At 36.1% G+C, this 72,089-nt stretch overlaps 2 protein-coding genes across 2 annotated transcripts; both read right to left on the bottom strand.

Moving 5' to 3' along the window:
* Window positions 1-23,556: 23,556 nt before the first annotated feature.
* On the bottom strand, window positions 23,557-27,420 carry LOC114754687 (uncharacterized). Its single transcript, XM_028943497.1, has 5 exons — window positions 26,907-27,420; window positions 26,312-26,777; window positions 24,824-25,753; window positions 24,186-24,604; window positions 23,557-24,089 (listed from the first exon to the last, which is right to left on the bottom strand). Exons 1-5 carry the CDS (start codon window positions 27,418-27,420, stop codon window positions 23,557-23,559), a joined length of 2,862 nt encoding a protein of 953 aa, XP_028799330.1.
* A 24,712-nt stretch (window positions 27,421-52,132) lies between these two features.
* LOC114754688 (uncharacterized) lies at window positions 52,133-53,243 on the bottom strand. The gene is made up of 2 exons (XM_028943498.1): window positions 53,010-53,243; window positions 52,133-52,360 (listed from the first exon to the last, which is right to left on the bottom strand). The coding sequence occupies exons 1-2, from the start codon at window positions 53,241-53,243 to the stop codon at window positions 52,133-52,135; spliced, it is 462 nt and encodes a 153-aa protein (XP_028799331.1).
* Between the last annotated feature and the right edge of the window lie 18,846 nt (window positions 53,244-72,089).

Consider the following 72,089-nt stretch of genomic DNA (forward strand, 5'->3'; position numbering starts at 1 on the left):
AGTTAGCCATGAAATTTGGTGACTATATAGAACACATCCTAAGCTTTAAAACAAGTGGTAAATCACGAAAAATGGATGTGTATGCTAAGAAATATGGCTGTTCAAAGTCAGGACAGGATTTCTGGAAAGTACTGTTTCGACCACTTGAACAGTAATATTTAACGAATAAACTGTACTAATTGGCAATGTTTGAGCCCTGAAAGTTATTTTTCCCTTATAGAAGATTGAAAGAGCTTTAAGTGAAAATTGGAATCGCTCTGTTTTGATTTTTGTAGAATTAGTTGTGATTTTTCAAAGTTGGACCTGAAATCTGAAGTTTAAACAGTGAAAAGTGACCCGAGTAATTATGTTGAAAATTTTAATCCACGGGCTTGTACTTTGACCTGCTTGAACCATAACGCTTACAAATGCGTACTCTGAGGGGTTAAAGGTAGGATGTTTCATGTATGAGTAGCAATTGAGTCAGAGAGTGTTAGCCCTTTAACCAAAGTCTTCAGGACATAAGGTGGTGAAGCAATCGAAGTTTAAAGTTTAAGAGGTGAAACAGGGGAATCAGGTCACGACCTCACTTCACAAAGGCTACCCTCTTGGCATGCCTGGGTTAAAGATGTGACTTAAGAATCCTCAAGTCGCGACCTCATGTCACAGAGGCTTATGTCCTCAAATTTTGCTCTACTCTTAGAACTGACCACATCTTGAATACCTGAATCATTAGCTAACAAACCCTTCCCAAGGCCAACATTAGTAGTAAACACAAAAATGGAATCCAATCTTGATGAAAAAGAAAAGTCTTGAGAAATAGAAAGCATGCTATCAATTTCTAAAGAACTAATACATGGCACCTCATCTCCACAAGAACTAGAAAATGAATAAACAGAAGAGAGAGAATTGAAGTATTCATCATAAGCACTCAAAGATGAGTTGAGCTCATAAGATTCATGTGATGGTGTAGCAGAAGAATCAATCAATTTAGGTAAACACGTGTCATAACTATCATGCATATGCAGCTCATGTTCATCCCTTACTTGCTCAACAGCTAAATCAATAGCATTTAAAACCATGAATGCAGAATTGTCAAAGGGGTAATGCATGGCTTCATTCATTTTAAAAGTCACAACATGATCCCCTACTTCTATTGTTATACAACTATGTTTCATGCTTATGATAGTCTTAGAAGTTTGGAGGAAAGGTCTTCCCAAAATTAAAGTGCTTTCATTTGCAAGTTCATTTGACATGTCCAAAACATAGAAATTAGCAGGAACACTAAATCCTTGACTTGAACTAGAATGTCTTTTATGATTCCTTTAGGATACCTAATAGACCTATCTGCTAGTTGGAGTACTACACTTGTGTCTTTGATGCCATTTATCCCTAAAGCTAAATAAACTGACTAAGGCATGATGTTTATAGCCGCTCCTAAATCTACAATGCTCCCTTAATATGAACCTTTCCTATAGTACAAGGAATGGTGTAAGATCCAGGATCTTTGCACTTAACTGATAGTTCAGCTTTGAATAAGGATGACGCATTGGCACTCACTTGAATTCTCTCAAGAGGCCTAAACCTTTACTTGTCATTACACAGTTCCTTTAATAGTTTAAATTATTTAGGATTTCCTCTCAAGAATTGAATTATGGGCACATTAATTTCTAGTTTATTAAATAATGTGTAAGCATCAGTAGCAAACTCAACATCAAACTTTTTCTTACCAGAGAAATAGGCTTTAGGAAAAGGGAGATCTTTAGCACTTACCTCCTTACCTGAAGGCTTTGGGGCTCCTTGCATGCTAGTTTTTGCCTTGTCCTCTTTCTGTTTGCCTTTATAAGCAGAGCTCTCTACAATGTTCTCATCTTTTGGTATAGCGTCTTGAGGTACTTGATCTTGTGCTTGAGTTGCCTCTTCTTCTGGATCAGTTTGTGCTCTTGCCCTTTTCATGAGCTCTTCTTCTTTGGAGCTCTCAGACTTGCCAGGCCTCATTGGAGAAAGTGGAGGACTCTCTATCCCTTGTTCAAAATCATCTTTGTCCACTTTTTCACTTTCAGAGTAAAACTTTTTACCACTTCTTAGAGTTATGGTGTTGAGGCCCTTTGTATTGATCACTGTATTGGAAGGAATACTGCCTCCACTTTTGGCTTGTATGTCATTAACCGTATTAGACAGTTGGGTCAAATGACCGGTGATATCAGTGTTCTTCAAAGTAAGCTCCTCTAGTTTCTTATGAACAACTGAATTATCCTTTTGTATCCCTTGCAATATGGTAGTTATGAGACAAACTTGTCATCACTCTCCTTCATTCACCCTTCTATGTTTGTCATCTGAGCAACCATGCTCTTCAAGAGCTGTGAAGTGTCATCTCCTCTTGGTAGTGGTTGGGAGACCATAGCTTGTTGTGGAGTTGTCACTACTGCTCTTGAAGGATCTTGAAATGTGCTTGGAGAGGCCACAGGATTGTGGAACTGATTTTCTTGGAACTGATTTGGTCTATTTGCTCCCCCACCCCATTTGAAATTTGGATGATCTCTCCAACCAGGGTTATAAGTGTTTGAGTAGGGGCTTCTCTTTTGATATTGCTCATCTCTTCCTTGGTATATTGCATTGACCTCTTCTACTAGCCTAGGGCAATTTTAAGTAGTATGCATCAGAGAGTCACAAAGTCCGAAACTTGTAGCCACTAAAGCAAGAGACTATGGCTTGTTGGAGTGGAGGCTTTTCAACTGTATTTGCAAGCTTAGATATGTCTTGGGCTAGCTTTACCAAAAGTGGATCTCTTTCAGCTTTAGGTCTCTTGGATCCCTTGAGCTCACATGTTGTCTATTAAGAGCAAAAGTCCTTATTAACTCCCATGCAGTGTAACATCGGTTATCTCTAACCTATTACTCACCTTTTTAAACTCCAAATTAAATAATACTAACCATGATAGAAAAGAATCTTAGTATAATATTTGAAAAAGCTACCATGGTTATAAAAAGAAATCTTGATTTGCCAAAAATATTAACCATGATAGAAAAGACTTGAACTAGTTATTCAAAATGTCTATCATGATTATAAGAGTTTTTACTAAGCAAGTTGTATAAAAACCATAATTAATAATATTTCACAATAACCGGACCTTGGGCTTTGCAAAGCCCAGAACGTCACAATTCATCTCTAAGCCCATAACATGATATTTTCTGAATAAAATTTGTCCAAACCAACAGTAATCAACTACTTTCAAAAGTCATTGTGGGTTCACAGCTTACAGACCCAAGCAACCCAGTAACAAAAGTAACTAAGACCAAAAGTCTCAAATAAAGCAGAGTATGTAAAAAGAGCTAGATGTGGCAATATACAATACTCATCACATGATAAAAAGGAGGCTATACAAGATAAACTTGATAGTTAAGCCTTTGCTGCCTTCCCTGACGGACCAGCCCTAAAGCTATTATCTAAAAATGTTAAACCACGGGTGAGACAAAAGCCTCAGTAACCAACAATCCTTCTCATCAGGTATACAAGTAAGTGCTTGAGAGGTGTCAAGTGGAACAGTTACTAAAATCATAACATTCACAATTGTCATATGGTTATATATATATATAGACATATCAAAATACAATATCTCACTCTCAATTCCACCTTATTTCCTCACACCTTATTTCCTTTGACTGAACCCATGGGCTAGTACTGTCCCATGTGACTGGTAGTTCAACATAATAAGCTCACCGATCAAGTGATGTGAATAGGCCAAAATCCACAGAGCACAAGATCGGACCATGGGTTCCCCCTCTAGTCCACTAGTGGGGTGTCATACGCCCTACAACACATGATAGGGCCAAAGGATCAACCAGTGTACATCTGGCATCCTCCCACCTTATTACCTCTATAATATGTACAAATATTCACCCCCTTATTCTCCCTATAACATGTCTCCCACAAATCAACGTTCATCGTCCCCTCTCGTATTTATTCTCATGAGAATAATCATTTACCAATAACATAATAACTTTCACATTTACCAAAATCGAGATTTCAAAATTTCAATAATCAACATCAGTCCTCAAACCATTTCTCAATAAGTTCTTGTTCCACATGACAAATATATAAATTCATAATTTCATACTATTTTTCAATAACATAAAGTATCTCAAGGCAATTTCAACAATGATGACTTTTATTGCTCAAATAATAATTCAATGGCAATTCAAGAATCTCATATAATTCGAAATCACTCACAAACATCATACAAACATACATAACAAGTGGAAAGTGGTTACCTTTCACCAAGGCTATAAAAAGAATTACTATAAAGTCAACCCCGTGCTCAAACCAACAATCCAATAATCAATCTACACCATTAATATAACCACAAATTAATATAAGCTAATTAATTAAGCTTATATATATAGTTAAATTTCTAATTTAATTAAATTTTTACTCTAAATTCCCACAACTCTCATAGCTCAAAATTATTAAGTATTTTAGAAACAACTTAAAATTTCTAACAACCCAAATTACTTATTTACCACCTCCAAATTATTTACCTTGATAAAAAGAATTTTTCACAATTTCCAAATATAAAATTACTATATTCTAAATTCTAAAAATCACATTTTCAGTTTAAACTCAAAATCAAACTCTCAAAAATTCAATAATACTTCAAATATTCATAAATAAATAATCTAATGAAAACTTCAATGGTATAACTACCATATACATATATATATATTTCCATAAATAATAAACTTTGTAGCTATAATAATTATTTTAAAACCTCCAGTCACCCAATAAATAAAACTAAACCGATTAAAATCTTAATAATATGTCAAACAACCCAAATAAATTACTTAACATGAATTTAATCGGTAAAAATATAATATAAATCATATATAACAGATTTTTCATCTAGAAAAACTAATTTAAATATTAAAAACCAACAAATGGACAAATCTAACCGATTAAAATTAACAACTCATTCACTTCTAAATTTCTATAGTCATCTTTTGTCAAAACTCAATACTTAGATCATATATAAGTCTCAAAATTTTCTCTAATAACTACAGTAATAATGTAAATAGGAAACTTAAAATATACAGGAAATATTTATAAAGAAATTTTGATGAAAAGAAGTAATTTTATGTACCTAAAATATCTGCAAAGCTTGCCCTCTCCTTCACCGGTATGCTCCTCTCTCTCACACACTCTTTAGCTCTCTCTCTCTCTCTTTTCTTCTGGCGCCTGCGAGGGAAATGAATTGTGGGGGTTATTTAACACCCCCACACATTTATTGGGGGAGGGGGATTTCAAACCCAACCCCCAACCCCCATCCCCCTTCCTCAAACTTTCCACCGAATTCGGTGGAAAGTTTGACATTCTTTCTTTTTTTTAATATATTTTATAATATTATAATAAAATATTATTATTATAATATTATATTATATTATTTTTCAATTATTTTTTTTGAAATTTTTTTTAAAATATTATAATAAAATATTATTATATATATTTTATATAAATCCTAAAAATTAATTTAGGATATTACATGCAGCCTTTGGTTCCATATTTTCCACAGACCCATTTGCAGTGGCATCCAAGACTTGTGCATCATATGTTGACAACCCATCATAGAAATATTGTACCAAGTGCTCCTCAAGAATCTAATGGTTGGTGTACTGGGTAAGCATCTTTTGAAATCTACTCCAAAGTTCAAAGAATGTCTACAATGGCTCTTGCTTACTTTTGAAATTTCCTTGCGGGCAGTTGAAATCTTTGTGGAGGGGAAATACTTATTCGAGAATGCTTTCTTCAAACTAGTCCATGACTTACAAGCATTGTCCATATAGAGCAGCAGGTTCATGTGCCATTCTTTAACTTTGCCCTCTAAAGATAAGTGAAAACCTTCTGCAAAACGTTATCAATACTTGCTCCTACTGGCTTCATGGACAAGCACTGAATATTAAGAGTCCGGAGGTGCAAGTATGGGTTTTCTCCTGTAAGACCATGGAACTTAGGTAATGAGTGGATCAATTGACCTTTAATTTCAAAATCTGTATTAAAAGTAGGAAAAACACTAGGCATAGTGACGAGAGCCTTTTTATCGTTCGCTTTGGGGTTCTCAATCAAAAATAAATCCAGGCTATGCAGTATAGTGCAAAATCGGGTCGTTTCATGCTTGGGAGCCTTAATTAATTATTTAAGTTAGACTAAATGCCATGCAATGTAATAAAAAGGGGTTTTTGGGTTTTTAACATTTAAACGAATGGTGTCTAAACTGAATGCAATGAAAACAAACCTAAGATACTATGTTTTTTGTGTTTTAAGATAATAATGATGTAATGGAAATGATTGATAGGAAATCTCTTGAAAATGATTTTGATGGCAATCATAGTTCACTTAAAATATTGGGAGTTTCACAAATCCATTAGTTTTTCTTAATAACAACCTCAATAACTCATTGAGTCCAAAGCTTACATTAATGAACTCATTAATGAAAACTTTGTTAAGCTTCCCTAATGTGTAATTTTGGAATGATCATGCAATTGGCTCAATGTAACACACAATCAACTCAGTATCAATCAACTTAGTATCAAAACATAACCATGCAAGATAGGAGAGAATCATGAGAGTCACAAGAAGCATATATGCAACTACATATATTTAAGCACAAAATTCAACATCAATCAATCCAAATTACAAATGTTAATCATTAACCAATGATTACAGAATTAACCAAAGTGTCTAACTAAGACTTTACAACTCCTAGACCTAGGAAATCATAATCACAAAGCTAGAAACTAAAGATTAAAACTAAAACTCCCCTTTGAAGCTTGGAAACTCATGCTACTCCACCATCTTCAAGAGTTGGAAAAGCCTAGCTCATCATAGCCTTGGAATCAGCTCTAACCAGAGTTAAATCTTCAGCCATAACAATCAGGAGATGAAGGAAATAAAGGTGGATGAAGAAGAAGTGCAGGAAAATGGAAGGTGAAGGAGATGGAGATGGAGATTAGGGTTCAGTGGGAAAGATGAGAGGAGATGATGATAGAAAACGTAAGTGGTGGCTGCCTCCTTGTGTCTGACCTCACCCATACCTAAAATAGGGTTTCTAACCCAAAATGACGTGTATGGGTCGGTTCCTGGAGGTGAGTAGGTCAGATTTTCCCAAAATGGTCGGGTCTGAAATGTGCTGATACGAGGTGTTCGCCGTGGCAAAACCATAGGTTCGCTGCGGCAAACCATGGCAGAGAGTTTTCCTATTTGATGGGTGACGTTCGCCGTGGCGAAGGAAGAAGTGTGCCGTGGCGAACTATGGCAGAGGCTCCTCTTTGCATCCTTGTGCCTTGAGTCTTCAATCTTGGCCCCTATCTCAGGTGTCATACATTGAAAAGCAACAATTGTCCTAGAAATTAATTGAATACAATTAATAACCAATTATGACAATTTTATCCTAAAAAAGGTACTAACTCAAAGTAAGGACTCTTAATCAAAATTAAGCACAATTATCATTAAAAGGAGCCAAAACCTATGATAAAAACCCTCAAAATGATATCAATCAAATTCCCCCACACTTAGACCTTTGTACTCCTGGACAAAGCTCAAAAATAATTCAAAGAGATACCAGCACAAAGAGAAACACTACCATGATCAAAAGTAAGAAATTCTCACAGGATTTGACATCAGTAAACAAGGATATGCTAAGAAAATGAGCACAATGGACAATTAACTCAACAGATTGATCAAGAAACATCTATCTCACGGATAAGTGTTTCACTCTTAACTCACTTGTTTTGGGGTTATTTCACTCCAAGTCTACTCAATCCAATTCCTACCATAGGCTTGTAATAATTCTACCTCTCCACCACAGGAAGCAAACTTTGCAAATCAAGAGGACTTTTAAGGGTTAGAACTTGAATGAAGGCCAAGTGAAATGAATGGAATGAGAATGAAAACGGAAATGATTACAAACATACACATTATTAAGATAGAATTAATCTAAATAAAAGTAAGGGGAGAAGCTACTTAGTTTTGTTTTATAATTTTTATATCTTTGTCCTCTTTTTTTTTTAATATGTATCTCTTTTCTTCTTCTACTTGTCTTTTTTTTTTAAAATCAAAATAAATAATTTCATGCATGTACTCAAGATGAAGGCTCAAAGGGGTTCACAATGGTGAAATGATTGGGTTTGTGTTTGGGAAACGAGGATTTGAAATCGAATGCCTCTATCATATTTACAAAAATTGATTCACTAAGCTTCGATTAAGAATTAAAACAAGTTCTAGAGAAATATGAAATAAGTAGATTCACTCAATTTAATAACTTTTTAGGCCCAAAAATTCTTCCAACAAGGCTAACATCTCAATTAATCAATCTCAAGGGTTAAGAACCACACAGTCATAATTTCAAAGCATATCATCATTTACTATCTGTCAAAAATATGAGAATAACTAGCCCAAGTTCAACCCTCATTTAAAAGCATGGGAATTTCTAAAAGCACTAGTACAATTTGAACTTTTCCAACAATTTTAAAAGGGATGCAGAAGCATAAAGAATCTAAGCCAGGAAAAATTTCTGAAGACCAGCTGAAATTGCAAAGAATTTATTATTTAAACATTTTTTTAGGGGGGTCGCCGCGGCGAAGGCTCACGGAGAACCAAGTTTGAAGAAAGGCCCTGCTTCGCCGCGGTAAAGGCAAATGTTTGCCGCGGCGAAGGGTGGCAGAAAGCGAAATCCTATGCAATTTTCAACTCTTCAGCAAACCAAGTTCAAAATATTCACAATTCAACCAATTTATCAGTTCAAAAACACCTCAAAATCACATAGATGCATGGATGCATGAGAATTATTTGCTAAAATCCACAATAGGTCCCTTCCCCACACTTAAACACAACATTGTCCTCAATGTTTGAACCAGTATAGGCAAACCAATCACAAAGTAAACTGGAAGTTGTGAAGTCTAATTGAAATTGAAGCACAACACATCGAATTCATAAAAAGGAGGGAGAAGGTGAGAGGTTGCATGCAAAACAAAGAGGAAAAGAAAACAATAGAAGTTGGGACCAAAGTAAGAGTAACAGCAAATTGTGAAGGCCATCAGTAGCCAAAAAGTCAAAAACATCCAATGTAAGATCTAAAAATTTTAACAAGTATCCAGCTACACCAACAAAAAGAACAATAAAGAAATCAAAACACAAGCAAAAAAGCTACTACTGCGTCCCAAAATCATTTGCCCCAGACCCGGATGGTCCTACACCAGAAGTGCCTACTCCAGATGTCCCGACTCCGCTCTGAGGGTCTTCCTCCTCGAGAGGTAGGATGAAGTTCAACCGGTCAGCAATCAGAGCATCCACACGCCGGCGGTAACGGCAGTCTCGATCATATAGAGCATCACGGTCCTTCTGCCTCTTCATCTCGCGGAGGAGGGTGACTCACAACTGGTGGACATGGTCGGCCAGCTCATCAATATTATCAGCCAAAATGTCCAAGGTGACAGGTTCAGGAGCTTCTGGATCTAGTTGGTCATCTTGAGCTTCAAGAGCTGGTGCACCGGCTGCATGTGCTGCGCCAACATCATACACAGGGTGGATGGGTGGAGGGGGTCCAATGACAGGCTGTTTGAGGCATTCATATTTAAACAAGGGGGTGGGCTTAAAATAGTTGTCATTGTTGAACTCAGGGACATTGGCAGCCCTAAAGAGGTCAGTGACTAGATGGGGAAAAATGATACTGTTGGTGAGTTTAGGGGTGTTAATGGCATCGTGGAGGGCTGAGTAGATGGTGTCGGCTACATCGAAGGAGCGGCCAGTCATGAGAAGGTAAACATAAAGAGCTTGGCGCTTTGGAACATTGGCTAGGTGGGTGGTGGGTACGAGGTTGTTACAGACAAAATGCAGCCAGGGGCGAGCCTCAGGTCGGAACTCGGATTGCTTAAGGTATTGCTCGGAAGTACGGGGGCGATGCCAAGTGGCTCCGTCATGACATAGGGTTTGGACCACATCATCAAATGGGTAATTGTCTCTGTAGGTCGAATAGCCTGAATGGCGACTAGGGGCAAGGCGGTAATGGAAGCGGATGTTGTTGGCAGTAAAGGCATGGCGGACAAGGACATTGCAGAAGTCGACTGCCAAAGAACTGTGGAAACGGGCATAAGTGTAAAAGTGGCGAACAAAAGCGTCATTACCCATGGAACGCTCTTGGCCCAAATAGGTCAATTGGGAGGCACGGAGCTAGCTGACAAAAGGATGGTCAAGTGGGTCTAAGGGAAAGGGGCGCTCCTTAAGAAGGGGTCTTTGGTCTATCTTTCGGTATAGCTCCTCGAAGGTGTATTCATCCCCCGAATCAGACTCAAACACAGGTGCAGGGTTCTTAGTGCGAGGCATAGTCTGAACACAAGAAGTAACACACACTAAACAAAAACTACACAACAACAACTACCACTACCCTAGAAAAACCAAAATCACAACCTAGACAGTAGCAAATGGCTATATAATGATTCATAGGTTTTTAGTTGATCAAAAGCTTTCAGAATTAAGTAAAGAGATTAAAGAAAAACACAATGTACTATGAATCATTAGATAACCTAAAGGCTACCTAACTACAATTTAACAACAAAATAACCCAACCCAACAACACAATACCAGAACAAACAAGCAAAATAACAACTAAACAAAATTAAACTAAAGGAAAGAACAAAGGAAGAGAGAAAACATACCACAAGAGAGGGGAAGAGAACCAGCGCCGACTAAGAGCAGAGAAAGAGGGAGAGGGAACGGGAAAATGGAAGAGATAAGGGAGAAGAAGAGAGAGGGGGAAGGCGACTGAGAGGGATAAGGAGAGAGAGGGGAGCCGATGGTTATGGAGATGGAAGGCAAAGGGAGTTCGGCAGTTGCTGAATGGGAGAATGTGACACCTCATGTTTAAATCAATTAACTTTCCTTGCGGAAGCATTTGGAATCACTTTTGAAGGCTACAATTGATGAAAAATCAAGTTCGAAAATTTTCATTTACGGGTTACTATTCATTGTCACCTTAAAATGTGACAAACTTCAAAAATTCATAACTAATTATAGAAAAATTGAAATTGAGTGATTCCAAGTTCTACAGAAAGCTCTTTGGATAGAATTTTGAGGAAAAATAGTTTCTGAACTGATTGCCTTGAAATTCGAGCTCAATTTCCTTTGAAAAATTTATTGTTCATTTGGTCATTTTCGGATTTTACTGTATTATTGCCTAACTTTGGAAAGGCATAACTTTCTGCTCGGTTATCGGAATCGGGCAAACTACCCCTAATTTTAAATAGAAACATCAGATCTCTTTGCTTGCCAAATCTTATGACCTAACTAACTCGTTGATAGGTCAAACTGGAGCTACAAACTCACTGCTCCAGGACTTACGTTTTATCCCTTAACATCTCTTTAATTCTTTTTATTTCTTTGGCATACATGACATGGCCTTACTCTTTCCCGTTCATGCTCATACACTTTCATTCATGCCATAAATATTATAACCAAATACATGGCATCATTGGCATCCATAACATAATTCACAAAATAGTAGAATTATACATTTATTAACAGTCTCATCCATTAACAAGAATAATTCTCCGCTTACTTCTCCTTGCTTCTCATGCCATTATTGCCCGTCATTGATTGACCTAAATGGTTGGTTAGGGAGGGGTGAGATTCGGGAGAATCTCAGTAGCAAACACTACCCATAAGCATGCAAGACATAATGCACATGCATGACATGTTATAACATTAACACATGAATGCCATGGAAAGTAAGCTAAAGCATTTCATGCTTCCATAACATATTGCCAAGGCAAAACATAACATAAACTTGCAAACATAACTTTGCAAACATTTCATCATAGCTTAGTCACATCATGGCAACACAATCACATCATGCAAGCATACATATCAAGCACACAGTATAGGTAAGTTCACTACCTTGTAACATGGCTTTCCCCTTGCTTTTCCTTTGGTTTCCTTGCCTTTCCAACCATGTGGACATTCCGTCAACATCACCAAACATCCTCTTGGATGTTTCAAAGGTCCTAAACATAGTCACATTGATCATACAAACCATTAGGACCACTAGATTACATAAAGTTCAAGACTAGCTTTCTTGAACCTCAACCCTTTCTCTTAGTCTTAGGGTTTTCTTTCCAACTTTTCTAACATAAATCTTATCATTTCCCATCCTTAAGATCCATTTCTTGTCAATTAGGACCACTTTAGATGGCCTTAGATTCAAGAATACCAAATCTGGAAATTTTGCTTCGCGGGTACTGTTCACGCAGAATTTCCAGAATTTTTGCTCAACTTTGAAATTCATAATTAATTCTAGAAAACTCCAAAATTGAGTGCTTCCAAGTCTCACTGAAAGATCCTTAAGTTAAATTTAAATGAAAAATAGTTTCAGGAACCAGTTCTACGCCGAACAGTACCGGAACTGTACGGAACTCGAAACTCTTCCAAAAGTTCAACACTGTTTCCAGATTTCAAACTCTAACTTTGAAAAATCACCATAAATTGTACACATATCCAAATGAAGTGTTCTACCTATGGATTTAAAGCTCACAGAGTGTACTTTAAGCATGCAAAATTTCAGAATCAGATACGCACAGTAACTAATCCGAAATAGGCATAAAATCAGGTGCTATAACCACCACATACCGTGTTTTAGAGTTTGATATGGCTTGGAACCACTTGGCCTTTCTTTCTCCCTCTTCTTTCTCTCTCTAGAAACCATTTTGCAAGAGCTTCCCCATGGATTCCTTATGCTTGGACGAAATGGTAGGGAGGGGAGGGGGTATTTATAGAAAAACAGACCGAATCTGGACCGTTGATCTTAAAAATACGTGGCTCGATCTGGACCGTCCATTTTCTCTTTTGATCTTACGGTGACAAGTGTCCTATGACATCATGCTTACCTCATCATGATGACATCATGCTTACATCATCAAGCCACATGTCTTTAATCCGACCGCACACGTGCCTTGCATCCGATCGTACACGTGTCTTCCATCTAGCCGTACACGTAATATTTTCTTTTTCTCATCTAACCGTACACTTGTCACTTTTATGTTCTTTCATCATTTATGGCATTAAAATAGGGAGAAAATAAATGGAAATTCGTGCAAAAATATCTCCTTAATTATTTCTCCACCTATCAAGCCAATCTTGCACCATATCAGATACTTTTCGGGTCCTGACTTACCCTGTACCACCAGGACATGTTCTGACACTATTTTCTCATCTTAATTAAGTACATATATGGTGCCACCTTAGAGGAGCATAGATGAAAATAATTAGCTCTACTGACAGGCTACTTAACCTTACTGAGTCATGCAGTAGAGATTTCGCTATAATGGGTAGACAAAAGATTGTCTAAAATATTCCCATACTGCGTTTGATTTTTATGCTGTCCATAAATATCTTCTGGTGACTCAGCATGATGACTCGTAGGTGTCATGATTACGCTTGATGACTCAGCATGCTGACTCAGCATCGTCATGATGGCTTTTAGATATTTTCTTTGGTTTTGTCTCCTATTTAGGGGACAAAATTATTTAATATTTGACTGGAGCATTTTATTCAGTCCAGAGCTCCAAAAATTCATCCAAAAATATCATAAAATTCCTCCTATTCTAGAGAAAATCTGTGAATTTTCTCAGGTCATAACTCAACCTATAGCCCCACTTAAAAATCATTCTTTAAAATGCCTTTTTTGGGCACAACTGGCTTTTAAGTATTCTTAAAGCCATTTTGCTTGTCTTCTAGGGATGAGACTAATTTTATAATTTTCTACAGTCTCTTAGATCATACATCCCCATTTTACCATAATTTTCTGAGGTTTCCTTATGACTCAAACAATTAAATCTACCTCTACATCTTAAATTGAGCCATAAACTTCTAAATTCCTTTTAAGTTACCTCAGGGGTATTTTCATCATCTCTCTTCACAAAAGAGTCTTAGAATATTATTTCCCATTTTCTGGGATTTTCTTAGAATTTTCTAAGTACTTTCCATTTTTACCCCTGATGGCCGTAACTTTCTGAATTTATGGTTTTACCCCTGCTTAGGCTCAACCTCATAAAACAGTCTCTTTGAGGCTTCTAACTTAACCTTTGGTCTGTATCTAGCCTCTTTTCTCTTTCTGGGCCTTTGAGACTTTACTGGAGCCTCTAACTTTGATTACCCTTTAGCCCCTTAAAACATTCACTTTGCAGTTTAGTCCCTAAAACTGCTTTAACTTTCTTTCTCATCTTTAGGACCTCTACTAAAAAGGGGTCTGGTAGCCTATCTCATTTAGGCTATTTCTGATACTTCTAGGTCCAAAAATCAGGATGTTACAGAGAAGACGAAGAGGAGGGAGGTTTGTGAAGAAGAGAGGGCTGACGGTTTGGAAAATTGAATGGGTAATGGGGTATAATAGAGTGGGGATGGAAAAAGACTGAAAAGGGTTTAAGATAAAAGAGTGGGTGAATCAGAAATGGGGGCAAAAAGGACATTTCATGCAGAAAAAATAGGGAAAAATGAAACCGTCCAGTGCTGAAACGGTAGGTTCACCGCGGCAAAGAATAGGTTCACTGCGGTGAACCATGCCTGAGGCGAAAACAAAGGGAGAAGAGAAGGGTTTCACCGCGGCAAAGGTGAACATTCGCCGCGGCCAAACCATCCCGAGATGAGAACGAAGAAAGAGAAGGATGTTCACCGCGGTGAAACCTTCTCGAGAGCAACACACAGACTGGCGCCCTTCGCCGCGGCGAAGGCTAGGGTTTGCCATGGTGAAGTGTCACAGAGAGCACAGAATAATACATAAAACACCCAAACATCAGAGAAACACAGCACTAAACAACAGATGTAGCTGGATACTTCAAAAACTTTAAAGTGCATCAAAAGAGATCAGAAGGTGCTCAATAAGTCCATGATTAAGCAATATACCACAGACAAACTTTCTCAATCAATTTGAATCATATAATTCATTACAAGCACAAAATAAGATAGGATAGAGATCAAAACTTGCAAGGGGTCTTATTGAATTCAAACAACAACTACACTACTATCCTACTGAAAAGGGTTTCTCCCCCACACTCATTCAACATACAATGCACAAAACATAGCAAGATCAATAATTAAGCAAAAGCACGTAAATGAGTGAAGGAAAGAAACGACCAGGGAGTTAAGGAGGCTTTTGATTCTCATGGTAGAGCTTTAATAGATGCCCATTAACTTTGAATCTGGCCCCGGTCTCCTCATGTAGTAGCTCCACCATACCAAAATTGTGCACTTTAGTGAGTGTGTATGGCCTATCCCATCTGGTGTTGAATTTTCCTTGCTTGAAGGTAAATCAAGCCTTGTACAACAGCACTCTATCGCCTTCCTTGAATTCCTTTCTCAAGATACCCCGATCATGCACAAATTTGGTCTTCTCCTTGTAGAGTCTGGAGTTCTCATAAGCTTCAAGTCTAATCTCCTCCAGCTCTTGCAATTGCAGCTTCCTTTCCATTCCAGAGGACTCTATATTCATGTTGCACTGCTTGACCGCCCAATATGCTTTGTGTTCCAGCTCTACTGGCAAGTGACATGGCTTTCCATAAACTAAGCAGTAGGGAGGCATGCCAATGGGCGATTTGTATGCAGTCTGGTAAGCCCATAATGCTTCTTCTAAACGTGAGCTCCAATCCTTCTTGGATGGCTTTACCATTTTCTCCAGAATATGCTTCACTTCCCTATTAGATATTTCAGCTTGGCCATTGGTTTGGGGGTGATAGGCAGTAGAGATTTTATGACTGACACCAAATTTGGACAATAGGCTGTTAACTATCCTATTAAAAAAATGTGTTCCCCGATCACTCACTATAGCCCTAGGGATCCCATACCTACAGAAAATGTGTGATTTTAGAAATCTATGTACAGTTGGGGCATCATCTTTTCTGCAAGGTATAGCTTCAATCCATTTGGATACATAATCTGCAGCTAATAAAATATATACAAAACCAAAGGAAGAAGGAAAGGGTCCAATAAAGTCAATTCCCCAGACCTCAAAAATCTTACAAAACAGAAGTGGTTGTTAAGGCATCTCATGTCTTTTTCCCAACCCCCCAAATCGTTGACACTTGTCACAAGATCTACAAAATGTAAAAGAGTCTTTGAAGAGGTGGGCCAATAAAATCCTGAATCTAAGACCTTTCTAGATGTCCTCCTTGTACTAAAATGACCACCACAAACCATGGAATGGCAAGCTGAAATAATAGGTTTAAAATCCTCCTCGGGCACACACTTCCGTATTACTTGGTCACTGCACATCCTCCACAGATTAGGGGCATCCCAAATGTAGTACTTTGACTCGCTACAAAGCTTTTGTGCCTGAAATCTAGACATAAAGGGAGGAGTGAGTCCAGACATGAGATAATTGACAATATTAGCATACCAAGGCTCTATAGAAACCACAGAACATAAAGCTGAATCGGTAAAAGAATCACAAGTCAAGTCAAAGAGTCTACTCCCCTTGTGTCTTCCGGTAGCCTACTTAGGTGATCGGCTACTTGATTCACTGCCCCGGCTCTATCCTTAATCTCAATGTCAAACTCCTGAAGCAATGAAGCCCATCTAATCAATCTTGGTTTAGATTGTGGCTTTTTGAGCAAATAGCGGACAGCTGCATGATTTGTATACACAACCACTCGAGAATTGATTAGATATTGTCTAAACTTGTCTAAAGCAAATACAATGGCAAACATTTCTTTCTTAGGGGTGGTATAGTTAACTTGAGCTGGGTCAAGTGTTTTAGAGGCATAGGCTGTGACTCTAGATTGCTTCTCCTCCTTCTGGCCAAGCATAGCACCCACTACACAATTAGAAGCATCACATGAGAGTTCAAAATGTAAATTCCAGTTGGGTGCAGTCAAAATAGGAGGTGAAACAAGCATAGACTTGAGAGTATCAAAGGCATGTCTACATTTTTTATCAAAATTAAATTTAACATCCTTTTTAAAAAGAGTAGAAAGGGGCAAAGCAACTTTACTAAAATCTTTAATAAAGCGCCTATAAAACCTTGCATGCCCAAGAAAAGATCTCAAATCTTTAAGACAAGTGGGGTAAGGCAAAGATGATATAACTTCAATTTTAGCCTTATCAACCTCAATCCCCTTACTAGAGATGAGGTGACCTAACACTATGCCACTGCCCACCATGAAATGACATTTCTCAAAGTTCAAAACAAGATTTTTGGCTATGCATCTCTCTAGAGCTTGCCTTAGGCTATTTAGGCACTGATCAAAGCTCTCCCCATAAACTGTAAAATCATCCATGAAAACCTCCATATTGTGCTCTAAAAGGTCACTAAAAATCGCCATCATGCACCTTTGAAAGATGCCTGGAGCATTACATAACCCAAATGGCATCCTTCGATAAGCAAAGGTACCAAAGGGGCATGTGAAAGTAGTCTTATCTTGATCCTCGGGGGCTATGGGTACCTGAAAATAGCCGGAAAAGCCATCTAGAAAGCAGTAATGTGATTTACCAGCTAGTCTCTCCAACATTTGGTCAATGAAGGGTATAGGAAAGTGATCCTTACGTGTTGTATCATTAAGTCTCCTATAATCTATGCACACACACCATGAGTTTTGAACCCTTGTAGGAATTAACTCATCCCTTTCATTCCTTACTACTGTTACCCCACTCTTCTTTGGTATAACATGCACCGGACTGACCCACTCACTATCAGAAATTGGATATATTATCCCAGCACTCAACAATTTAGTAATTTCTTTCTTAACTACATCTAATATGAGAGGATTCAATCTTCTTTGGGGTTGTCTCACTGGTTTTCATTCCTCATTCAGTAAAATTCTATGTGTGCACACAGCAGGACTAATTCCAGGTATATCTGCTAGTGTCCAGGTAGTTGTTAGCAATTTCAAAGTGAGTTAGCAATTATAACAGGTAGTTGTTCATTAGACTCAAGGAAAGCATATTTCAAAGTAGGAGGTAAGGGTTTCAAATCAAGTGTAGGTGGTTGCACAATAGAAGGAATCAATTTATGAATTTTAAGAGAGAACAGATTACTCCCCTTTCCTTCAACCAGTGATAATTCCTCAGCCTTGTAGTTAACTTCCTCTCCAAGCGTTGAACCAACTTCTAGCTGATCTACAGCAACTGCCTTAGAGGGATTCTTCTCCATGACTTCTTCCTCCATATCTGAAACAACAACAGGAAACCTTTCCCCAAGGGAATCATCACTGATAATAGAGGAATCACAGTCTACTTTGGAGTCAAGGGAGGAAACAGAAAATGTGTGTGGGATAGAAAGCATGCAACTAACCACAGTACAATCAAGACATGTAACATCACCACCACATGAGCAAGTAGAAGGTGTAGAGTAAAGAGATGAAAAGGAAGAAATGGATTCATTCTCATCAATAGATTCATCAGTGTAAATATCAGAATAGAAAGAGTCATTTTGCAATTCAACTTCAGAACAAGCATCCTCAACAGCAATGTCTATCATGTTAACCCCCAAAAGTGAATAGTCCTCACAAGGATGTTTCATTGCTTCATACATGTTAAAAGAAACTTTATTATCACTCACCTCCATAATTATGGTGCCCTCTTTCATGCTAATCATGGTATTAGCAGTCCTTAAGAAAGGTCGACCAAGGATGAGTATAGTGTCATTTACAAGTTCAGAAGACATGTCAAGCACATAAAAATCAGCAGGAAACACCAATCCCTTAACTTGGACTAAAATGTCTTCAATAATGCCCTCAGGATACCTAATAGTCCTATCAGCTAATTGGAGCACAACAGTAGTAGACTTAAGAGTCTTGACTCCTAGAGAGGTGTATACGGACTTAGGCATGACATTAATGGCTACACCTAGATCTAACAGAGCTCCCCCTATAGTAACATTTCCTATGGTGCAAGGGATAGTGAAAGATCCAGGGTCTTGACACTTTACAGGAATTTGGGGTTTAAACAATGCATACACATTATAGGGTAATTGGACTCTTTCATTAGGTTTAAATCTCCTCTTTTGAGTGCATAATTCTTTTAAGACCTTAGCATACTTAGGAATCTTTTTAATCAGGTCAAGCAAGGGTATATTCACTTCTACTTTCCTAAATGTCTCAAGCAACTCATGATCTTGCCTCTCCTTACCCATTTTCACATTTTTCAAATAAGCATTAGGGAAAGGTAGTTCATTGATGTTTACCTCCTTACCTTCCTTGCTTGAGGCTCCATGATTGCTTGGCTCAAATTCCACAGCTTTACCCTTGCCATCAAGTTCTTTTGAGGCTTCTTTCAGCTTTAGCCTCTTCTCCTTGGAGCTTTCAGAATGCTTCACTTTTGAAGGTGCTTGTGGCAGATCATCACACGAGATTTCCTCATCTATAACTTCATCCTCCTCTTCTCTAAAATTCACTTGCTTCCCACTCCTAAGGGTTATAGCATTCAAGCCCTTAGGATTGATAACAGTGTTGGAAGGGATTGCGCTACTGCTCCTTGCTTGTTGCTCACTCATGTTGTTGGACAACTGAGTTACATAGGAGTTGATGTTCTTAAATTTAGTCTCCTATTGCTCCATCCTCTTTTCCAAAGCACTAAATCTAGCATCATTCTTGGATAAGTCTTGTTGAATTAGTGAAGCTAAGGAGTTGAACTGAGTAGCATTAGCAGCCCTTTCTTCCTTCATTAAGGCAATTATATTTTGTAGGAGTTGATTGGTTTCATCCTTAGGTGGGACAGTTAGGGCTTGAGATTGGTTTTGGAACTGGTTTGAAGATGGACCAGCTCCTCCACTCTTCTGAAATCTGTTTGGAGGTCTACTATCATCATTCCTCCAGCTCAATCGAGGGTTTACCTTCCATCCCTCGTTGTAAGTGTTGGAGTAGGGGTCTCACTTTTGATTTAGACGGCCTTGGAAGACTGCAAACACTTCCTCATAGTGGTCTGGACAAACACTAGAAATATGCATGACTGATCCACATGTTTCACAACTAGGCGCTGTAATGTCCATAGGAGCGGATGGGCGATGCACACTCATATTCTTCAATTCAGTAGTGATCAAAGACAATTGAGATGTCACTTTGCTTCCCAAAGAATCTACTTTTGATTCCAAAGCGTCCATTCTCCTACTGTGCACCGAAGCAGCTCCCATCCCATGTACTCCTCTAGTATCTCTCACACCATGTTGTTGATGATTCAGGGCCATCTTCTTTATCAAATACCAAGCCTCCTCAGCAGTGGAGTCTATCAAAGATCCTCCCGATGCAGCATCCAACATACCCTTTTCTTGGTTCTTCAACCCATCATAGAAGTACTGCACTAGTTGTTCATCTGGAATTTGGTGATGTGGGCATCTTGAAAGTAGGTCCTAAAATCTATTCCAGTAATCATAGAGAGATTTGTCATAGTCTTGCTTGGCAGAATAGATCTCCTTTCTCATTGATGAAGTACGAGAAGCCAAAAAGTATTTCTCCAGAAATGCCTTCCTTAAGTTCCCCCAACTGTGGTATGCATCAGCTACATGTCTTGGGAGGCTCATGTACCCACAGGCTTCATACTCTGACAAATCATGGAAAGAGATTGCAGATGGAGGTATGGGTCTTCTCTTGTCAAGCCATGAAATTTGGGAAGAGAGTTAATCAATAAACCTTTAATCTCAAAGTTAACTTCAAAATTTGGACAAGCCACAGTAAAAGGATCAAAATTTACATCAAAAGTTGTGGCTTCCCTAATTGTTCTTCTCCTAGGGTGTCCATTATTTTCTCCTACTCTCTCTTGTTCACCATTACCACCATTCCTCACTTGATTAGCATTCACGTTAGGATTAGGTTGGTTTTGTGTAATTCAGCCATTATCTCTTAGTCAGTAGGCTCACTCTCACTACTAGATAGGCTAGATTCCACAGAAATATTCTCTTGCTCAATCACCAACTCACTTGTCCCCTCAATTCTTTTCTCTCTTCTTATCTCTCTGAGTCTTCTCTCAATCTCAGGGTTAAAGGGTACAAGTTTTGTTTTCCGTGGCATGCAAGATAAAAGTCACAAGAGAAAGGGCAAACAAAATTGAGTTGCAGCACACAAAGTCAACTAAAAGCATACAATGTGATGAATGCAAGTGTATGGGTGAGTATGAGTATTGTAACGACCATTCTTTTAAAACCCATTTAGATCAAAATTTTCAATTTATTCGAACAATTAACCATGATAGAAAAGAAGAAACCTTAAAATTTTAAAATCGCTATCATGGTTAAAAGAAATAAACTTATATTACGAGCCACATCAATCGTTCACTTGGGCCTTGGACTTTCAAAGTCCAGAAATTTCATTCAACCGTTAGCCCAAACCAAACTTACACTTTCAAACACACGAACTGATAAAACATTTTAATATAAATCATAGAGCCCATTAGTCAAAAATCAACACTATCAAATGAGTGTAATACGCAAAGTCTAAAATGTCTCGGACCTCCTCACTACCTATCATACCAGATAGTAGTAATTAAAAGTATTATTTTACATCATGATAGTAGATGAGCCCTATGTGGCAATATATAACAAGTCAGCACATAGAACAAGAACAGAGAGGCTATACAAGCTATAACAGCACACTATGCCTCCGGAGCCTTCCCTGATGGGCCACCACCTGAACTATCGCCTGAAAATGTTAAACCACGGGGTGAGACAAACGCCTCAGTAACCAACTTTCCAACTCATCATACATACTAACACGTGCTCGTGAGGTGTCAAGTGGGATAGTTATTAATTCTCGAGAACTATAGATATATCCATAGAAATATAATTTCAATCATCCAAACCCTCACTATGGGGGTCAACACACAAGCCACATAAGTCTATCCCTCACTCTGGGGGATCAATCAAACATATGGGCCTATCCCTCACTTTGTGGGACGAATAAGAAGCCACAAAGGCCTATCCCTCACTATGGGGGACGAAGGAAGAAGCCAACCAATGTGCACCAATGGCGGCCTTACCACGTGGTAGGATATGACTCAATCCAAAATCCAAATAACAACCAATCATTCACAATATAATAAAAATGTCTCAATCTTTTCTCAGTATAATCCATAAGATATAAACCATATATCTTTTCCAAACTTCTCAATCACAATTCCAAAAATCCCACAAGACAATTTTCATAGCTCAAAAGATATAACATATCTACTCAAGTTCCAAATATCAAATATTATTCTAAAAATAGCAAAATACTCACAAACAACATATTAGCACATATAACAAGTGGAAAGTGGTTACCTCTCGCCAAAGCAATACTAAGGATTACCACAAGGTCAATCCTTTGCTCAACCAATAATTAATCTACACAATTAATATAACCACAAATTAATATAAATAAATTAATTAATTAAACTTCTCTATATTATTTAAATTTCTAATTTAATTAAATTTTTATTCCAAATTCCCGCAACTCTCATAACTCAAAAATTATTAAGTATTTTAGAAACAACTTAAAATTTCTAACAAGCCAAAATATTTATTTACCACCTCCAAATTATTTATCTTAATAAAAAGGATTTTCAACAATTTCTAAATATAAAATTTTATGTTATAAATTCTAAAAATCTCATTTTAAGTTTAAACCTCAAAATCAAACTATCAAAAATTCAATAATACTTCAAATATTTATAACTAAATAATATAATCAAAACTTTAATGGTATAACTACCATATATATATTTCCATAAATAATAAACTTTTTAGCTACAATAATTATTTTAAAACCTCCAGTCACCCAATAAATAAAACTAACCCGATTAAAACCTCAATAATATATCAAACAACCCAAATAAAGTATTTAACTTAAATTTAATCGGTAAAAATATGGTATATCTCATACATAACAGATTTTCCACTAAATAAATTAATTTAAATACTAAAACTAGCAAATAGAGAAATCTAAACTGATTAAAATTAACAACTCATTTACTTCTAAATTTCTATCGTCATCTTTTGTCAAAACTCAATACTTATATCATATATAAGTCTCAAAATTTTCTCTAATCATATAGTAATAACGTAAATAGGAAGCTTAAAATATACAGAAATATTTATAAAGAAAGTTTGATAAAAAGAAGTAATTTTATGTACCTAAAATATCTTCAAAGCTTGCCCTCTGCTTCACCGGTATGCTCCTCTCTCTCACACACTCTTCGGCTCTCTCTCTCTCTCTCTTTTCTTCTTCTCTTTCTCTCTTTCTTCTTACGCTTGCCGAAGGGAAAAATGGATTGTAGGGGGTATTTAACACCCCCACACAATTATTGGGGGAGGGGTTTTTTTTCAAACCCAACCCCCACGTTTTCCACCCTCCCCCTAATTTTTCCACACCCCCTCCAACTTTCCACCGATATTTCGGTGGAAAGTTGGACTTTGTTTTTTTTTCTTAATATTAAAAAATATTATTATATTATTTTTCAATTATTTTTTTTTGAATTTTTTTTAAAGGATATTACAATTCTCCCCACCTAATAAGAATTTTGTCCTCAAAATTCAAACAAACACACACAAGAAAAAAAGGCAAAAGTAACTCAAAGTGCTTACTAAGAAAACAGGTAAGGGTACTCATAACGCATCCGTTCCTCTGTCTCCCAAGTAGCATCACCTGGACTCATGCCCTTCCAAAAGACTTTAACAAGACGGATAGTTTTGTTCCTTAATTGTTTGTCCTTAACGTCCAAAATCCACTCTGGTTCTGTTGGATAGGTCAAATTATCTCGCAATTCCACCTCTTCAGGCTCAATAACATGAGACGGATCAGGATGATACTTTTTCAACTGTGACACGTGGAACACGTCGTGTAAACTGGAAAGATGTGGCGGCAGCGCAATTCGATATGCAACAGGTCCAATTCGCTCCAAAATCTCATAAGGACCCATAAATCGGGGTGTAAGCTTCTTGGCTTTGATGGATCTACCAACACCAGTGACACGTGAAACCTTTAGAAATACATGATCACCCACTTCAAATTCTAAAGGTCTCCTTCGACGATCCGCATAACTCTTCTGTCGACTTTGGGCCATCAACAACTTCTGCTTGATCAGCTCAATCTTTCTGGTTGTAATGTCCACTAAATCTGGGCCAATAATTGTTCTTTCACTTAATTCAGTCCAACAAAGTGGAGATCTACATTTCCTCCCGTACAAAGCTTCATATGGTGCCATCTGAATACTAGTGTGATAGCTGTTGTTATAGGCAAACTCAGCTAATGACAAGTGAGTGTCCCAACTACCCTTTAGCTCTATAGCACAAGCCCTCAACATATCCTCGAGAGTCTGAATAGTCCTCTCAGTCTGTCCATCAGTCTGAGGATGATAAGCAGTACTAAACTTAAGCTTAGTGCCCATGGCTTCATGTAATAACTGCCAGAAGTTCGATGTAAACCTTAGGTCCCTATCTGAAATGATAGACTCTGGCACTCCATGAAGTCGAACAATCTCATCTATATACAACTTTGTTAATCGTTCTAAAGAGTAAGTACTCTTGATAGGCAGGAAGTGCGCTGACTTAGTCAATCTATCTACAATTACCCATATAGCATCATAGCCAGCCGGGGTTCTTGGCATACCAGTAATGAAATCCATGGAAATACTATCCCATTTCCATTGGGGAATATCAAGATTCTTTAATAGTCCTAGAGGTCTCTGATGTTCTATCTTGACCTTTTGACATGTCAGACACTTCAGCACAAAATTTGTGACATCCCTCTTCATTTTTGGCCACCAGTAGTTCCTTTTCAGGTCTTGGTACATCTTGGTTATCCTTGGGTGTATTGTGTAATTACTTCGATGCGCCTCTTCTAAAATAGACCTTTTGATTTCCTCATTATTAGGGACACAAATCCTCTTCTTGTACCTTAGGATTCCTTCTTCACCAATTTCATAATCAGGCATACCATGGGTCTCCACTTCCTCTCGGATGCTTAGTAACCGGTCATCCTCCATCTGTGCAACCTTCAAGTCTCGAAAGAACTCATAATCACCCAAAATTGATTGTAGAGTGGCTGGAGCCTCATGCACCACTTGGAGATCTCTCAATCTCTCTAAGCAGTAGTGTTCCTCCAAACTCATGTGAAATACATGCACCGTTTTCCTACTCAAAGCGTCTGCAACCACATTGGCTTTACCCGGATGATACTTAAGCTCAAAGTCATAATCCTTGATGAATTCCATCCATCGGCGTTGTCTATTATTCAGTTCCTTCTGATCTATTAAATACTTTAGGCTCTTGTGATCGCTGAAGACTTCAAACTGTGATCCATATAAGTAGTGCCTCCAGATCTTTAATGCAAAAACCACTGCCGCTAATTCCAAGTCATGTGTAGGATAATTTTCCTCATGTGGCCTTAATTGCCTAGATGCATAGGCAACCACCTTTCCTTCCTGCATCAGGACACACCCTAAACCCTTAAGTGAAGCATCAGTATAAAGGGTGTACGGTTTACTAGGATCTGGAATAGTCAACACTGGAGCCGTGGTCAACTTAGCTTTCAGTTCTTGGAAAGCCGCCTCACACTTTTCGTTCCAGATAAACGGTTGGTCTTTCTTGGTCAACTTAGTTAGAGGCATGGCGATCTGAGAAAATCCCTTGATGAATCTTCGATAATACCCAGCTAAGCCCACAAAACTTCTTACCTCCGTCACAGATTTTGGTGTTTCCCATTTCAACACGGCATCGACCTTGCTAGGATCAACAGCTACTCCCTCGGCGGATACTATATGGCCTAAGAACTTCACTTCTCTAAGCCAGAACTCGCACTTGCTTAACTTAGCATATAATTGATGATCCCTCAATATTCGCAATGCAATGTAAAGATGCTCTCGGTGTTCTTCCTCATTCTTAGAGTATATCAGGATATCATCTATAAACACCACAATAAACTTGTCCAAGTACGGCCTAAAGATCCGGTTCATATAGTCCATAAACACCGCTGGAGCATTCGTCAAACCAAAAGGCATTACTAGAAACTCGTAATGTCCGTATCTGGTATGAAAGGCCGTCTTTGGGATGTCCTCTGCTCTAACTCTTAATTGATGATATCCCGACCTTAAGTCAATCTTAGAAAACACTGCTGACCCTATTAATTGATCTAGCAAATCATCAATCCTAGGCAAAGGATATTTGTTCTTGATAGTCACTTTGTTCAACTGCCTGTAATCTATACACAATCTCAGGCTCCCATCCTTCTTTCTCACAAACAGTACTGGTGATCCCCACGGTGAGACACTTGGTCTAATAAATCCTTTTTCAAGTAACTCTTCGATTTGCTTTTTCAGCTCTGCCAATTCAGAAGGTTACATTCTGTACGGTGCTTTAGAAATTGGAGCTGTCCTTGGTACTAGCTCAATGGAGAATTCAACTTCCCTTTCAGGAGGTAAACCGGATATTTCCTCAGGAAATACCTCAGGAAACTCCTTTACTACCTCGATTTGGTCTATAACAACTTCTTTATCTGTACTAACAGAAAAGAAAACAGCATACGCTTGACAACCCTTCTGAATACACTTAGTTGCTTGAGTACCAGACAACCACAAACGACCATTAATAGCCTCAACTATCGTAGCGCACAAAGGAAGAGTTACTATCTTCCTTTTGCAATCCAGAATGGCATTATTTGCTGATAGCCAATCCATGCCAATAATCACGTCAATACCCTTGAAGGGTAGACAAATCAAATCAATCACAGACTCACGATTCTCAAATTTAAGTACAAGACTTAAACACGCCTGTGTGGTTAACACAGTGGCTCCCGCTGGAGTTGACACTTTCAACATGTAAGACAAATCATGCATTGGAAATTTAAACTTTTGAGCACATTCCGCAGCAATAAAAGAATGAGTGGCACCAGAATCAAACAACACAGGTATATCATGTCCTTGAAGAGAGACAGTACCTCTAATCAGATTAGGAGACATACCAGCTTCCTCTCTAGTCAATGCAAAAACTCTCCCTGGCACCGTGGATCTGAAACTAGGAGTTTGCTGCTGCATCTCTGGACAATTGCGAGCTATATGCCCAAACTTATGGCATCTGTAGCATTCCCAACACTGTCCTGGGTGATTTCTCCCACATCTCATGCAAGGACCACTAACACTTGGTGTAGATCTGGTAGGCTCATGGGGGACACTCCGATCTCCCCCTATACGGCTCCCCTGAGCTTGTCTCCTTTGCATAAAGCCTCCACGGGCTGAATTCTTCTGATTCTGGCTCTTGCCTCTGCTTGAGTTACCTGAGCTCCCATAACTGTAGTTATTCTTTTTATTGATTCCTCCCATTGGCCTCATAAAACCAGAGAATCTGTCCTGATTATCCCGACGTCGGCTCTCTTCTACCTCTCGGGTTCTGCGAGCTGTCATCCTGAGTTTCGTGCAGGCATCCTCGAAACTCTTAAACTCATATAAGGCCATTTGCTACTTCAACTCTGGCCTCGCCCGTTCTATCAATTGTCGGGCCATCCACTCTGGGTTATCATTATGCTGCAGATAGGTAACGTGCTTAGAGAGATCAATATACTTGGCAATAAACTCATCCTCATGCATGTTCTCTTGTCGAAGAGCATAAAAAGCTGTTTCTTTTTCTTGTCTCATGGCTGGGGGAAAGTAGTGATCAAAGAACATCTGTTTGAATTCGTTCCAAGTAATCCCCGAGTCATCTATGCCGCTTACGCTCCTCCACCACCTCTTAGCTCGGTCCCTCAGTAAAACTACCGCTGCTTGTACCTTTTAGTAGGTATTACAGTCACAAGCTTTAAATATTGTCTTCATATCATCAATCCAAGCCTCAGGTTTGTCAGGATCCATACCCCCATCAAACGTCTTTGGGTGATGCCGCTCTATATCCTTCCATACACTTTTAAGGTTCACGGCTTCTTCTTTTCCTGGTCGCCTTTGTGAACTACTATCTCCTCTGGTTCCTTCAATAGAATCTTTGTGGGTGACAGAATTTCCCACAGACGGTCCAGGAAGCCCACTCCCTTCAAACTCTTCCACAGCTTTCTTGACTCTCAAATCTTCCTCCATCTTCCTTACTCTCTCATCTACGACCGTAGCTACTACCTCCCTTAGTTGTTGCAGTAAAGTCTCCTGGTTAAACTGAAAAGGATTCGGTGGTTGATTAGGCGGGTTTGTGGATTCATCTCCACCCTGATCGGTTTGTCGGGATCGCGTCCGTACCATCCTCCCCACCTAAGGATGGAACCCACCAAAAGAAACACAAAGTAGGGACAAACACAGACACAAAGTAACAGGGAAGGTTATGTGAGATTATTATATATTGCCACTAAATGCAATGTAATGCAACCGCTTCACAGAATCTTTAGCTCTGATACCAAATTGTAACGACCATTCTTTTAAAACCCATTTAGATCAAAATTTTCAATTTATTCGAACAATTAACCATGATAGAAAAGAAGAAACCTTAAAATTTTAAAATCGCTATCATGGTTAAAAGAAATAAACTTATATTACGAGCCACATCAATCGTTCACTTGGGCCTTGGACTTTCAAAGTCCAGAAATATCATTCAACCGTTAGCCCAAACCAAACTTACACTTTCAAACACACGAACTGATAAAACATTTTAATATAAATCATAGAGCCCATTAGTCAAAAATCAACACTATCAAATGAGTGTAATACGCAAAGTCTAAAATGTCTCGGACCTCCTTACTACCCTATCATACCAGATAGTAGTAATTAAAAGTATTATTTTACATCATGATAGTAGATGAGCCCTATGTGGCAATATATAACAAGTCAGCACATAGAACAAGAACAGGGAGGCTATACAAGCTATAATAGCACACTATGCCTCCGGAGCCTTCCCTGATGGGCCACCACCTGAACTATCGCCTGAAAATGTTAAACCACGGGGTGAGACAAACGCCTCAGTAACCAACTTTCCAACTCATCATACATACTAACACGTGCTCGTGAGGTGTCAAGTGGGACAGTTATTAATTCTCGAGAACTATAGATATATCCATAGAAATATAATTTCAATCATCCAAACCCTCACTATGGGGGTCAACACACAAGCCACATAAGTCTATCCCTCACTCTGGGGGATCAATCAAACATATGGGCCTATCCCTCACTTTGTGGGACGAATAAGAAGCCACAAAGGCCTATCCCTCACTATGGGGGACGAAGGAAGAAGCCAACCAATGTGCACCAATGGCGGCCTTACCACGTGGTAGGATATGACTCAATCCAAAATCCAAATAACAACCAATCATTCACAATATAATAAAAATGTCTCAATCTTTTCTCAGTATAATCCATAAGATATAAACCATATATCTTTTCCAAACTTCTCAATCACAATTCCAAAAATCCCACAAGACAATTTTCATAGCTCAAAAGATATAACATATCTACTCAAGTTCCAAATATCAAATATTATTCTAAAAATAGCAAAATACTCACAAACAACATATTAGCACATATAACAAGTGGAAAGTGGTTACCTCTCGCCAAAGCAATACTAAGGATTACCACAAGGTCAATCCTTTGCTCAACCAATAATTAATCTACACAATTAATATAACCACAAATTAATATAAATAAATTAATTAATTAAACTTCTCTATATTATTTAAATTTCTAATTTAATTAAATTTTTATTCCAAATTCCCGCAACTCTCATAACTCAAAAATTATTAAGTATTTTAGAAACAACTTAAAATTTCTAACAAGCCAAAATATTTATTTACCACCTCCAAATTATTTATCTTAATAAAAAGGATTTTCAACAATTTCTAAATATAAAATTGTTATGTTATAAATTCTAAAAATCTCATTTTAAGTTTAAACCTCAAAATCAAACTATCAAAAATTCAATAATACTTCAAATATTTATAACTAAATAATATAATCAAAACTTTAATGGTATAACTACCATATATATATTTCCATAAATAATAAACTTTTTAGCTACAATAATTATTTTAAAACCTCCAGTCACCCAATAAATAAAACTAACCCGATTAAAACCTCAATAATATATCAAACAACCCAAATAAAGTATTTAACTTAAATTTAATCGGTAAAAATATGGTATATCTCATACATAACAGATTTTCCACTAAATAAATTAATTTAAATACTAAAACTAGCAAATAGAGAAATCTAAACTGATTAAAATTAACAACTCATTTACTTCTAAATTTCTATCGTCATCTTTTGTCAAAACTCAATACTTATATCATATATAAGTCTCCAAAATTTTCTCTAATCATGATAGTAATAACGTAAATAGGAAGCTTAAAATATACAGGAAATATTTATAAAGAAAGTTTGATAAAAAGAAGTAATTTTATGTACCTAAAATATCTTCAAAGCTTGCCCTCTGCTTCACCGGTATGCTCCTCTCTCTCACACACTCTTCGGCTCTCTCTCTCTCTCTTTTCTTCTTCTCTTTCTCTCTTTCTTCTTGCGCTTGCCGGAGGGAAAAATGGATTGTGGGGGGTATTTAACACCCCCACATAATTATTGGGGGAAGGGTTTTTTTTCAAACCAAACCCACGTTTTCCACCCTCCCCCCAATTTTTCCACACCCCCTCCAACTTTCCACCGATATTTCGGTGGAAAGTTGGACTTTGTTTTTTTTTTCTTAATATTAAAAAATATTATTATATTATATTATATTATTTTTCAATTATTTTTTTTGAATTTTTTTAAAGGATATTACAAGTATGTATGGATAGAAAAAGAAGCAAAAAGTGTAAGTTTCAATATTTTCAGAAGAGTTTGCCACGGCGAAAGCAGAGGTTGGCCATGGCGAAAGGTGATAGAGGCATCCAGATAGTTGAGTGAAGGAAGTTTGCCGTGGCGAAAGCAGGAGTGTGCCACGGCGAAGGTATCTCGAGAGGAATCCTTTGGTTTTTCAGAAAGTTTGTCGCGGCGAAAGGTCAGGTTGGCCGCGGCGAACTGTCACAGAAAGCTTATCAGATACTGGACTCCACTGATGCAACATAAGAAATGCTGAAAATCAAGAAAATCAATATATTTGTTTGTATTTCTAAAAATTTTTATGCTATGAAAGATGAAAACCTATACTATGAACAAATATGCAACTAAACTACCTAAGATGCAACCCAAAAAAATCAAAACTTCAATTGACAACCCAATGACACTAGCTAACCTAGAGAACCAATTTCTTGGCTCCCCGGCAACGGCGCCACTTGACGAGAGCCTTATTATCGTTCGCTTTAGGGTTCTCAATCAAAAATAAATCCAAGCTATACAGTATAGTGCAAAATCGGGTTGTTTCACGCTTGGGAGCCTTAATTAATTACCTAAGTTAGACTAAATGCCATGCAATGTAATGAAAAGGGGTTTTTGGGTTTTTAACATTTAAACGAATGGTGCCTAAACTGAATGCAATGAAAACAAACCTAAGATACTATGTTTTTATTGTTTTAAGATAATAATGATGTAATGGAAATGATTGATAGGAAATTTCTTGAAAATGGTTTTGATGGCAATTATAGTTCACTTAAAATATTGGGAGTTTCACAAATCTATTAGGTTTTCTTAATAACAACGTCAATAACTCATTGAGTCCAAAGCTTACATTAATAAACTCATTAATGAAAACTTTGTTAAGCTTCCCTAATGTGTAATTTTGGAATGATCATGCAATTGGCTCAATGTAACACATAATCAACTCAGTATCAAAACATAACCATGCAAGATAGGAGAGAATCATAAGAGTTACAAGAAGCATATATGCAACTACATATATTTAAGCACAAAATTCAACATCAATCAATCCAAATTACAAATGTTAATCATTAACCAATGATTACAGAATTAACCAAAGTGTCTAACTAAGACTTTACAACTCCTAGACCTAGGAAATCATAATCACATAGCTAGAAACTAAAGATTAAAACTAAAACTTCCCTTTGAAACTTGGAAACTCATACTACTCCACCATCTTCAAGAGTTGGAAGAAGTGTGCCGCGGCGAACTATGGCAAAGGCTCCTCTTTGCATCCTTGTGCCTTGAGCCTTGAATCTTGGCCCAGATCTCAGGTGTCCTACATTGAAAAGCAACAATTTAAGGCATCAATTGTCCTAGAAATTAATTGAATACAATTAATAACCAATTATGACAATTTTATCCTAAAAAAGGTATTAACTCAAAGTACGGACTCTTAATCAAAATTAAGCACAATTATCATTAAAAGGAGCCAAAACCTATGATAAAAACCCTCAAAATGATTACCATTCCCATTCCCATCGTTTGGACCATGAGGAGGTACTTCAGCCATGATTTCTTCTTCTACTTCCTTACTCTCACTAAATGAATGGGATAGATCTCGTAGCAAAAGTAGGCTATGGGCTCCTGTATATCTACCTCTCCTACCCCTATGTGCTCTAGGCATGCACAATTACTCAAAATTCAAGCACAAAAAGAGTTTAAGAAAAAGGTAGTTTGGGGGAGGGAGTCTTAAAACTATATATTTACCAAGTGTGTAGTTCAAAATTGAGGCAAACTCAATGATTTCAAATAGTTCTCAGTGAGTTTGAGGTGTATAAAGTGCTATACACTCTCAAAGTATTGGTAGGAAATAAAACTGTGTAAAAAGAGTAAGTTTGGATCCTCAAAAATTTTTTTAGTGAAAAACCAGATCAGGCCGCGACTTGGGTAATCCAGGTCGTGACTTGAGTTCACAGAAAGCAACTTTGAAAGGAAAAGGAATTGAGGTTGTGACTTTAGAAAGTCCAAGTCACGACTTGATAACACCAAAAGCAATACTGGAAAACAGAAGGCTGAGGTCATAACTGTCACACCTTACTTATATAGTACCTTAGCATTCATTTAGAACCATTCCAGACCATGTTGGATGGTCTTACACTTAAAAATTTCAATTTGGACGTTAATTTTTGGAAAATTACTGTTCACTGTCCAGTTTTCAGATTACAGGTCCAACTTTAAAAAATCATAACTAATTCTAGAAAAATTGTATGGAGGTGTTCCAAAATTCTATGGAAATATCTTTCAATGCTCTTTAAGGAAAAAATATTCAATTGGACTTATTCTTGCCCAATTCATACAGTATTGGGTCAAGATTACTATTTGTTTGGTAAAATCTGGACTCTCCAGATTCTGCGCCTTAACTTTGAAAATTCATATCTCTTCGTATACACATCCAAATGAGGTGTTTTACCACTCATTTTATATCTTTGGATGTGCACTATAAGTATACCAAACTTCATAGCTTAACTCATTCATATGATAGGTCAAACTAAAGCTCGAAACTAACTGCTCCATGACCTACGTTTTATCCCTTAACATCTCTTTACTTTAATTCTTTTTATTTCTTTGGCATACCTAACATGGGCTTACTTTTTCCTATTCATGCTCATACATTCTTATACATGCCATAAGCTTTATAATTAAATACATGGCATTCACAACATAATTATAATATAGGAGAATTATACATTGAATATTAGTATCAATCATTAGCATCAATAATTCTCCACTTCTTCTCCTTGCTTCTCATGCCATTAGTGCCCATCATTGATTGACCTAAATGGTTGGTTACGAAGGGGTGAGATTCGAGGGAATCTCAGCAGCAAACATTACCACATACATGCACAAGATGGATGCTAGTGTATGGTATGTAGTTTTTCATAAACTTAAGTTAACTAGTGACATGCCATCATGCTTTATGCTTGGTATAAAAATGCATGGCCATGGGAACATATTAAAAACAGCATTTCTAGCAACAATCATCATGTCACAACATTATTCAAACAACAAATACAAACCAACACATGAGCATACCATGTCAAGCACATAAAGGGTAAGTTCACTACCTTGCACCTCAAGCTTTCCTCTTACTTTTCCTTTGACTCCCTTGACTTTCCAACCATGTGGGCATTCAGTCAACATCACCAAACATCCTCTTGGATGTTCCAAAGGTCCTAAATATAACCATAATGATCACACAATCCATTAGGATCATTAGATTACATAAAGTTCAAGACTAGCTTTCTTGAACCTCAACCCTTTCTCTTAGTCTTAGGGTTTTCTTTCTAACTTTTCTAATATAAATCTTATCATCTCCCATCCTTAAGATCCATTTCTTGTCAATTAGGACCACTTTAGATGGCCTTAGATTCAAGAATACCAAATCTGAAAATTTTGGTTCGCGGGTACTGTTCACACAGAAACTCTAGAATTTTTGTTCAACTTTCAAAATTCATAATTAAATCTAGAAAACTCCAAATTGAGTGCTTCCAAGTATCACTGAAAGCACCTTAAGTTAAATTTAAAGGAAAAATAGTTTCAGGAACCAATTCTATGTAGAACAGTACTGGAATTGTACGGAACTTGAAACTCTTCTAAAAGTTCAACACTGTTTCCAGATTTCAAACCCTAACTTTGAAAAATCACCATAAATCGTACACATATCCAAATGAAGTGTTCTACCCATGGATTTCAAGCTTACAGAGTGTAATTTAAGCATGCAAAATTTCAGAATCAGATACTCACAGTAACTAATTCGAAATAGGTATCAAATCAGATGCTATAGCCACCACATACCTTGATCTTGAAGCTTGAACTTAGGTGGACTTTCTCTCACTAGAAATAGCTCTTTCTCTCTCTAGATGCAAGGGCAACAGAGTTTCCCCTAGTGTTCATCACCTTGGCCAAATTGGGGGGGGAGAAGAGTGCCTATTTATAGCCAAAAAGTTGGCTTGAAAGGACAAAAATGCCCTTGGTAGCTAGAAGAAGGAGTAAGGGCAATTTTGGAAGTTCAAGTAGACTTTTGCATCATACTTACATCATCCTCCATCATCCTTGCATCATCCTTCTAGAACATGGCACGTGTCGTAAAAATGGTGGAGGAGAAGGAAGATTAGATCATAACCGTCGAATCCAAACTTAGCCCTTAAGTTTCCTCCTATTTTACTTGGCCCACATTTCTCCGACTTTCTTTATGGCCTTCTGGGGTTCAGAAAATTCTTCTGTCTACTCCATAAATTCCCCTTCATTCTAGAGAGTATCTATGAATTTTCTCAGGCCATAACACTTCCTCTAAGCCTTGTATAAAAATCATTTACTAAAATACCCTTGTATCCGTATAATCTGCTCTTTAATTTATTAAAGCCATTCTACTGGCCTTTTGGTTGCGGGACTAATTTTATAAATTAGTATAACCTTTCAACCAATTAATCCTCATTTTTACATACGTTTTTAAGGTCTCTTGCTATTTTAAATAATTATCTCAAACAGTGTACTTTTTACTGGCCATAACCTCAAATTCTATTTAAGCTATCTCAGGGGTATTTTCATTTTTTCTCTTCATTGAAGAGTCTTAGAATATTATTTCCCATTTTCTGGGATTCTCTTGGAATTTTCTATACACTCTTCCATTTTTACTTCTGTTAGTCATAACTTTTTGAATTTACAGTTTAGCCCTGCTTGGACTTAACTTCATATAATCCTCTCTTTGAGGCTTCTAACTTAACCTTTAGCCTATATCTAGTCTCTTTTCTCTCTCTAGACCTTCGAGACTTTACTGGAGTCTCTGACCTTGATTATACTGAAGCCCCTGAAAAACTTTTATTTTGCAGTTTAGTCCCTGAAACTGCTTTGACTTCCTTTCTCATCTTTGGGACTTCTGCTCAAAAAGGGTCTGGTAGCCTATCCAATTTAGGCTACTTTTGATGCTTCTAGGCCTAAAAGTCTGGATGTTACAACAACAAGCCACAAGTTAGGTCGCGACTCAAAGTCACAGAGAGCTACTTTCATAGAACCTTTGAAAAATTCACTAAGTATTTCAACTAGATGCTGAACAAACTATGCACAAAGTTTAAAACTTCAAGCAATTGGCTAAAATACTCAGGATCAAGCCAGAACATGTAAAAGGCTGTGCAAAAAATGCAAATGCAAATGTATGGAAAAACAAGATATTTGGTTTTATTTCTCAAAAATTTTGATGCTATGGAATGCAAGATCTAAGTTCAAAAATTAAAACTCAACAAGAATCAACCCAAATCAAAATGGTTAGGAAAACCAATTACTAGGGAACCAATTTAATGGCTCCCTGGCAACGACACCATTGATCGCAGCAGGATTGTCAAGAAAGTGAATTCCACCAGAAAAATGCAGTATAGGATACAACCAGTCATTCTTCTTGAGGAGCTTGTTATTGGAAATCCTAGTCTAGTTTGGTTATTAAAAGCATTGTAAACATGGGTGAAGAAAAAAAGGGGGCTTCAAGTGTTTAAGGTGGTGCAATAAATGAAATGTGTAGGAAATTAACTATTTTTGGTATTTTGAATGAATAAAGAAATGTTTTGGATTAAAAGGGAATTATGGTTAAACAATCTCTTGATGATGGAAACTCAGCTATCACTTCTCTTTAAAATGATTGGGAGTCTTAGGAAACCTCTAAGTCTGAAGAAAACCCCAAGTAATCACTTGGGTCTAATGTCTTAATCAATGAAAACTCACTTTAATCAAAGTTAATTAATATCTCTTAAAACAATGTTGAAAACTACTTAGAGTGTAAATGGAAAGATGATGCAAATGTCCTCAGAATATCAATCAACAAACACAGAATACGAAGCATACATATTAATCAACAATGATCACTGGAAGTCAAACTGAACATAAGGATTCAAACTGAATTATTATATAGATTAATCAACATTAACATCATCCAATCCAAATACAATAGAATAGTCTAAAGACAAGATTTACAATTATAAACGAAGTCTGATACAAGTGCAGAATGTTCCTAAATCTATAAATTTTCAGCACAACATTAAGCATAGGTTTAGACTATAGAAAAACTCCTCGATTAAGTCCTTGAGCTCAAGCTTGTCCTCTATCAGCAAGAGGCTAAGGGTTTAGCCTCTTATGCTTTCAAACCATTCACAGTCACTCCAGGAATGAACAGCCATGGTTAAAGCTAAAAATGAGGTTAGAAAAATGGAGAAGAAGGTGGTTAGAGTGGTTTGATTGGTTCAGAAATGCAAAAATTGATGAAGAGATGAAGAAAAATAAAAGTTTTGGGTGTAGGATCAATAGAGACTTGAGAGAAGATGATGGTGGCTCAACCTAATGCAAGTCTCTAGAATAGGAGAGTGTCTGTTCGTGATGGCTGCCCCCCTTAGGTGTAGAAGCTCAAAAAACTATTCTAAAATGCACAGCTTCACTAAATGTACTCAGGTCGCAACCTTAGGAGTTTCAGGTCACAAATTAGGGGGCTCAGGTCATGACCTCATAAGTTTCATGTCACGACCTTGGAAGACAAAGAGCTTTCATCTTAACTCAGGTCCAAAACATATAGTCTCATTGAAAGGACATCCAGGTTGCGACCTCAGAAGTCTATGTCATGACTTGGGGAGGTAGAACACTCCAAACTCTTGTGTTTTGGTCCTTGTAAAATTTTGGCTCCATCCATGCTCCATCTTGGTTCTTGGGTCCTTCTCCAATTGCCTGAAAATCACAACAAAGAGCTCTGTAAAAACCAACTAATTATAAATCAAGGAAATTAAAATTGAGGAGAGAAAATGACCCTTTTTACCCCTTAAACAACAAAATGCAATGCATGACTCAATATAATCAAATAGATATAAATGCATGCATAATGAGAGTAAAAGTGTTGCAAAACATTGGAAAACACTTGATAAAACCATATAAAGATTGGCTTCTATCATCCTTCTCCCTATTTTCAAAATATGATTGGGCCAAAGTGAGAGCAAGAGAGGAAAGAGAGAGCTTCAAGTGGAATCAAGAGAAAAGCCATCAACTTTAATCATCTAACCAAGATTCAAGGATAGTTTTTGGTTCTAAGTTGTTCCTTACCTTGTTCGCTTGAGTTGTATGGTTGGAAATCCTAGTCTTTTTTCTTCTTGGGTTCTGGCTGAAACATATATTATGTAGGGGAGGAAGTTTTGTTGTTGAAACTTGTTAGAGCACTTCAAAAGCATGGTTATTCCAAGTGATTTCAAGTAGTTATATATTGTTTTTGAAGAGTTTTCCTTGTTGCTTTGAAAGAGGGACTGTTTGGCCAACTTAATAACTAGATCCTAGGATGAGTTTTCAATGTTTTGAGGTTTCCATTGTGTTCAAAATGGAAGATGTTGCTAGATAAACCTAAAGAACAAGTGGTGAAAGCCTTAGAGCCAAAGTTGTAATTTTTGGATAGTGAACATTATAGGTTTGGTTAGATGGAATTTTGAAGGAGGGGTTTTATTTTCTTAAATCCAAGCACATATTTGGAATCTACATAAAAACCATGTAGGAGTGAGTCAAGAGAGAATTTTTAGGGTTAAAGAAACAAACTGTAAAAGTTCAAGAACAAAGATGAAAGCTTTAAAAGGGTTTAAGAAGTACTTGAGTTATGTTGTTGATTTTTATATGGAATGGTTGATGATCTTAGTATTCTTTTTGCAGTTTATCATGTTAGGGTTTGATATTTGTGAAGGAAAGGAAGAGAAACAAAGAAAGTGCAAGTTTTTGGAGCAAGGAAGCAAAGTTTAACCTAACTACTAACATTAACTTTGCATTGTTGATTATTGCATGATTAATTACTATTATGTGGATAAGCTTTGCTAATTGTGATGTGGCTGTTCTTTGCACTTTATTGCTTTAGCCTTTGTATGATTGAGATTGTCAAATTATAAGAATACTAGTTCATCAATAGTAGCTAATATGGTTATGCATAATAATGATGCTTGTTGATGGTATAGTTGGTTAATTTTGCTATTGGGATTTTATTGAATTCTCATTCTTTTCAAATAAAATCTAATCTTTTAGAAGCTGAATCATTAAAGGGCAAGCTACAGATTTAAGGTTCATTATGGTGCCAAATCATAAAAATTTTGTTAGCTTTTGGTTATGTAATTATTCTATTATTCAGTGCTATAACCCTAACTACATCGCCAACTTGGAGTGACATTTTGACTAAAGTTCCTAAATGCTTGAATTCACAAAATTTGGCATGATAATAGATCACTACTAAGCTTTATTTTGATAGGTAACACGTAAAAAATGGCCAACTACATGATTTTTGGTGATTTTTCAAAGTTAAGGTTTAAAATATGAAAAATAGATTTTTACTAAAAGGACAGTGGTAACTTTCAAAAAAACCTAACACTTTCTCCAATGGAATTGGTTAACAAGATTATTTTTTCTTAAAAGATCATTCAAAGAGCTTTCTATAGGATTTTGAACCACTCCATTTGATTTTTTTAGGTTTAGTTATGTTTTTTCCAAGTTGGACCAGAAAACTAGATTTTTACCAAATAAACAGTAAAAATCCGAAAATTAGCGTTTTTTGTGAAAATTTAAGCTCGAGACCATCTAATGTGGTCTAAAATGGTTCTAATTGAACCCTAACTCAATCTGATAGTAAGGTGTAATATTTTGTGTATCAGAGCAGAGGTTTTGGCATAGGATAGAATGCTCTGCTTAAGTTTATTCATTAGACATTGGGGTTGGTTGAGGAATTGACAAGTTTTTACACGAATCGAGATGGAAAACAGAATGGATTAGGATCTTAGATCTGAGCCATCGGTCAATGATTGGGATACTAACATAATCAATATCACCAAAGAGGAGGGTCCGGTGGAATGGACTATAGGAGACACTAGCCTAGGCCATTCATTAGTAAGCTCTAATGATTATGCCGAGCACTATGCTGAGCTGCTAGGGATTTTCGTAGAAGAGTTATTGTATCTTCCTAGACCTAGTGGCTTGGTAGACCCCGTAACTGGCCTGTATCCAGAACCATTGGACCTTAGTCTTTACATTTAGTCTCACAGATAGCCTATTATCCCCGATATGCATCTAAGCCACATTCCCAAACCCAATACCGAACCAGTTATACCCCCAGCCCCTGTAACACCCGTGCGCCTGCAATACTAGTTCTACCTACCCTAGCTTCACCTAGTCACAAGATCCGCAGTGTAGGTCAACTGAGTGATAGACTGACATTTCTAGGGTGTCCCGTTAGGAAGAATGTGGATGCAAACCTGAGAGGGAAGAAGAATTGACCCTTTTTACCCCTCAAATAGGAAAACGCAATACATGAACCTATATAACCAAAAAGCTATAAGTGCATGCATAATGAAGGTAAAAGTGCCGTAAAACATTAGAAAATACTTGAGAAAACCATGTAAAGATAGGGTTCTATCACGCCCCCACACTTGAACCTTTGTACTCCTAGACAAGGACTTGAATCATTCTAAAGAAAGTACAGCTACAATTAAGGAAACTAGCATGTTTAAAAGTGATCTCAAGAACTAACCGATCAATATCTTTCAAGGAGGAGGCAGGAATAATAACATGAATAATACCAAGTAATTAGATACAAAGTACAACTGACTCTGTAAAGATTGCTCAAAGGGTATAAGTGTTTGATTCGCTCATCTCTCCTCATTAGGGTTTTTTTCTCTCAAACATCCAAGCAGTAAACATCCTACCATAAGCTTGTAATAGCTCTAAAATCTCCACTACTATTAGCATTCATGTAAAGAATCAAGAGGACTTTTAACGTTATAGCGATGGAAAGGCTAGATGGAAATGAAATTGAGTGTTAACAATTAAAGAAAGGTGAGTCAATATCATTAAATCTTAAACAAGGAAGTTTAGATCCTAACCTTCTACCACTAAGGGAATACTTTATTCAACTATATTTTGTTGCTATAATTTATGTATATAAAAAGTATTTCTTTACTCTTTTTGTTCTTTTTTTTTTGCATTTTTTTTTTCAAAACTTTTCTTTCTTCCTCTTTCTTCTCTGTTTTTTTTTATAAGCAAAATTAAAATTCCTAATAAAAGTCCATAAACATTAGAAGTCCTATTTATGAAGATGAAACAACTCAATCAACATCATAGTTCAAACACTCGAAATGATGGACGAAATTGTTAGATTTAAGGTTTTGATAATAACAAATCAAGTATGTTCTGGTTTAATATGTTGATCGATCAACTGATCGGTCAAAAGGTAATCGATCAAGTATTAGATAAATTGTCTTTGTAACTGAAGGTTGTACTAAGTTTGATAAATAAATTGATAAATAATTCAAATCTTATGTGTTAATCAATCATTGTTAACAATGTTTGGTATAGAGGTCTGCAGAAAGTTATCGATCGCTTGATCGATAATTAGATGATCCAACAACTAACAAATAAAGGGACATTATTCTGGTAAGAGATTATTAATCACATGATCGATAAATAAATTATCAATGAGAAGACAGATAAATGGTAAAGCTCTTCCACCTAAGTTATATTCTGTTTCATTCACCATTTATTGATCACTTTATCAATCAGAGATTTATTGATAAGCTGATCAAACAATGCCTAATAACTCACCAGATTATTGATATATTTTTGTTAAAGGTTGTTGTCTGGTCCCTTAATCGATTACTTGATCGATCAGTGATTTATCGATCAAATGATCGATCATCACTATCTCACTGCACCTACAACTTTAAGTTATGTTTTCGATCACCAGATCGATCACTTAATTACCGATGAAATGATCAATCATCCAAACTTCTGAATATTCTGTTTTCACATAACGTGATCAATCAAGCTTTATCCCTAGATTTTTTACTAAGCTTTTTAAACAATGTTTTATCGATAACTTGATCGATCAATCTTTAATCGATCATCTGCTCAAACATTATACAATCTGTGACTTTTTTTATTGATATTTATTTCTTGACTTTTTAGCAATTAGTTTTCCCATCATTCATTTATCGATAAAGTATTCGATTAATAGTCTTTAGAAAACCATTACACTCTTACTTAGCCTTATCGATAATTTGATCAATCAAGCATCCTTCAATCAATTATTTGATCAATGTACAAATTCATTTCATAACAAGCTTTTCATGATAATGTCAAAATATCTCATATTTCTATCTTCAAGCTTTTCTCAGCCTTCATGTTTATCTTAATTCTCTATTGTAAGAGATTTAAAGTCATAAGTGATCTTAGACCTTTTCCTACTTAATCTTTCAAAGGTCATTCTTTTCATTTATCGATCACTTGATAGATCAATGGCTAATCCATAACTTGATCGATAAATATAGTCATGTATTTCAAATTCTTTCACTTTGATTAATCAGTAACTTGGTCGATTAACCAGTTATCGATCATGACTTTGATCAAGGATGTTTAGTTTATGTTTAAAGTATCTGGTGATTAATTGATTCCCTTTCCAGCTACCACATAAATGTTCACTATTATCACTTCATCAGTTATCTTCATGAGTTTCATTATGAGGGAAAAACTTATTAGTTTCAAGTGTTGTTAGAGAATACAAAGCTCAATAGATATTCAATGGATATTTAGTAGCCCTTAACCTACCATGTCAGGAGTATTAATGGCAAATACCATTGCAACCAAGAAAACACGCAACTGAACTTCTAACAGCTAGAAGCTCTTCAGTCTAACGGTTAATTAAACTTCTCCAGCTATAAAAGGCATGAAGAGCATTGAATGAGGAATTGAATACATGAGCTACCCTCTGCTGAAATATTTACTATTGTATTTAATGCTCTGATCTTTACCGTGCTTTAGTGTTTCATATTCATTTACTCTGTTAGAGAGACAGATACACCTTGTTTACTCATTCTCTGAGAGTAACTCAACAGTATGGACTCTTGAGAAGGATTGTAACCTTACGGGTGGTAAGAGGGAGTGATTGAGGAAATTAATTACTGTACTAAGGCACTAAGAGCCTGTTTCATCTTGGGATTATAGTGAAAATCTCAGAGGTGTTCTAAGGACTGGACGTAGTCAAGTGGTTAAGACTGCACCAGTATAAATTCTGTGTCCTTAGTCCGTGGTGAAATCCTTCTAACTCAAAGCTCTGTTTTATTTAATTCACTATTTCATTATGCATAAAATTTTATGACTCACCGAATTCACGCCCCTCCTGGGTGAGACTGCAATTAATAGAAATGAAGGAAGTGCAGGATCAAAAGGTTTAAGCAACAGATAGATGGTTATGGGTTGTCTTTGGGTAGAAAGTGTAGAAAAGAATGCCTCTATCATATTCAAAATCATAAATACAGATGTAATTTTGACCAAGAGCTAAAACAATTCTAGAGAATGTAAATCACATGAATAGTCACTCCAAATAGCGATTAAGGCTCAAGAATATCCTTCCAACAAGGGTTTCATATCTCATTTGCTCATACACGAAGTTTCAATTAATATGCATTAGTCACGAGGTATTAGGACACTTATCATTAAAGCAACCCATAAGATGAGGATTAAAAAGATCAAAATAATCACTTAAGAACATACTTGAATCTCAAAAGTGACTATAAAGTCTAGCAGAAATCATTTTCAAATTCTAGTGTTCTTAAAAGTCCAAGGACGGGCATGGTTTTCAAGAAAAAGTATTTGACACAATGAGGGTAGATTAAAAAGGCAATGGTTTGCTTGAAAAAGATGCAAAGATAGCTTAAAAAAGTTCCTCCTATACAGCATTGCAAAAAGCAAAGAGAAGAAAAGTGGTGCACAGCAAAAGAGCCAGATCGTGACCCGAAATCAGTGAGGTCGCTACCTACCTACACAGAAAGCACGAAGTCAGGAAGGGGGTTGAGGTCATGACCTAATAACATCAATGTCACAACCTGAATACACAGAGAGCACTCCCTTACCAAAGCCACATCTCAAGTCGTGACCTAAAGCAGTAGGTCGCGACCTGAGGTCGCAGAAACTACCAACAAAAGTTTTTCAAAGCTTAGCCAACATTTTAAGAAGTAAAAATCCTTTCAGCAAGCATCAAAATAGATGAAGACTATCCAATTTGTAGCAATTCACCGTCCATAATCAATTCAAAGCCAAAGAATGATAATGAAAGATTGGATTTTCGAAAAAAATTTTACCAAAAATTCTAAAATGACCACATAAATAAGCAACATTGGGGAACAACAAAGCAAAAAGAATCCATCCCCCCTATCTAAACTTGACAGTGTTCCCACTGTTAAAGGGGAAGGGAAAAGAACAGCAGCAACCACAAATAAGAACACAGTAAACCAACCATTCATTGCAATAAAGTTCAAATACATCAAAGTACAACTTTTAAGTACTGAGTTCGCAGGACAGAACAACAAAATAAAAAGAAAAACATAGAAACAAAATAAAAAACAAAAGGCTTCCAACAGCAAAGCTTTCAATCATACTCCGCTCTTCTTTCCTCTTGTGCCTCAACATCTTCTCCTGCTTGGACATTGGCTTCTTCCATTTCAGCATCAGCAGCAGCAGTACCAGAAGATTACCCAGAACCCCCACTAAAGTAACTGGTGGCAAGAACGGTGGTCTCCCAAAAGGCTTGTTCATACTCTTGAGGAAAATTGACCTTGAGAGCCCTGGCCATCTCCAACATTAGAGGATCTATAAACCTCAGCATTTTGAACTCATGCGACATGGAGATAGCTTTATATGCATCAAACTCCTCTCTTAGATTTGTCACTTGCTGACCAAGCTCGGTAATTTGCTCACTTAAGGAGGTGAGGTTGAAACTAGAGCCACCCTCAACTGCCATTGCCAGAAAAAAGGCTTTTAGCGGCGGTTATTAGTGGTTTTTCATGGCGGTTTTGGAGGCGAAGTTGATACAGTTGACATTGAAAGGTTACAAAACATAGCGGTTGAGAACTGCCATGGAAAATTGATTTTCCACGGTGGTTATGTAAAAAACCATCGTGGAAAGTTTGATTTCCACGACAATTTAATTAATAACTGCCATTATAGTGTCATTTTCCATGATGGCTTTTTACATAACCACTGTGGAAAAGAGTTTTAACGACGGTTATTAATTGCCATTAAAATTTAATTTTTTTTTAAACATTCTGCATGATTTTCCTTTTTACCACCCTGCAATTTACAATTCCAAATAAATGTAAGCAATGCAGAATACAGAGAACAAGACCATATGAACAATTAATCAACTAGCTAGTTAATATATATATAACAAGCATTGAAATTTCTTTTAACATAGGCACAAAGCAAAAATAGAGAATCAAGAGAACTAAGGGGAACCTAAGACCAAAGAACATGTATAGGAACCAAGAAAACCAGCATTTTGAAAGAAAAGTAACAACTTCTGTCTGTACAATAGAAATAGGAGGGAACAAAGAGAAAATATCTGACAATGAATTTTTTGAGGAATGGCCTAACTATTTGAAAGTTTCAACATTCTGTAGTAATGTTGTTGACAAAGTGTCCCTCATCAAGTTGATGTCATCCATAGGATATGGCGCAGCATTTTGAAATGCCTGTTAATAAAAAATAACATAGTGAACTTAATCAAAAATGTGAAATGAATTGAAGAATGTCATGTAACGTAACTCATCTTTACCTCATCTAATTTCTCAGTCACCCCTGTCTCAAAGATGTCATTCATGTAGCGGATGACATAATATCCACATTAAACATGTCGTTGTTGACAATGGTACTAACAAATGAAATATAAAATTGAATATTAGACATTATTGGTTATAGACATTAACTTTAATTCATCAAAAAAGGTTTAAAAATATATATTTAGCTCAAAACAACATACTGTTAGAGAATCCATGTTGGTGGTTGTCTATTTTATTTAATCGCCACAACATTGAAACCATGAAAAGCCCTATCAACAATATAAAAGAAAATGATATTAGAGCATGGTTTTACAAACTTCACACATAATAAATATATAAACATAAACTAACGTGTCGATGACATCTCTGGTTTCTTCGAATGGACTTCCACAGAGGGAATTGAACCAGTAAACTTTGTTATCAAAGGGACACAAACAATTAGAGTCCAATGATAACTGTAAAATACGAACCATGTTAATTATAATCCTATACATACAACTTGTGTATCTCAAATACAATAATACACTTACCCTTTCACGTAAGGCACAAAATATATTGGCTTTCTAGTCTGAGTCACTGTAGTCATCATGTAGATCGACCTTGCATCCACAATATTAAGCTCTTTTTGCACCCTCTAAGGACACATAAAACCATATGTTCCTTCAAGTCCTCCATTCCGACAGATTTGAGTAAAGTGCCTGTTGTTCAAATAAGAAACATTAGCACATGCATAAAATATAACATGAAATAAGAAAATGATATTGTAACTTACAAAATAGCGAGCTGCATAAAGACTATATCAAGCTCCTCAAAGTTAAGGAACTGAACGAGGTCCTTCTTGTCAATGGTGAAGTCATATGTTATATTTGAAAGTAACGGGCTTATCCATGTTTGGTACTACAGAATGAAGAACCTCCAAACTGGAATACATAAGCGCAACATCACCAAGAAGAGGCAGGAGTATAGGATCTGATGATGCGCTCTTTGTGGCCTTCTTCACTACCGCCTTATTGACCACTAGCTTTGTAATAAGTCTCTTTGGCCACAAAATGAAATGTACTTTAGCTTGGTCCAATAGTCGAAACTCACCAGTAGGATTGGACACTGGTGTATTGCCCTAACCACGAAGAATCCTCTCCATTATCACCATTGCTTGATCACTCAGAATTTTCTTGCCGTGAATCGTTGTGCCCATGAATGCTCAACTATTAGTGACATGAACAAGTGAATTTTCATAATCTACAGAGAGAGCACACGGCATTCCATTGTCTTCGACAGGGTCAGGGCTAGGGCTAGGGTCAGGGTCAAACACTAACAGTTGCTATGTCTGATTATTACTACCCTTCCTGCTTTTTGTCACAAGTGAACCTTGAAACATAATATGAAATTAGTTAAGGCACATTAAATAAGTTTAAATGGATCAAATGACCTTTAGAAGATTTGAAAAGATATTTGATTATTAGCTGGGAAGGTTTAGATACTCGGGCCATCTGGAATCTGCTCGTGCCCATCATCATCATAACCTGTTGAAACTTGACATCAAATTCGTCACGTATCTTTTGAATCTCCGCCATGTGTTGTTCACTGAGTTCAGCTTGAACTCTTTCTGTTTTATCCTGTAACTATTAGTCGAGCTCTTCTTTAGATACCATGTTAGCAGAGGATGATCCAGTGCTTCTTCATGAAGCAGGGCCAAAAAATTGCTTAATACTAATCCCTTTAGGGGTCCCTCTGACTCTGCCGGGATGGTTAGCCTTTCTAATGGCAGTGGCCAAAATATCCATCCGTCCTTGAGGGATGAATGTACGTTGGGATAATTGCTCCTCAAGTGTATCCTGTAATATTAAAGCAATAAATTCAATTTCAGATAATTGAAAAAAGCAATTAATGAAGCATAATTCTTAAATATTACTTACAACCCTCTCAACAACAGCAGCAGACTGTGGAGTAATGTATTGATGCTTTTTAATCCTTGCCGCCTTCCATTTTTCTTGGCAAGAAGGATGCTTAATAGGTGGAATGTAGCCAGTAGGATCTGAAGCAACAGCCATATGTTCATTCTTCATCTGCTCCTCCATCATACTTCTTTCCAACCCACCATACCCTGCACGAGACATGGTATGTGGGTACACATTTTGCTTAGATATTTGTTTGTTCTTCTAACTCAATACCTATGACAATGAAACAAATTTGACAAAGTTAGTTTAGTTAAATAAAATATGACTTGATTAAAAACTAAGTTTGAAGAAACCAAACCTGAAATGCAGGGTCTTCACGTTGCTTTAGAAAACTGTCCCATACCTCGTCACTAATAAATGGGCATCGTTCCTTAGGATGCTCACCCTTTCTTTTTCCATGAATATAATATTTTGTAAGTATAGCTTTAAAATCCCTCCACCGTTCATCAAGTTGCTTAAACATACAGTCTCTCATTTGCTCAGTGGCGGGAATATCAAATGTCAGCTGCAATACAATAGCATAAAGTTATAAAGTAAATAAGCAATTATAATTGAGACAAGTAGAGAAAATAATTCATAATGTACCAAGATATCCTCCCAAATGTTTTGCTTCAAATCTTTGTCCACTGTCTTTCAACTAGGAATGTCAATCCCAATCTTATTGCGTGCGACATAACCCACATAACTAGTATATTGAGCCCCAGTCTTTCCTATAGGCTTCAAATCATCATCAAACTCCACTGTAATCCTCATAGACTGTGTGGTCTCATCACGTAAAGCCAAATGTCTCATATGGGTTTGCCCTCTACCCTTTCTCTGGCTAGTAGAAGAGTTGTCATCGCCAGAACCCTATTGACCAGATCTATCCATTTCCTGTTCAAAGAACAACGAATTAATAAATATAAGAATAAGAAATATCAAGTTAATATAAAACATTATTAAGTATATTTAACAAAAGAAATATCTAATTCATTTAAGCCTTACAATGATTATTCTCCCAAATTCCTTTACAATGATCATCTCTAGCAGCATAGTCATCATCTATTAAATCTAATTCAATTGTTTTAGGTCGAGTAGCTGTGAAAGGCGGGGTTTCATTGAGATTAAACTCTAAGTCACCATCATCTCCACCAACCTCTTGCCTCTTACCTTGAAGCACAATAGACAATTTCTTTTTTGCTAGATTGGGAACGAAAACACTTGTTTTGCTTGACTTGCCAAAATAAATGGCTCGTCTCCATATCCAAAGCTCTCAAGATTGACCAAAACAAATCCAAATTCTTCATCCACTTACACAGCATTACTATTAACCCACTTATATTTGAAGACGGGAACTTTAAACTTGGTATAACTAACCTCCCATATCTCTTCTATTATTCCATAATAGGACATTGCCGCCAATGTTGGGTTTCTATCTTTAGAACTAGTAAAATACATAGCTTCCACTACTACCATCACCCCACTATTCTGCATGGTACTCTTATCATCTTGGATTTTTGTGTAAAATGAATAACCATTTATGTCATATCCGCCCCAACACAAAACCTCAAAACAAGACCCTGCAGCTAGCCTCTGTATTGTCTCAGAAGGATTGCTATCTTTTAACACTTCTTGCTTGAACCACTCTGCAAATGACTTATTATGTTCATTAGTTAGTTACATATCATTCTTTCTCGGATTCAAGTTCTTCAGCATATTCTTGTGCGCATTCAAGTAAGGCAAAACTTCATTCGTGTTGTTTAAAATGTATAGATGTCCTGCATTTCAACTTCTCTTGACATAGACCTCACTATGACACCCTGTGTTCCCTTGCTTCTCCCCTGATCATGTCAAGATTGAGGAAGACCAACTACCTTTACCCTATCAAGATATGCGTTACCAAACTCAACTGCCTCCTCAGCTATGTATCTCTCAACAATTGATGCCTCAGGCTGATAAGGATTCTTAGAGTACCTTTTTAGGATTTTCATGTATCTCTCAAAAGGGTATATCCATCTTAAACACACAAGGCCACAAAAGTCTTATCTCTCGCACAAGATGAGCTAACAAGTGGACCATAATATCAAAAAAAGATGGAGAAAAATGCATTTCTAATTGGGAGAGGATCACATAACCTTCATTTTCTAATTCATCTAACTCAGCAGGATCAATGACTTTGCGGTAAATGGCACTAAAAAACACACAAAGTCTTGTAATAGTATTTCTCACATCGGTTTTCATAATGCCTCGAATAGCAAGTGGAAGTAATTGTTGCATCAACACGTGACAATCACGAGACTTCATTCCCATTATCTTCAAATCTTGCATTGAAACAAGTTTACTCAAATTAGAAGAATAACCTTATGGCACCTTAAAGCTATTGACAAAACCACAAAAACTTCTTTTTTCTTCTTTTGATAATGTATGCACAACTGGATGTAAATAAGCCCTTTTACCATCTCTTTCTTATGGGTGGAGGACTTTTTTATTCCAATTTCGACTAAGTCTCGTCTTGCATTGATTCGATCCTTAGTCTTTTCACTTATATGTAAAAGTGTACCAACAAGGCTTGTTACACCTTAGTATCGTATCATCTTAGGGTTCAATTAAAACCATTTTAGACCACATTGGATGGTCTTGGGCTCAATTTTATCTCAAAAATGCTAATTTTTGGATTTTCACTGTTCATTGGGTAAAAATTCAGTTTTCTAGTCCAATTTCAAAAATTCATAACTTAATCTAGAAAAATTGAAATGGAGTGGTTCAAAATTCTATAAAAAGCTCTTTGAATTCTCTTTCAGGAAAAAATAGTCTTGTGAACCAATTCCATTGGAAAAAGCATCAGGATTTTGTGAAAGTCACCTCTGTCTATTAGGCAAAAACCTCTTTTTCCAGATTCTGAACCTTAACTTTGAAAAATCATTAAAAATCATGTAGTTAGCTATTTTTAATGTGTTAACTATCAAAATAAAGCTCAGAAACATGCCAAATTTCGTGATTAAAAGCATTTGGAAACTTAATCAAGACGTTACTTAAAGGTGGCAGTGTCAGTGAATTTACAGCACTGCTCAGCATAATATTACATAGCCCAAAAATCCACGAATTTTTATGGTATGATACCATAATTTAACCTTCAATCTGTAGCTTACCTTTGGATGTTTTAGGACCTAAAATGTTAGATTGCATTTGGAGAATGAGATTTCATTAAAATCCCAATAGCAAATTAACCAACTATATCATCAACAAGCATCATCATTATGCATAACTACATTAACTACTATTGGTGAACTAGCATGCTTATCATTTGGCAAACTCAATCAAGCAAAGGCCAAAGTAAGAAAGTGCAAAGAGCAGCCACATCACAATTAAGAAAGTTCATCCACATAATAGCAATTAATCATGCAATAATCAACAATGCCAAGCTAATGTTAGCAGTTAGATTCAACTTGCTACCTTGCTCCAAAAGCTTGAGTTTTCTTTGTTTCTCTTCTTTTCCTTCACAAATGTCAAACCCTAGCATGGCAATCCACCAAAAAGGATAGCAAGAATCATTAACCAAACCAAGTAAAAGCAAGAACACAACTTAAACATAACTCTTGCTCCTTAAAGCTTCTACTTTTGTTCTTTTATTTATGACCTTTGTTTTCCGTAAACCCTAAAATTGCTTCTTGACTTCTTCCTACATGATTTTTCATGTAGATTCCAATTATGTGCTTAGATTTGAGAAAATAAAATTCCTCCTTTCAGTTCTCTCTTGACCAAACCAAAGGGGTTCTTTAACCAAAAATTACAACTTTGATTTTTAATGCTTCCAACACTTGTTCTTTAGGTTTATCCTACACCATTTTTCATTTTGAGCACAATGGAAGCATTAAAACATAATCATCCTAGGGTTCATTTACTACCTTGGCCGAAATGAACCTCAAGAGGAACAACCAAGAAAATACTTCAAAAACAACCTATGACCACTTGCAACCACTAGGAACTAACATGTTTTGAAGTGTTCTAGCAAGTGTGATCAACAAAACTTCTTTCCCCACATGATAATCAGTTTGTCCAGTACCCAAAGAAGAGAAGAAACAGAAATTTTTAACCATACAAAGAAAGAAAACAAGGCAAGGATCCATTTAGAACCAAGAACTAACCTTGAACCCTTGGTTGTATAATCAAGTTGGTAGCTTTTCTATCAGATCACTAATTTATTCTCCTTATTTTTATCTTTCCAAATCGCCCTCTTTGTCTCAAAATTAATTTCCCAATAATTAAATAAAAAGGAAAACTAATTTCCTTCTCTTTAGGGTTTTCCCACTTTTCAGAGGTATTGGGAAAAATCTTGGATACTTGAGGGTCTTTATTTAATTCCATAATCTCTTGTAATTCCTTGGGATATCATAGGAATTTTCTTATAATTTTATTCTCCTTAAAAATATTTATTTGGAATTTTTCAAATAAAATCCCTTAAATTGGCCTAAATCACCCTTAAATTCTTTGTAATTTCTCTAAGGGTAATTTGGTCATAAAACCAATTTTATAATCTAATATAATTCTCAAAGGATATTATCCTCATTTTTCCTTAATTTTCTAAGGCTTGCAAATATTATTCCACAATTATATTTGACCAATTTTCCTTAATTAGTCAAATTTCCATAATTGGCTTGGAAAATCATAATAATTATTTTCCACCAAAATTCTTCTATTCCTCCTTATCATTTTTGGCTCTTAATTGTCTCATAATATTTCTTATTCCTAATTATCATAGTACTAGATGTGACATTTCTCCGCCTAAATAAATTTCGTCCTCAAAATTTAAAGCATACTTTAATAGAAAAGTTCAGGGTACTTTTCCTTCATCTCGATCTCCATCTCCCATGTGGCTTCTTTAGGGGAAAGACCCTTCCAAACCACCTTGACCAGTGAAATCTGCTTGTTCCTTAGCTGCTTGATCTTTTGATCAATGATTCGCTCTGGTCTAACCTCAAAAAACAGGTTGTCTCGGAGCACAATGTCATCATAACTTATGACATGTATCAGGTCTGGATGGTATTTCTTCAGTTGGAAGACATGCAGACATCATGAATCTGACTTAATTTTGGGGAAAGAGCCAACTTGTAGGCTACTTGTCTAGCTTTGGACAAAATCTGAAATGGTCCAGCATACTTCAGACTCAGCTTCTTGGTCCTCAGGGATCGACCAACTCCCGTTCTTGGTGACACTTTAAAGAAACCGTGATCACCAACTTTGAACTCTAACGGTCTCCTTCTTGTATCTGCATAGCTCTTCTGTCTACTCTGAGCTGTTAGAAGTCGTCACTGAATAGCTTTAATCTGTCGGGAAGTCTAATACACTATATATGGACCAAGGATGCTTCTTTTACTAAGCTCTGTCCAACATAAGGGAGATCTACATTTCCTCCCATAGAGTGCCTTGTATAGTGCCATTCGAATACTTGAATGGAAACTGTTATTGTAGGCGAATTCGGCTAACAGTAAGTATGTATCCCAATTACCACTAAAATCCAAAATGTAAGCATGTAACATATCCTCCAATGTCTGAATCATTCGTTCTGTCTGCCCATCTGTCTGGGGATGGTAGGCTATACTGAATCTGAGAGTAGTGTCCATTTCTTTCTGTAAGGACCTCCAAAACTTAGAAGTAAATCTTGGGTCTCGGTCTGAAACAATATTGCTTGGAACACCATGCAGCCTAACAACCTCCTTGATGTAAAGCCTCCTAACTTTTCGGGAGAATCTTTGACATTCATAGCAAGAAAGTGCACGGACTTAGTCAGACGGTCTACTATAACCCACATCGCATCATGTTTACCCGCTGTCATCGGTAATCCTACTATGAAATCCATAGATACGCTATCCCATTTCCACTCAGGGATATCTAGGGGTTGTAACTCTCCTGCAGGCTTCTGATGTTCCATCTTTACTTTCTAGCAAGTGAGACACTTTACCATATACTCCGTAGTATCCTTCTTCATTCTAAGCCACCAGAAAAGCTCTCTAACATCATGATACATGTCACGCCCCAAGTTTTGGGCCTAAGAATACATGGATTAGCCTAAGATAGGTAGGCTACTAAATCCCTATAAGCAAGAGTCCCAGAAATGTAAAAGGAATGTTGAAGGGTTTTAGGGACTAAACTGTAAATAGAGAAAGTTCTAGGGACAAAAATGTAAAGAAAGTTAGAGGTTTCAGTGAAGTCTCAAGGCCCAAAAATGGGAAAAGAGGTTAGTTTAGACCAAAAGTTATGATAGAGGCAATAATAGGGTGATTTATGAGGTTTACTTGACCAAGGGCAAAACCATAATTTTTGAAAGGTTTCACGCCAGAAATGGGTAAAAATGGAAGTAATACCCAAAAATTCTAGAAAATTTCAGAAAATGGAAAATGACATTTTAAGGCCTGTATATGAGGAGAAATGATGAAAATGCCCTTGATTTGACTTAAAAGGAATTTATAAGTTTATGGCTCAGTTTGAGATGTAGAGGTAGATTTAATTGTTTGAGTCATAAGGAAACCTCATAAAATTATGGTAAAATGGGGATGTATGATCTAAGAGGCTATAGAATTTATAAAATTAGTCTCAATCCCAGAAGGCCAGTAAAATGGCTTTAACATTTTTTTAAGGCCAAAACTGCAGTTTATGGGTTTGTTATGGGAAATTTAAAAAGAAATACTTATGGTCTAAGTTATGATCTGAGTTATGATCTGAGAAAATTCATAGATTTTCTACAGAATTAAATGAATTTTATGGTATAAATAAATGAATTTTTGGAGTTCAGGATTGGATAAAATGCTCCAGTCAAATATTAAATAATTAATGTCCCTTAATTAGGAGACAAAGTTAGAAAATATCTGATGTAAGCTCTATTGGAGATGTAGCAAGCCATGCTCATTGCTTCGGCCCAGAACACTTGTGAAATCCCTCTCTCATTTAGTATTACTCTTGCCATTTCCGTGAGCACTTTGTTCTTTCATTCAACAACTCTATTTTGTTGAGGAGTTCTTGGTGCTGAGAAGTTGTGATCAATCCCATGCTCGTCACAGTAGTCTGCAAATTTGTTGTTCTCGAATTCTCCTCTGTGATCATATCTAATTGACATAGTAGAAATACCTTTCTCATTTTGGACCTTTTTGGCAAAAACATTAAATGCATTAAACGTCTCATCTTTAGAGGAAATAAATATAGTCCAGGTGAATCTCGAATAGTTATCAACTATCATAAGAGTATATAGATTTCCACCGAAACTTTTGACTCTTGACAAACCAACCAAATCCATATAAAGCATTTGGAGTGGCCTTTTGGTTGAGACTATCTTCTTTGATTTAAACGAGACTTTGTTTGTTTACCCTTTTAACAAGCATCGCAAATAATATCATGTTCGTACTAAATTTTTGGTAAACCAATAACCAAGTCTCTCTTTGTTAATTTTGAAAGCTGATTCATGTTAACATGTGCAAGACGTTTATGCCAAACCTAACTTTCCTCTTTTTGACTAATAAAACAGTTTTCAGAAAGTTTTGAATCAATTTGAAGAGTATAACAATTACCGTCCCTTGGAGCTCTCAACTTTACATTCAATTCTTCCTTCTTCAGTGGTAAGTCATCTTTGCTTATTACTAAGCATTCCTCTGAATTGAAGATCACCCAATTGTTTTTGTTAGTACTCTAACTGACACTAAGCAGATTGTGACACAAGCCTTCTACGTAGTATACATCTTCAACCTTCATCCCTTTATCAATACCTATTTCTCTGATTCCAGTAATTCTTCCAGGTTGATTGCCACCGAAGCTTACTTTGCCTCTTTCTCTTAGTTTGAGTGAAGTGAATTTCTTGGTATCACCCGTCATATGTTTGGAGCATCCACTGTTGATGTACTATTTGTTCGTTCTAGATGCTTTGAGACATACCTGCAATAACACGATCATGTTTTAGGTACCCATACCTTCTTGGGTCCTTTTTGGTTAATATGGATTGTCCTAGGCACATAAGTACCTTTGGGTACCCATTTTAATGTCCCGTAAATTTGGTTTTTCTTGTGATAACAAGAAGAGGTTGTATGACCTTTATGATTGTAATAAGAACATCATACAGAAGAGTTAGAGGAATGCAATATTTCTAAAGAAGGTAAGATACGACCGACCACTACTTTTCTTCTTTGCTTTCATCTTATCTTGAACAAGATCATATCCTATTCTGATTTTATCCATTGAAAACCGTTGAGCTCCCAGAATCACTTTGAGCATTTCACCGCCTTTAGTGAATTTTTCCAAAGTTCTTGTGAGATGCTCGGCCTTTCTTCTTTCTGTTCACATTCCATACATACTGGAGGTGGAACTGTGTTATCTTTCTACTTTGCTTGCTGTAACACTTTAAGTTTATACCAAATAAATTGTCATGCGGAAGCATTTAGAATCACTTTTGAAAACTACAAGTTATGAAAAATCACGTTTGTAACTTTCTATGACTCTTAAGTGTGAGAAAAGGCTTAAAAATTTGAAACTTTTTCATTTTCCCAGTTCTGGTCGTGATTTAGTGCTTCCAAGTCGTGACTTGAAGTCACAAAGGCCATTTTTATCTCCAGGCCATGACCTTAACTTCTCAGGTTGCAACCTCAAGTCACAGAATGCTTTTGCGCACTATTCACATTTCACTAAAATCTTTGCCAACTTTAAAAATTCATAACTAATTATAGAAAAATCAAAATTGAGTGATTCTAAGTTCTATCAAGCTCTTTGGATAAAATTTTGAGAAAAAAATAGTTTGTGAACTGGTCACCTTGAAATTTGAATCCATTTTTCTTTGAAAACCTTACTGTTTATTTGGTCATTTTTGGATTTTTACTTTATTTTTCCCTAATTTTAGAAAGGCATAACTTTTGCTTGGTTATCAGAATTAGGCAAACTACCACTCATTTTAAAGAGAAACATCAGATCTCTTTGCTTGCCAAATTTCATAACCTAACTCACTCGTTTACTCAAATGGTCATTGGTCAAACTTTAATCCCTTTTAGTTGACTTTTTACCTCCTTTGGAAGGTTAACTTAACTTAATTGACCATTTACCATCATAACATATTCTCATTAGTTATATTAGCTATTTTTAATCATGCTTGTATACTTCTAACCTTAGTCATACTATTGGAAACTTAAAGCATGCTTAATATTACATTCCTCTAAAATAGAAAGGTTCAAAGCCATATAAAGGTCACTATGGCTTACTACCTCTTCAAGTAAGAGCCAACTCCTCTCCTTTGCCCTTGGTTGTTGAAAGCCCTAGGGTTTGTTTAAATATTGGGTAATATTGTTGTAGAATCTTAGTAGCAATTGCATGCATTATCAAGGTCACACAATACATTGTAAATCAAGCTACATGCATGCGTACTCTAACTTTATGTTCATGCTATGGCAAGGACATATCATCATAAACATTTATGGCACTCAACATAGCATAAGCCAAGGCGTAATTTACATGGAGGCAATATCATATAACATAACATTTGAAGGGAATTGAAAGACGCGCAACAGAAATAAATTTAAAATTTTCAATCCCTTGCTCGGATCTACCAATCGTGTTTAAGTCGAGTAGTAAGTAGCATTACCTTCGATGTTCAGTTTCTTAGTGGCTTGGTGATTCCGCCGTTCAGGATACCTCTGCTCGCCTCCTTTGTCGTTCGAAGTCGACAACTCCGGTCGACTTCCTCTACCGGTATCCACACGAATAGCTCTCCAGTCACGAACGACGTGCTAGTGCCTCTTTGTCCGTCTAGGGTTTTTCAAAGAGTCCGTCCTCCTTCTCTATTTTTTGGCCGTCTCTTATCTGCAAGTATTTTCACTCTCTCACTCAAAACCCTAGCTCCTAATATCAAATATATAGGATGCTATAGGTTTTATGAATGATATTTAATTTCGAAATTAATCCTAAATTAATTTCGAAATTAATACAATATCAAATATTGCCTAATCAGATAAGAGAACAATTAAATAAATATGGTTTATATTAAATCCGTCTCATAGATTTAATTCACCTATTTATTTAATTCAAAATAAAAGATATGACGGAATTAATTTATATAGATTTAATTTATCCTTATAAATTAAATCTAACAATTAATATCTCTTATATTTATATAATATGTATATATATACGAATATATATATATATATATACACGTCCACCCTATATTATTCATTGAATCTGGACATATCTTAGATTCAATGAATCTGGACATCATAACTCGTGTTGGGCTATTTTGTGTGCGACCCTGTAGGCCCATATGAAGTTGGCAGTGGGCCATTAACTATAATGACTCACAAGTCGTAAGGGGTCTCTAGCAAGACATCACGACTACCCAAATCATATGAGGATCGTTGAACGATGTAACTTTTCATACAACCATATCACGTCCCTTTTGTCACACGACATTTTGGTCATGGATTAGGCATGGAAAACGTCATCCTCCTATTCATGACCGTTACTTTCTCGATCCCTGAGTAGTTTGAGTATAGAAACAGAACTACCTTTCCATTATAATATGGCCATACATTTCTCAGACTCACTCATCGAGGGGCCCAATAATGTCTCTCTGCGAATGTGAGGGACAAATTCCATCTTGACCATTCACATTCCTCCGCATGAAAAACCATTAAGCCTGAACATAGTCTTTATGATCACTCGGTCAAAAGTGACTTTTGACTAGGTCAAAGCTAAGCGTTTCTCATGTAGGAATCCATGATGATCTCAGGTCAAAGGGCACAGTGACATGGTTTGTATGTGAGAGAAGCTTATGACTTAACCCATGTAGCTCTCTCATAGCGGGTCGGTCCAACCTTGTACTCTTACATGTGCCTATGACTTTAATTTATATCTCTATATATCTTCAAAGTCATACTGGTCTTATTTCATCTCTGCTCCCACATAGATGACCGACCAGGGACATTTAGGATAAACCATGAGTTATCCAAGGGTAGTCATCACAGTAAACATGCAAATAATATGATAATGTAATTAATAAATTCATAAATCAACAATGTTCATAGCAAAATGATTGGCCCCTAGGGCACAATTTCCAACAACATTCTCATCCACCTCATAGCATAACAGGTCAGCAAAACACAACCATAATCATACAAAATAAGGTGACACTCTAATATAATGAATGGCAAAGCTACCTTGATTGCTTTCCTCCCTTTGAACTTTTTCCTCTTGACTAGATCTTTGTCCCTTTGTTGTGTATAGCCTATTAGGCAACCAATGACACAACATTAAGTATTATCACAACTTCATAACTTAACCCCTTAAACTCCTTTTTCTTGATTTTTAGGATTTATTTTTCTAGCTTTGATTCTTGAACTTCCTTAGGCTTTTCCTACATAATTTTTCATGTAGAATCCATTTATCATATTAGTTTTATGACAATCCAATCCCTTCCTATTGAACTTGACTTGGCTGAACCATATATATAATTATAAGGAAAAGGATTTTCAACCAAACTAACATGTAATTACTTAATCCTTAACCTTTAACCATGCTTAATCTTAACCATACATAACCTAAACCCTTCTTATCTATTTTGAGGAAATTTGGGCAGCACTTCCACTTAGAAAAATGACATTTCATCATCATTAAAATAGCCTAAAACCAACATATTATCATTATAACTTGAAATAGAAGAGTTGTAGAAGCTTACCTTGCTTCCAAATGACTTTCTCTCACTAGAACTCTTCTTTTTCTCTCTCTACATGAAAATTTGTAAGAGGTTTCCTACTTGAAAGGTCTTGCATGAAATGAACATGTGGGGGTATTTATAGGCTTCATATTTTTATTAATTTCACACATGCCCTTCTTACATAAGACTTAATCTTGGCCCTCTAATTTTTACCTCTTTCCAAATGTACAAATCTTAGGCTATATGGCTTAGTGTGTTGACACTTGAATGGTGAGTCATTAGGGCTTATGTCATCTCTTCTTATCCATGAAGATTAATTCGGCTTTAATCAAGGTTAACTCTATTAATTCCTTGATTAATTTAGCTAATTATCCTTCTAGAAACTTTTGATTTTTCAAAGATAGATGGTTAAATCCTAGTCATCTAATGAACTATGTTTGCCATGTGTCAAGATCTTATAGAAGATGGCTTAACCTTAATCATCTTACGTGTCCCTAATTAGATTTTAATTTGACTTGATTTATTATTTTCTTTTCCTTTTCCTTTTTATTTTCTTTTTCCCTTTCTTGGCCAATTTGGGTGTGACATGTGTCCTTGGCAATCTATAAGAAATTTTATCACCCCTATTGTCCTGATAGTCCACTGAGTCTTAATATAGTATTGGTTTATTTTATCTGATAGCCAAAAAATTCTAGTATCTCAAAATTCTTATATCAGCTCACCATTAATTATATCTCAGTAAAGGGAACTTTCGTGATTAATTTCATAATTTTTCTCCCTCTATAACTCCTTAAATTGCTGTTTCTGTAAAAACAGATAATCTATCGATATTAATTTAGCTTTATTAAAGCTAACCTCCTCATCATTTAGGGTTGGAAATAATTTTATAAATTTCCATAATTCCTAAATGAATTTCTTTAAATTTTCATAATTTTTGAGATCTCTATATATTTTTAATAATTAATATTGGCTAATTTTCCTTAATTTAGCCAAATATTAATAATTAAAATAATTTTTTAATAAATTATTTTCAACCTGTATTTACTTTCTAAACCTCAAATACTGTTCCACAAATTAATTTTATTTTTCATGATTTACTAGAAATTTTTAGGATTTTTGAACACCAATTACGATAATGCCCTTTATAGACCAATCATTTTAAAAATGACAATTTGGTCCTTTTCCAGTTCTCACTTCAATTGTTGTGCTGTTTATCTATCTTTTATCTCACTTGACCTTGGTCAATCCTAAATCTTTCATTAATCATGCTAAAGACATCAAGGTATGACATATTTTCCTATTTCTAGGTTAGAAATTGAGATGTTACACTTGCTATTCCTCTAAAACCTTTATTTTTTTCTTGGAGCTTACCAACTTTTTAGCAATTTTTACTAATTCTAAATGTAAAGCATTGTATTCAGATTGTAATTCATCATAGGGGAGTTCAGAAGTGATTACCTTATTTGTCTCTGAATCTTCATCTGCCTGAATCACGAGACAGATGTTGGCGATTTCTTTGTCATCGCTTTCTTCTTCCTCTGCGGAACTATCTCCCCAGATTGACGTGACAAATGCTTTCTTCTTTCTAAACTTTTCTTTCTTCTTTTCTTTGTCCTTTATCTTGGACAGCTGAGGACACTCTGCTTTGATGTGCCTCAGCTTCATTCTGATTGGTTCCTTTGGCTCATTCTGAGATGTGAAGATTTTGCGTTTTGATTGAAACCTCCTTCCGGCTTTGTTTCTATAGAATTTCTTGAACCTTCTGACGATAAGACCTATTTCGTCATCTTCCAGGTCCTCTTCATTGTTATCTTCACTCTCTCGAGTTCTAAAAGCAATGTCTTTGCGGTTTTTCTCATTCATCTCCTTTTTATATTTTTGCTTGCTCTCATATTCTTTAAGACTTCCAAATAGCACTGCAACTGAGCCAATTGATTCTCCCTTTGTTTCCTCAATGGTTGTTACTTTCGGCTCCCATTCTTTTATGAGACCGCTTAAGATTTTTCTCACTTAGTCTTCCTGACTATACTTCTTTCCAAGTGCAGTGAGGTGATTTATGAGGTGCGAGAATCTAACTTCCATGTCTCAGATACAATCTCCATCCTTCATTTTGAATAATTCAAATTCTGTGGGAGAGTGTTGATTCTGCCCTGTTTTACACCAGTGGTTCCTTCGTGAGCAATCTCCAGTGCTTCCCACATTTCCTTTACAGTTTCTAAACTGGAAACTCAGAAATATTCTCTTTGGCTTAGTGCACAGGTCAGTATGTTGATAGCTTTGTCATTTAGTGTCACCAACTTCATGTCTTCTTCATCAAACTCCCTAGACTCTTACGAACTTGTTGTTCATCTATGTTTTTTATCGGAATGTAGTTACCATGTTCGATCACATCTCATAATCCATACTTGATAGCTTTGATGAAGATTTTCATCCTCATCTTCCAGAAGGTATAGTTTTCTCTGTTGAAGCCAGGTGGCTTTGATGTTGAACACCCTTTGGGTAACACGCTGTCTCCGAAACCTGCCATGAGATCTCTCTTCGGACTGTTAAGTCTTTACAGAAGAGACCTGCTCTGATACCAAATATTAGTGGTAGTCTCACCCAAGAGGGGGGAGAATTGGTGACTTATAAAAATCTTGGGAATCAAAAAAACAACAAGCTAAACAGAAACAGAGAGTGTAAGTTAGAGTGATTTCACCATAGAGAGTAGACATAGAATTTATACTAGTTCGGTCTCAACCACTTGACCTACGTCCAGCCCTCAGAACACCTGAGTATTTCACTAAGTTCCAAGATTAATCGGGCTCTTGGTGCCGCAGTACAGTAACTGATTCGCTCAATCACTCCCCTTTACTACCCGTAAGGTTACAGACCCACTCAAGAGTCCACACTCTTGAGTTTCACTAAGAAAGTAATTAAGGATAATATGTAGAGCTCTCTGACAGAGTAAATAGATGAGAAACACTGAAGCTCAGTATAAACAAGAACAGAGTATTGAATGCAACAGTAAGTTACTTATAGAAGGTAGCTCGTGTATTTAATCTTTGCATTCAATGCTTCTTCATGCCTTTTATAGTTAAGGAAATTTAATAACTGTTAGACGGAAGAGCTTCTGGCCTTTGAGAGTTCAGTTGCGTGTTTTCCCAATTGCAACGATTTTCGCCATTAATGCTTCTGACATGGTAGGTTACAGGCTACTAAACAACTGTTAGATAACTGTTGAGTTCTTCTTTGTAACATGTAATAATACTTCAATCTACTAAGTTTTTATTGCAGAGTAAAGCTCAGGTGCATAACTGATCAAATGATAAAAGTGAACATTTATAGTTTGAAAGTGGAATCAATTAGTTGCTAAATGTATTGAACAAGAACTGGACATCCTTGATTGAAGTAATGATCGATGACTAGTTGATCGATCAAATTATTGATGGATCAAATAGAAAGAATTTGAAACAGGAAAGTTTATTTATTGATCAAGTTATGGATTGATAATTTATCAATCAAGTAATCGATAAATGAAAATAGTGAGTTCAGAAAAACATGCAGAGGAAAGGCTCAAGGCCACTTTTGATTTTGGATCCCTTAAAATAGAGAATTAAGATAAACAAGAAGGTTGAGAAAAGCTCGAAGGAAAATAATCAACATATTTTGAGAATCACGGTAACTTGTTGATGTTTAACTACAAAAAGTCAATGATCGATCAAGTGATTAAAATCTGCTTGATCGATCAAGCTATCGATAAAGCAAAGTGAGATAGAAATAGATTTTCAAGGAATAATAATCGAGTACTTTATCAATAAATGAATGATAGAAGACTTGATTGATAAAAGAGATTTAACAAAGAGTTTTTTCAAAAGGGCACAAAACCAATGATGATCGATTAAGTGATCGATTAACGTTTGATAGAGTAAGTTTAATCGATCACGTTATGTGAAAACAAGACATTCAGATATATGGGTGATCGATCATTTCATCGATAATTAGATTATCGATCAGGTGATCAAGAAAACATAACTTAAAAAGTAGAGCGAGATAGCGATGATTGATCATTTGATCGATAAATCACTGATTATTCAAGTAATCGATAAATCAGCCAGATAACAACCTTGAACAAAGACATATCGAGTGGGTTATTAAGTAATGTTCGATCATGTTATCAAAAAATCTCTGATTGATAAAGTGATGGATAAATGATGACAGAAACAGAATATAACCAAAGTGAAAGAGCTTTACCATTTATCTGTCTTCTTATCAATGACCTGTTTATCGATCAAGTGATCGATAAATACTCACCAAAATTGTGTCCCATTATCTGATAGGTGTTTGATCATTAGATTATCAATGAATTGATCGATAATTATCAGTAAACTTCTACACAAAATAGTGTTAACAATGATCAATCAACTGATCGATCAACATATTATCTATCAAGTTATCGATTAACATTTCTACTAAGTTACTTGTTTACACAGGGAATTTATCTGTCAAGTAATCGATAAACCCTTGATCGATTAGGTGATTGATCAACTTATCAAAACACAAATTACCCAATTTGTTATCATCAAAATATTAAATCTAACACCTTAGGCACTCTAAATCTACTAAAGATGGTAGACTTCAGAAATTTAGAAACTATAGGTGCATCATCCTTTTGCATGGGTATGCTTCTACCCACCTAGAGAGGTAATCTACAGCTAAGAGGATGTAGGTGTAACCGTAAGAAGGTGGAAAGGGGCCCATAAAGTCTATTCCCTAAACATCAAAGATCTCACAAAATAGGATGGGTTGCTGTGGCATTTCATTCCTTTGACTAACCCCCCCAAACCGTTGGCATTTATCACATGCCTTACAAAAAGTGAATGTGTCTCTAAACAGGGTAGGCCAATAAAAACCTGCATCTAGCACTTTCCTAGCTATGTTTCTAGGACTAAAGTGCCCCCCACTTAAGGTATCATGGCAAGCTTCCAAGATGGTTCGAGCCTCTGCTTCAGGAATGCACCGCTAATCATTTGGTCAGCACATATTCTCTATAGATGTGGTGGGCCCCAAATGTAGCAGGAAGCTTCGCTTTTAAGCTTTTAAGCCTGAAAAGTAGTCAGGTGAGAAGGGATTAGACTAGTAACAAGATAGTTGATGAGAACCTTTGTCATTCATCTTGGGCTTCTCAATCAAAAATAAATCCAAGTTATGTAGGATAGTGCAAACTCAGGTTATTTCACTTTTAAGGAGCCCTTATTAATTACCTAAGCTAGACTAAATGCCATGCAATGTAATGTAAGGAATTTTAGTTCTTATGATTTAAATGAATGGTGACTAAACTAAATACAAAGAAAACAAACCTAAGCTACTATATTTTTGGTATTTTTGGATAATGATGATGGAATGGAAATGAATGATAGGAAATTTCTTGAGAATAATTTTGATGGCAATCATAGTTCACTTAAGATATTGGGAGTTTTACAAATCCATTAGGTTTTCTTAATAACAACCTCAATAACTCATTGAGTCCAATGTTTAAATCAATGAACTTCATTAATGAAAATATTGTTAAGCTCCCCTAATGTGCAATTTAAGAATGATTAATGCAATTGGTTCAATGTAACCCGCAATCAACTTAGTATCAAAACACAACCATGCAAAATGAGAGAGAATCAAGAGAGTTACAAAGAAGCATATATGTAACGACATATATTGAAGCACATTAACCAAGCCAAACTACAAATGTAAATCATTAACCAATTATTACAGTGACAATCCCAAGTTCCTAACTAAGAATTTACAACTCTTAGACTTAGAAAGATAGCTAAAAATTGAAAATTGAAACTAAACTTTCTTGAAGTCTAGAAACTCATGCCACTCTACCATTCTTCAAGAGTTGATAAACCCTAGCCCTCCATAGCTTCAAGAAAAGCTCTAACTAGAGTGAATATGTCAACCATGGTAGCTGGGAATGGAGAAAAACAAAATGGGATGAAGAAGAAGTGGAGGAAATGGATGGTGAAGAAGATAGAGATGGAGAGGTAAGAAGATGAGAGAATAGAGGTGTTAGAGATGATAGAGTGGATGTTAGGTCAAAAATAGGGTTTCTAAGGGTTTAAGGGGTCAATCTGGGTCGAATCATATGAGTAGAGGGTTGATTTTTGCGTTATGGATCCGAATTTGACGTTATTGATACGAAGCAGTTGGCTGCAGTGAACTCAAAAGTTTGTCATGGTGAACTATTACAGAAAGGAGCTTCAGTAAGATTTTGATAGTTGGCTGCGGTGAACTCAAAAGTTGGCCGCGATGTACTATTCAAGAAAGGAAGTTCAATGAAATTCTAAGAGTTTACCGTGGTGAACTTAAAAGTTGCCACCGTGAACTATTCTAGAATAGTCACGGATGCATATTTTTAGACTTTTTACCACAGCACAGCATTTTCTTGGCTGCAACCAACTATTCCAGATTTAATATTTTGATTTCTCATGTTGTGTAAAGGTCTTCAATCTTAGCTCTAATTCTCAAGTGTCCTATAATGAAAAGCAACAATTTGAAGCATCAATTGTCCTAGAAATCAATTGAATACAATTAATAACCAATTATGACAATTTTATCCTAAAAAAGACACTAACTCAAAACAAGGACTATTAATCTAAATTAAGCACAATTATCATCAAAAGGAGCTAAAATCTATGATAAAAACCCTTAAAATGATATGAAATAATATAGAACAATTGGGTTCAATCAAATCCCCCACACTTAAACCTTTGTACTCCTGGACAAAGGCAAAATAAAACCAGAGCAAGAGAATAGCATTGATACAAATAAGAACCCCTACAAATTCAAAGTAAGAAAGTAGTAGTGTCATTAACCCAATTCTTCAAACAAGCAATTATAGTAATCTAAATTAATGAGAAGGGATTAAAGTAGAGTACATTCAATGCAATGGGAATGAGCAAAAGAGAAAATACTCAAGATATAAACTGTTTCACTCTATTCACTAGGTTGGGGTAATTCTCCCTCAAATCCACTTAATCAACACTTTACCATAAGCTTGTTAAAATCCTACATCTCCACTTTTAATGCATGAATGCAATGATCAAGAAGACTTTTAAGGTTATCATGATGGAAAGGGCTAAGTGAAATGTGATGAAGTCAAAAGATATGAAATGACAAAGCACCAAGCATTTCAAAAAGGTTTCTAACTAACATTTACTCTCTTTCTCTTGAAGCACAACCTTGTTCTTCAAACCACCAATGAATTGCCATATTTCAAAGCTTTATTCTTTTGGTACCATTTTATTTTGATCTTTCTTTAGCTTTTCTCTTTTCTTCTATTTCTTTACCTTTTTCTATTTCTCTTCTCTTTTTTTTTATATATATATTTTATGTGGCAATTCTAAACCCAAGAAGACAAAGTTTAAAACATCATAAATGTAATAGAAAAGTGTTGGAAAGTTGAATGTGCAATGCATGCTTTGGCAGTTAAGAAAAAGTGAAGGCTCAAATGGCTGGCAATGGTAAAATCATGATGGTTTGTGTTCGGGATGTAGGGTTTAGAAAAGAATGATTCTATCATGCTCATCACATCAATGCAACTAAGTTTTGAATAAGGACTAAAAAAAGTTCTAGAAAGTAGAAGATGTAAGTGGATGCACACATTATGAATAGGAATTAGGCTTAAAGAATCTTCCAACAAGGCTAAATCTCAAATGCTCGTACACAAAGATTAATTTTACTCCAAGTTAATCACTATAAAAGCAAGCTTGAAGAATTGTGGCCAATGAAACTAACACAATCAACCTTGAACAAATAGCAATTCTCATGAGTATCAATACAAGTTCAAAAACATTTACTAAAGTCCAAAAATACACAAATTCAAGTGTAAGTTAATTGAAGCAAAAACTTTCAAAATTTTTGACTCAAAGTCTTCAAATTAAGTTCAAAAGTCAATCAAAATTTTGAAAATTTTTTAGAAAACTAGATTTTTCATTAAACATAGAAAAACACAACACAATCATTAAATATCAATCCCTCCCGCATACTTAAATCTTGTATTGTCCCTAATGAAAAATTTAAGTGCAACCCTAAAAAAAAAAAAGAAACCAAAACCAAAAGGGAGGAAAAGAAAACAAAAATAAACTACTTTTACTTCTGGATATGTCCCCTCCCCCCACTTATCTCACAAAATAAGCAAATAATTCAAAAGATAAGAGTTAAGGAAGGAAAGGGATAACTTTGAGAATGAAATCTCTTCAAACTCTTGTAAGAGAAGTTCTCATCCCGGATGAGAAACATGCATTTCTTCAGTGTGCTCACTTCTCCATTATTGATCTTCCTTAGTAGTGGTGGTCTGGAGTCCTGTAAGCAAGTAGAACCAACAACAGTAAAATAGGAACATGAAGAGAATGAAAATGAAATAAAGTCATTTTAGAAGTTAATCTCTCTAAGTAACTATCACAACCAAGAAGGTCAGTAACACTCCTATCAGGAGGAGTCAAACTTCTATTTAAATTTTTAAAACATTCAAGCTCATGTGAAGTGGAAGCTGAAGAATACAACTGACAGTTGTTAGAGTATAGTACATCACTGTCACATCACAAGAGGTAGTGTTTGAAGGGGGAGAAAAGAAAGAACAAAAATATATATGCAAACTACTATTTACAAAGTAAGATAAATTATAAGACAAATCACAAGATAAAATTTGTTGGAAGACTTATTGATATTCATGATTTTATCAATTGAAACTTTAAAGCCTTTCTCAACATTATTAGAAGCTACGAACTCATTGGAATTATCATAAATTTGATTCTTAAGGCAATGGTTAGGTTTACATTTCTCCACAGAATCATCTTCTAAGCAATTCACATTAACATCATACTTTATATTTTCAGCACTTTCAGTACTAGAAGATAATGCACATACTTTATCAGAGTTCTGCTTTTACCACTCAAGAAGTATATCATTTTTGTTATTAATGCAATCCATACATATAGTATGAGCATTATAAGAACAAGATAAAGGTTCATTCAAATTAGAATCAAGTTCACCATCCAATCTAGCACTAGAAAGAGAAGCATGTTCTTCACACAAAGAAGTAGTGATAGTGCAAGCAACATCATCAACTAAACAACTACTATTAGAAGTATTCAAGTGAGAATTTTTATTGTTAAAAATTTGAGGGGATTCAACTATGATTTCCTTATCCACCTCATCACTCACATTTCAAGAGGAGGAGCAAAATTACCTAATGTAGGGCACAAATCCTTGTGAGTTTGTAGATGTTCTTGCTTCATCTCGATAGCTTGTGTGAGAAAATCTGGACACTTTGATTCATCATTCCCAATCTCAGACTCAATTTTTGCTATATCACTCAAGAGCTTCTCTAATGCACTCTTTTATTCTCCTAACTCTTCCTCTAATTCCTTAGAGATCCTAGATATCTCTACCTCTTTAAGTAATACATGGTAGTATGAATTCAGGTGACCATACGCTTCCTTTAAAAATCATATCTGGTCATTCTTAGGAATTGTAAGAAATGGGTTAGGTTCACTGAATTGATGCTCATGAGATTAGGGAAGGGGTTGATACATAGATGGGGATGAGGGTTGGTGGTAGTGGTCATATGGTAAAGAAGGTGGTTCAAAGGAAGAATTATGTGGTGGGAATGGTTCAAGGTATAAAGTGGGATATAGATGGAATGATGGTGATAGTTCATGGAATGATTGGTATGATAAAGAAGGGTATTGGTAGTAGGGTTCTTGTGATGGGATGTTTGGCTTAGGATATGGATGATATAATGGAAGGTGTTCAAAGTGTGGATGGTACGGTAGAGGTGATATGTCATAATGTTGTTCTAGTGGTAGATGTTGATCTGGGTGTGAATAGAACGAAGAGGTATGGTAAGGGGAATGTGAAGGGTCATTCATCCAATCATAGCCATGGTTATGGTTAGGGTAGGGGGTATCATATCTTTGATAGGTCCCACCATGTTCTCTATAATCCACGTGTGCCCGAAGAAGATCCAATTCTTGTTGTATGGCATTAAATTCTGGAGAGAAATCATCACCCATTATAGAGTTGTCATCTATAAAAGAGGAAGGGTGATAAGATGGATATAAATTATTATTAAACCAAGCCATAAAAAAGCAAAATAATCAATTCCCAAGGAGCTCTTAAGCCTAACCTAAAAAGTAAAAGAAAACAAAGTATGAAGTTTAAAAAGAAAAATAATTTTTTTGAATAAGAAACCTTTCACCGTAGTGAAAGGAAGGGCTTGCCGCAGTAAAGCTGTCCAGAAGGGGAGAATGCAATCTGGTACAACACACTACACCACGAAGAAACATAAAGTTGGCCGCGGCGAGGATATCCTGAGAGGGATTATCACTGAAAACAGATAAGTTAGCCGTGGCGAAACAAGGAGTTGGTCGCGGTGAAGTGTCACAGACAGCAAGAAAACCAGAAGAATGCAAAAAATAACACAAAGCAGAAGAAATTGAAAAATGCTATGAGATGTATTAAACAATATGCAAAAATCAAAATTAAAATCAAGATCTTTTTTTTATATCTCAAAATTTTTATGCAATGCAAAACCTATTATGCACAATACAAAAATGTAACCTTAGAGGCTCACAATACCCCAATCAACCAAAGTTGAAATTTAACTAGCCTAAGGAACCAATTGCTTGGCTCCCCGACAACGACGCCATTTGATGAGGACCTTTGTCATTCGTCTTAGGGTTCTCAATAAAAAATAAATCCAAGTTATACAGTATAGCGCAAACTCAGGTCGTTTCACTTTTAGGAGCCTTTATTAACTACCTAAGCTAGACTAAATGCCATATAATGTAATGAAAAGGGGTTTGGTTTTTAAGATTTAAATGAATGGTGACTAAACTAAATGCAATGAAAACAAACCTAAGCTACTATATTTTTGGTATTTTTGGATAATGATGATGGAATGGAAATGAATGATAGGAAATCTCTTGAGAATAGTTTTGATAGCAATCATAGTTTACTTAAGATATTAGGAGTTTCATAAATCCATTATGTTTTCTTAATAACAACCTCAATAACTCATTGAGCCCAATATTTAAATCAATGAACTTTATTAATAAAAACATTGTTAATCTCCCCTGATATGCAATTTAAGAATGACTAATGCAATTGGTTCAATGTAACCCACAATCAACTCAGTTCAAAACACAACCATGCAAGATGAGAGAGAATCAACAGAGTTACAAAGAAACATATATGTAACCACATATATTGAAGCACAAAATTCAACATTGATCAAGCCAAACTACAAATGTAAATCATTAACCAATGATTACAGTAACAATCCCAAGTTCTTAACTAAGAATTTACAAATCCTAGACCTAGAAAGCCATAAATGCTAGCTAAAAATTGAAAACTAAAACTAAACTCCCTTTAAAGTTTGGAAACTCATGCCACTCCACTATTCTTCAAGAGTTCATAAACCCTAGCCCTTCACAGCTTCAAGAAAAGCTCCAATCCGAGTGAATCTATCAACCATGGTAGCTAGGAATGGAGAAAAACAAAATGGGATGAAGAAGAAGTGGAGGAAATAGATGGGGAAGAAGATGGAGGTGGAGAGGAAGAAGATGAGAGAATAGAGGTGTTAGAGATGATAGAATGGAGTGTTAGGTTGAAAATAGTGTGTCTAAGGGTTTAAGGGTCAATCTGGGTCAAATCATATGAGTATAGGGTCAATTTTTGTGTTCTGGATCCAAATCTGATGTTATTGATACAAAGGAGTTACTCACGGCGAACTCAAAAGTTTGTCACAGTGAACTATTACAAAAAGGAGCTTCAGTAAGATTTTGATAGTTGGCTGCGGCAAACTCAAAAGTGAGCCGCGACAAACTATTCAAGAAAGGAAGTTCAATGAAATTCTAAGAGTTTACCACGGTGAACTTATAAGTTGCCACGGTGAACTATTCCAAAATAGTCACAGATGCACATTTTCAGACTTTTTGTCACAGCACAGTATTTTCTTGGCCGCAACCAACTATTCCAGATTCAATATTTTGACTTCTCATGTTGTGTAATGCTTTGGTCTTCAATCTTGGCTCTAATTCTCAAGTATCCTACAATGAAAAGCAACAATTGTCCCAGAAAATCAATTGAATACAATTAATAACCAATTATGACAATTCTACCCTCAAAAAGACATTAACTCAAAACAAGGACTCTTAATCTAAATTAAGTACAATTATCATCAAAAGGAGCCAAAATTTATGATAAAAACCCTTAAAATGATATGAAATAACATAGAATAATTGGGTTCGATCAATAGTTAACTAAGGCAGCAAACCATGGCTGAGAAACAGATAATGCACATAAAGACTGGTCAGGGAAGAAATCACAAATAATGTCAAGATGTAATACTCCCCTTGTCTCTAGTGCCAGCCTGCTCAAGTGATCTGCTATATGGTTGACATTGTCAACTCTATCTTTTACTTCCATATCAAATTCTTGTAGCAGTAACGTCCACCTCAAGAGCCTTGGCTTCGATTGAGGTTTGTGGAAGAGATTTGTAAACACAACCACCTTGGAATTTATAAGACAGGGTCTAAACTTTCAAGTGCAAAAACAATTGCATACAATTACTTTTTAGTAGTGGTGTAGTTTTTCTAAGCTACATCTAGAGTTTTAGAGGTATAAGCAATCACTTTAGAAACAAAATTCTCCGTTTGACCCAACATTGCCCCCACACTTAAGTTAGAAGCATCACAAGAAATTTCGAAAGGCAACTCCCAGTTAGGAGAGGTCAAAATAGGAGGAGTAACTAGCCTATTTCTCAACTCATCAAAAGCAAGCTCACATGCATGGTCAAATTGAAAATCGACATCTTTTTGCAATAGTTTTAAAAAAGGTAAAGCAATTTTACTAAAATCCTTGATGAACCTTCTGTAGAACCCCACATGTCCTAAAAAAAACCTCAACTCTTTCAAGTTAGTAGGGTAGGATCAAGAAGATGTCACCTCTATTTTTGCTTTATCAACCTCTATTCTTTTTTCAGAGATCAAATGTCCTAGCATAATACCTTGGTTAACCATGAACTGGCATTTCTCATAATTCAAAACCAGCTTTTTC

This window comes from Neltuma alba, unplaced genomic scaffold, assembly GCF_004799145.2.
Source record: "Neltuma alba isolate B1F8T4 unplaced genomic scaffold, ASM479914v2 tig00010181_pilon, whole genome shotgun sequence".
NCBI classification, from domain to species: domain Eukaryota; kingdom Viridiplantae; phylum Streptophyta; class Magnoliopsida; order Fabales; family Fabaceae; genus Neltuma; species Neltuma alba.

What these genes read in the sequence shown, in the direction of transcription:
- LOC114754687 (XM_028943497.1), bottom strand. Translation starts at nt 27,420, where the DNA reads ATGGCCTTATATGAGTTTAAGAGTTTCGAGGATGCCTGCACGAAACTC. An exon ending in AATAATGAGGAAATCAAAAG is followed by an intron (nt 24,605 to 24,823) that starts GTCTATTTTAGA and finishes GAAATGGGATAG; the next exon opens with TATTTCCATGGATTTCATTA. An exon ending in TAACAACAGCTATCACACTA is followed by an intron (nt 24,090 to 24,185) that starts GTATTCAGATGG and finishes TTATTGGCCCAG; the next exon opens with ATTTAGTGGACATTACAACC.
- LOC114754688 (XM_028943498.1), bottom strand. Translation starts at nt 53,243, where the DNA reads ATGGAACATCAGAAGCCTGCAGGAGAGTTACAACCCCTAGATATCCCT. An exon ending in GGAGGTTGTTAGGCTGCATG is followed by an intron (nt 52,361 to 53,009) that starts GTGTTCCAAGCA and finishes TTCCAACTGAAG; the next exon opens with AAATACCATCCAGACCTGAT.